The sequence below is a fragment of the Calypte anna genome, chromosome Z, assembly GCF_003957555.1.
Source record: "Calypte anna isolate BGI_N300 chromosome Z, bCalAnn1_v1.p, whole genome shotgun sequence".
Lineage (NCBI taxonomy): Eukaryota > Metazoa > Chordata > Aves > Apodiformes > Trochilidae > Calypte > Calypte anna.
The window spans coordinates 22,786,361-22,858,449 of NC_044274.1; the positions used below are offsets into that span (position 1 = coordinate 22,786,361).

At 41.7% G+C, this 72,089-nt stretch overlaps 2 protein-coding genes across 2 annotated transcripts; both read right to left on the minus strand.

The window, feature by feature from the left end:
• Positions 1–14,658: 14,658 nt before the first annotated feature.
• MARCHF3 (membrane associated ring-CH-type finger 3) lies at positions 14,659–37,482 on the minus strand. Its single transcript, XM_030466919.1, has 4 exons — positions 37,286–37,482; positions 28,329–28,536; positions 18,980–19,189; positions 14,659–14,839 (listed from the first exon to the last, which is right to left on the minus strand). Exons 1-4 carry the CDS (start codon positions 37,480–37,482, stop codon positions 14,681–14,683), a joined length of 774 nt encoding a protein of 257 aa, XP_030322779.1. The 3' UTR covers positions 14,659–14,680.
• A 29,137-nt stretch (positions 37,483–66,619) lies between these two features.
• Positions 66,620–70,081, minus strand: LOC115599904. Its single transcript, XM_030467572.1, has one exon. It carries the CDS (start codon positions 70,079–70,081, stop codon positions 66,620–66,622), a length of 3,462 nt encoding a protein of 1,153 aa, XP_030323432.1.
• Positions 70,082–72,089: the final 2,008 nt, after the last annotated feature.

The window sequence follows — 72,089 nt, forward strand, 5'->3', positions numbered from 1 at the left end:
TGATGTGAGGGAGAGGCGGGGGAGAAGGGCGGATGCCCGCCGGCTGTGGAGGTATTGGGCGGCGGCGCGGCAGTGATGGCACTGGGTAGGATGTGGACGGGCCGTGCCTCGCCCTCGCTTCCTCCGCTGTCAGCCCGCATTTCGGCATTCACTCTGCTGGTGTCTATTTGCTTTTCCTCTTACTGCCGCGGCGCGTTCCGCCCAGTGTCTCTTTCTGCCGCCCCGCGCGTCGGACTTCTCCCTCCCTCTCTCCGGTCCGCCACGGCGTCCTCTATCCCGGCCTTCACGCCCGTGAGATCACGGCATCGGGGCTCCGCCGCCACGGGTGTGAGCCCCACGGGCGTTTCCCGGCTGCAGGAGAAGGAAGAGCTGCGGGAGCTGAACGACCCCTTGGCCGTCTCCATCAACAAGGTGCGGAGCCTGGAGAAGGGGAGCGGCTCCCTCCAGCGGCACGACCCTCAGAGCGGCAAGCTCGTCCAAGTGAAGGCGGTCTACGAAACCGAGCTGACTTAGGCTCGCAGGAGCCTGGCGACACCGCTCGGCAGCGGGCCAAGCTGCAGATCGAGCTGTGCGAGCTCCGCGGCGAGCAGGACCTGCCGCTCGGGAGGTGAGCGGGGAGCGGGGCCGGCGCCCAGACCGCGCCCAGGCGGCCGCCTCGCCTTTGAATGTATGAGCGAGAAGCGACTCTGCCTTGCCCAGACCCGGACGGAAGTGGCTGCCCGGCCCCCGGTGCGCTGCCCTGCGCCGCCGTGCCGGTCCCTGGCAGCTGCCCCGAGGTGGAGGCGGTGGCCGGCGCCCCGTCTGCCCGTCGCTCCTCAGAGCGAGCCCTCTGGCTGGAGCGGTGTTCGCCACACCCTCGGAATTTGGCCTGAGTTTACCCAGGTGTAATTGATACTTGGGGGCTGCGGGGCTTGAGTTGGGTGACACTTCGCCACCTCTCACACAGCCGCACACTTTCCCTCTGTATCGACGGATGGATCCGTCCATTAGGCGTGAGCTTTTTCAGGATGAAAGATGCAGAGAGGTGATGGTCTGTATAGTGGTTTCTTGGGGCTCTAGGTTTTTTAAGTGTCCTTTCCTAAATATGTTTACTGAATAGTACGAAAATACAGGAGCAGAGCTCAAGTAGGGCTTACTTCAATCAAAAATAACCAATTATCCTTTTGCTGGATATTCAGTTGGTATACAAGGTAGATTTGAGATTGCAAGCTTTATGGTGCAGCGGCAAGATCTACGTTCTTGAAATCACCTGATTTGCGTCTAGATTTTGCTTCATCCATTAGCTTGCTTCACCTGTTAGTTTTCTTGCTTTCTAGTGCTACAGTTAAATATATATAGCTAAACACTGGACAGCATGAAAACCAAACTTCTGGCAGTCCAACCTCAGGAATAGCTTTAAAGGAAACCTTTTAATTGTAGAATAAATAGTCAGAGGCTTGTGATTTCAGGTAAGGCAGTCCAGCATGGTAACTGAGCCACTGTATTTAACCCCTAAAGATGCTGCATTGTGTTGAAGCTGCAGAGAGGAACTTCACAGCTCAGTGTTGTGTGTGGTTTTTAGTGACTCACTTTTATTAAAAGCTACTTTGAAACTGATGTCTGCACTTGATCTACTGCAGCTTGAGAATGCTAGACTTGCCTCTGAAAAGAGCAGCCAGCTCAGTAAAAGAAGAACTGAATGAAAGCTTTGTGAGAATTTGAAGTCTGTATTCGTATGTCCACAGCCTTCAGAAAGAGGTAACAAGCTGTTTGTGACTTGTCTTGTTTATTACAGTTGATTTTTATATTCAAGGACTTCTCTTTCCCCTAACTTCTAAACATGTGACTTAAATTTGTCTGTCTCCTTTTAACAGAATTGTTTTTGTAGTATTTTGCTACAGTGTGAAAAGTGGTACTGTTAATTGTATTTTGTGGAAACCTTTGCAGATAGATGGGACATTTTAGATGAGCTCTGCATTTAATGCTCTTGACATCTAAGCAATTAATTCTGGCCTATAGTAATTGGAAAGCCTAGCATAGGATTCTACAAAGCAATATTTAAAGCCAGAGCTAGAATGTGCAGTCTATCTCTCTTTGGTGTCTTTGTTCTAGATCCAATTTGCATTTAGGACTTTCTCAAAAACAACAAACAAAAACAAACAAACAAACAAAAAACAAACAAAAAAAAGACCAAAATATACTCGGATTAAGATTAAATGTGAGACTGAAAAAGTACAATAAATAACTGTATTTGAGCAAAAACTAATTTTACTTGGATCACAGACCACATTTAACACCAAAAGAGGTATGACATAATAACAGCTGTATTCAGTACTAGCTTATTTGATGGGAGTAATGTATTAATGGAGTAATATTTCACTGCATGTACACTGCAGTGAAAAATCTAGAGTGAAAATGAAAAACGTTACTTGGTTTTGAAGTAGGATTTTGCAAATTACCAATCAATTGAAAATGCAATGGAACACTCTTTTAAAAATAGAAACTATTAGTAATATTTGGCTTTGATCCTTTCTGTGATACATTTTGTCTTGTATTCCTCCTGTACAGTAGGTTCTTGTAGGACTGCAAAATACAATGTATTTCAAGGGAAGAATGTAAACTCAGAGGACATTATTTCATCATTTTCCAAATAATTTGGCAGAGACTAAATTTGTCTTCCCAGTTTTCCTATTATATAGACAAGTTAGTATCTGGAAAAGATCAGATGATGTAATGAATATGCATGAGGTTACATGAATTGGATTGAGAGTTTTTTCTGCTTGGACTTCACTTCTGCCTTTAGATTATCATCATCTTTTTTCTGCTGGTTCAGTCAACAGGTATTTCTAGAAGATTTTTTTACCCTCTTGCTGTTGTTGATTAACTCTGCTTAATTGCTGAACTGGTGGTGACAGCTAGGTTCAGAGAATTTGCTTCTGAATTACCAGAAGTGGTGGTTAAGTTCAGGGCTATGAAAGTCAGCTTGTGCCAGTTTAATTGTCCACCAAAAAACCTACTTTATGTTGTTGGGTCTCTTGTAGTGCTGTTAATGTCAACCAGTAGTGTTTTGTTTTCCATTTGCTAGCACTGTCCTCTTGGAAAAGATAAATCTTAACATTGATGTTGCTCTGGTTTGAGTTAGCAATGCTGAGCTCTAGTGGTTTCCACTGGTATCATCATCCATGAAACACAACTCCTTTTATTGAATTCCTTATGTGCCCCATAATGTTGACAACCAGTTATGCTGTTTCTTCTTTCAATAGATCCGGGCTGCAAATGCTGGTATTGATGCCATCCCTCCTAACAACCTTGTTTGGCACAATCAGAGTTTTTGGGACACTGGTGAAGATGTGACAGTTGTACTGAAAAATTCTTGGGGAGAGGTAGAGTATCTTAGATATATTTAAGCTTGCTTTCCTGTCATGCCATCCTCAATGAATATGCAGGCAGAGCCATTGTTAGGATGTATTTGCAGGTAAATGCTCAACTGTTTAGAAAAGTTTCTTCATCTTTTCAAGTCAATAATTCATCCTGTGCCCTTATCTGTCTTAACTGCAATTTAGGAATGCAGTCTACTGAAGCAAGGGCTTTTTTTTTGGGGGGGGGGGTTTATTTGTTTTTTGGTGGGCTTGTTTGTTGGTTTGTTTGGTTTGGCTTTTTTCCCTATATTGTGTATAACAGTAGAAGAATGACTTTTTCAGACCCTGCTCTCATACCAGGAATTGTGCAGTGTCTTTGAGTATACTTTGAAAAGAAAAGGCTTTAGTAAACTTTACTTCGGTGACTTGCCTCTTAAATTTTTTTCCATAAAGCTGTGTGGTTGTGGAGGGTGGGGAAAATCTTGTTGTTCAATTGTCCTGGTTTGGGCCAGGATAAAGGTGATTTTCTGTCTTGTACTTTTGCTTTTAGCTAAGTCTCTTGTAAGTAGTTGCACTTGCTGAAATTAACAGCAAGTTTCTCAGACAGTGTCTGCTTCTAGGATTGATAACACTTGATGTTTATAGTTACTGCTAGAGACTGGTATGCAGAGCCAAGGACACTGCTCAGCTCTGAGGAAAACTTTTACCCTCCAGAAGGAATAAAGAGGTCCCACCTGCAGCTCTCCTTTGGGGAGGAACAGACAAGATAGATGCCAGAATTGACCAAACAGAGTATTCCATCCCATACACGTCACACTCCGTATAAATTTGACAGATCACGAGGGCCAAGCCAGATTTCCTGATTTCCTGCTTCCAGTTTCTGGCTGCCTGTCCTTCCTGCCTTTCCTGCTTCCCTTCCTTCACCCGGCATTCTGGAAGGATTCCATCCGTTCGTCTGCCTGTGGTCCTGATCCGTACCAGCCCATATCTGTGTGTGTTCCTGCCTCCAGTTCCCGACTGCTGCCAACTCCAGTCCAGCCTGGACTTTCCCAGGGCTGCCCTGCAGCCTCGGTGGTGACGTGAGAGTTATTGGGGAAAATGGGGGGAGGAATGTGGTATCCATTTTCCTGTATATTTGTATATATTTAGTAATTTTCCTATTTATCATTACTGTTTCATTAAAGTTGTGTAGTTTAGTTTCCAGCCCATAAGTCTCTCTCCCTTATTCTCTCTCCTTTCTTTATAAGGGAGGGGAGAGAGATTAATAGAGAGCGTCTGTTATTCGGTTTAATTGCCAGGCCAGTGTTAAACCTTGACAGCAATAAGGTATTAATTCTGGTAAGGTAGGAGCTAAAACTTTAGGTAGGACATCTGCCATGACATTTTGCAGTTTTAAGAAAATATTGCAATATACCAAATTTGGAAGAACTCAGTGAATCTTTTGTTAGGGCTCTCTAAAAGAAGAGATTTAAACCAAACTATGAATGCTATGAATGCTTTGTGCTGTATATGCAGTATATGACAAGTGTATGGATAAAATCAGTTTTAAATAGCTTTCCCAACTACTGGAACTCCCATTTCTCAAAATTTAAGAAGATTAGCACCAGATCTTTACAGCAGTCAAGCTATAAATCTCTGTTGCAGGAGGTTGCTCAGAGTAGGACTGTCTTTGAAACAACTGTACATAGACGGGAAGAGGCAGAAGTGGAAGAAGTGGAGGAGGAGCTTTCCCAGCACCAGGTATCTTGGTTTAAGTTAACTAGATTACTATGTTGAAAAAATAATTATAAGTAATGATTTTTTTAAATATCATACCTGTTGGGGTAGGTTTTTTATTGTTTGTTTTTCATGCTCATTAAATTATTGATCACTGTTACAAAAACAGTATAAAAAAATATTTCACATTGTTCCTTGATGGAGAGCAGTTTTTCTTTAAAACAAAGTTTTAAAGCTTAAAAATTTGGGCATATTTTTTCTTAAGCTCTGTTCCAGATAAGATTTCCTAATCATTTATAATGTAGTTAGGCTTAAGCAGGTATACCTAAATTTACCTGAAGTTTTGAGAACTTAAACCTCATTTTCTCTGACAGAGGAAATGAGAGATCTGAAGATACTTATCAGAGAAAATGGTTTTTACTTGCTGAAGAAATGCAACTCAAAAGGCAGTAGAAAGGTGTGAACTTGTCCTGACAGTATAAAAGTTTCTGGGAAAATACCCATATAGCATACTTGGTTTTTAAAGGTCAGAGTTTTATCTATTACCTTACTGTGTTTTTAGTAGGTCCTCTTAAAAAAAAAAAAAAGGTAAATGTAACAAACAAGTTCCTGTAATGCAATGCTCAAGTTTGCTCCCTTGCCTAAAATTGCTGTGTTCCACCATTTTAGAAGAAATAATATGGAACAGTTGTTAAGTCTGCATAAATAGACAGAGTGGAGAGAACTGACTGTTGGAAATAATTTTTTTTCTTTTTTGGCAAGCATGGTTTCTGGCCTATAACCAAAACATAACTTTGTAGCATTTAATATAGAGTCAGATTTTATGTCAGATATACAAAAGGACAGAAGTGCATCTAGCTGTTCATGTGATTTCTGGTATTGTGTAGTTCAGCTCAAGTGTGTGTCTTAACTTCACTTCAAAAAACACTACAGTGATTAAATTTAGTTAGATAAGAACTTGGTATTTGTATGTTCTCTCTGCAATACTGGCCACTGGATGACTTTGCATTGATATTCACATACGATCACTGAAGTTGTGGTTTTCCTGGTACCTAGCATTCTTCTATGTACAAGAGATACACATGGTACACCTTTGGTTTGTGCCTAGGTCATGCCAGGCTAGTAACTTTTACTACTGGTTTGTTTTCAAACATAACTCTTTCTATTCATAACAGGCACAGCCAATGACATCTACCAAAAAATGTGTGGTTATGTAAACTTCAGTCACCCAGGTTAGTCAAATCATGGTAACCCTTGCCTAGAGAAGAGAAGCCCTCTCAGAAGCACAACCTATTTTTGTAATTCCTGTATATGAATTCTTAAGCTGCGATTCTTATGGCCTTTGGTGAAAAGGAAATTTTGTGGAAGAAGTGTATTTCTTACAGAAAGTGATTGCTTACTGTGAACAATGTCCCTGTACTGCAGATCTATATGCTGGTCTTTTTCTATTGAAAGCTTGACCGAATAGAAATAATACAGTGTTTTGGGGATCAGTTTTCTTAGATTATCACTCTAAACTAGCCAACAGGTAGCCAATTGCTTGACCTCTTTGTTTAGGTGCTGTAGGGGAGGGCATTTGCAATACTATGAATTCTTTTGTACTGGTGACTTTTTTCCCTACAATGCAATAAGGCTATAAAAATTTTTGTACAGAAAAGAACAACTTTGTTAAAACTTGAAAAAAACCCAGACAGCAAAGCCAAATGAAAACAACCATATGCACAAGAAAAAAAAGGCAGCCTGGCTGATCATGGAAGTGCTTGGAGGATGAAGTAGAACTCCTAACTGGTACTCTTCCTTATTTTAGATTTCTTTCTTTTGAAGAGGGTCCATGTTAAATGTATTAGTTGTGTTGTTAAAATATTGTAACCAGCTTAAATTTTCTTACATGATTTGGTTAGAAATAGAATGCCGTTTTAATATGGATGGTCCTTCTTGCTTGCAACTTGTAGGGGGAAAAAAACCCCCAGTCTTTTAGGAGTGTAGTGTACATTTGTATTGGAAAAAAATTGTGTATTTTTGTCACTCTGGGAAGTTTTTGTCCTTCTGCATTACTCTGATGCCCAAAAAAAAGCTTTGAATGATGTGTCTCAAGATGTTATCAAGTAAAGCTTTTAGGATTTGTTTCTTGGTAGAACTGAGCTAAAAGTTGAATGAGTGCCACATGTCTGCAACTGATTAAGCTCTGAAGCTGAGAAAATGTTTACAGAAATGGAATGGTGGCAACTGACTTGTTATTTCTTCTGAATAATGTGTAACATAACTTCACATTTGGAATATTATTATTCAGAGCTTTATTCCAACTTGGTTGCACCTTCTGCCTCATCTTTGATCATGTGCTAAAAACTTTCTGTACTTTTACTACACTATACAAGTACCAGGGTGAGCATTTTAAACACAATAACAATTTTAGAACTACTGTATTAGTTATCAACTTCATCAGAAGTATTTTTAAATACATAACCATAATTTTGGAAGTCGCTAGAAAAAAAAGATCAATTCATTAGTCTCATGAGAATTTGCAGATTTTTTAATTTTAACATGTCTTTTATCTTGGTTAAGTTTCCTTTACTGGTGGAACTATCTGATGGCATTTCAATCTTGTGCCAGCACAAGTGGAGGGGAAAGATGGCCCAGGGTTCTGTAGGTGGATAAGAATTAGAGGAGACCGCTTCTTTGACAGTAATTAAACAATTGGTTTAAACAGCTGCATTAAACCTCAATGTATTGCTTGATTTCATTTCCAGTTTATATCAGTGTTTACACAGTATAAATATTTTCATGTCTTAAGCATCACTGTGCATCCCATAACATTCTGAATACTCTTCAACTTGATATACTATTAATGGCTTTCTAGTCACTGTAGGCATGCACCAAGTGAACATGTATATCATAGGAAATGGTTAATTCCATTCCTTGTTTTTTGGTTTCAAAACAAACAGCACAGGCTAGCAATGTATTTTATAAATACTTTGGACCAGTTAGGTAAGATTTAATCTCTCCAGTCAGTAGTAAAGAAATACTTTTTATGTAGGCATTGAGTAGTTAATTCTTAGTTCATATTAGGAATCTGCCAGTATAATCAAACATTTTTGGTTGTATCTTTTGTAGAGCCTGGATTTTGTCGCCAGCATGATGAACAGTGCTGTACTTCTTAAACGAGTGTGTTGCTTGGGGCTACTATTTGAAACTAATTTTCTGTAGAAAGACAGCTTTTGCATGCATCTTCTGAATATTCTGGTAAGTCAGCATTTGTTGCAATGGAGAACTGCAATGGAGAAACACTGATTTTAGAAAAAATATTAGCTGTATTCTGTAAATTACCATGAAGAGTATTGGGAAACATAAATGACACTTCTAGACAGAGTGTTTAGAGCAAAACATCTTGCCACCAGGAGGAGATCTTACTACTCAAATATTTAGAAAACCACCAACAAAAATCAACCAAACAACCCCTCAAACTTCATATACTTCTACACTTTCCTGCAAGTTCTGTAACAACTTTTGAAAGTTTCTGCTGTACTCAACAACATGTCTTCTATTATGCCTCTTCCCCACCTTTGTGCACTGAAGTCCAGAAGTGTGTTTTGTTACTGCAAGGTAGAGTGGACCTTTCATTGCTCTACTGAAGAACACCAGCCTCATGCTTGTGGTGGGTTATGCATAGTACCACTGTATGCAGCAAATGCAATCTTTTTATGTTGATTCTGATTTTTTTTCTCCTCTGTCACAGTGCTTATGAAAGCATTTGTTCCTCTTAGTTTGGAACTGCCACCATAATCTTTGGTGCTGCAATACCACCATAATCTATACCAATCTGGGTGACAGAAGACAGATTGGTGGATTTGGTAAAACTATCTGACCACTTAAGTATTAGGTAATTGGCTATATAAAATGTTATGTGATGTGTCATAGAAGCAAATATTAATCCTAGTTAGCTCTGCAGATGTGTTCAATTTGTCATTAAAATTTTGGTCAGTATTTTTATTACTAATGTTATACTAATGTGTAAAGAACATTCAGTGCTTTCTAGAGTTTGCAACAGAGATGGATTATCATTATTCAGTACTGATACTGATACTAACACAGTTGACAAATACAAATTGTATCATCCTTTCACCTACTAAGCAGATGGAAGCTGCTTAGTAACTTTCCGCTTGCAACTAGAAAAACACTTTACGAGAGATTTATCTGCTCAAATACATTTTTTCCCGTGAAAATCATAGTAATAATCTATTTAGGAAACACATGGCTTGATTTGGACTTGCATGATGAACACTCTTGAGGAAAGGTATGCATTCCTGTCATCTGGTCCTGTTTCTAAATTAAGTATGATTTTTGGGGTCTGATCATAGCAAAAGCAGCAAGCATGACAACTGCATTCACTGTTTTTAGTGGGCAAGTTTATTAATAAACCCCAGTTTAATCAACTGCAGCCCTGTGGCACAAATTATTTTATACAGTATAGTTAACTGTATCTACATTCTACATTCTACAGATGGTCTTACACCTCTGCCTTCTTAACCCCTACTTGCATACACATACAGCATATATGCCCAAGGAGACAGTAAAATAGAATGACAGGAATTACTATGTATATCTTTTCTGTTTGCTAGATGCTAATTATGAATTTCTCTGCTTCTGTAGATGAAGCAATTTTAAATCTGGTCTTCAATTTTCATGGAGAAATTTAGCTGTCCTATCACTGTATAATTCTAACAGTAATTTGAGGGTTTCTGAAGTGAAAAGGGTATTTTATGGGGAAACTCCCAATCAGTGAAACAGTGCCTTTTATATTCATACTGCACTGTAAGCAGTATAAAATATATATAGAGAACAGAAAAAATAAAATGTTGCTGTTGCAGAAATGACATGGTAATTGAGTATGAAGTCTTTTTTTCTTCAGGCAAAGCAAGTAAGTAGTTTATAGGGAATAGAAGCTTTTGAAGTTTTGGCCCAGATAGGACAGCTAGGACTAACTGGTTATATTTTTAAAGAGAGTGGAGACTATGTATGATGGACATGAAAATGTACTTAGCCTTTCTTGGTACACCTCAAGAGAGGAACACTGGGACACTTACTTATAATACTCAGCTAGATCCATCCTCAGATTATGGCAAAAGTTATCTTTTTGATTTCATGTTTTGCTTAGTCTGCATTTGTTGTCCTTTGCTGCTATCCTCTGCTTTCCTTCTATAGGTTTGCATAAAGAGAGGGCCATAATCTCTGTGTCCATAAACCTGAAGAAAGAAGTTACACTTGGTGGTATCAATAAATACACATTTCAGCTTAAGATGAATGATAGGATTTTCCTACAGTTAATTGTTAACTCTTGTATGTGACCTTTCGTAGATGGTTTGTTGCATTTTGTAAACAGAAGCAAGTCTGACCTTCATAACATAAGTCATGGAATGAAACTAATGCTTTTCTCAGCAACTGCAGTATTCTGCCTCTGAAGTTGGTGTGTTTTGTTGTTTGTACTGTAACGTTGTAGATAAAATGCTATAGAGTTATAGAATTAAAATGCTATAGAATTGCTTTACACAGTGGAAGAAAAATCACTATCGATTCAATAACTTTCTATCATCAAAAGGGAGAAAAATATTTTGAAGCATTGCCACAATCAGGTGTAAGGCCTTGTCAGTAAAAAAAACCTAAGAACTGAAAGCAGTCACAAGTAATAGCAAACATGGCAGTTGTTAAGAGATGCAACTCTTGATTTTATATCCAGAACATCAATAATTAGTATGCAGGGTGGTGTCATCATCAGTTACATTAAATACTATATACTGTAGGCCTGCTTGTTTTATGGGCCTGCTAGGTATTTATCCTACTAGGGACCTCAATAGTAAGTTCTGTAAATTTTTAAAGATACTTTTCAATACTCCAAAACAGTTTTTGGTAGTAAATAGGCAATACTGAATTCTGCTTGCAAGGAAATTGCTATTTATTAAATGGAGCTTGGTTTCACATATAATAGTTATTTTTTTTAACTTACCTTCATTTCAAAGGGACAGCATTTAATATTCTCTTTTATTGTGTTTTTCCCAGTAGCTTTTCATGTCTCTTTCTGATGGTATTCATCACATCAGAAGGCCAGCTGCATATATTGGCCTCAACTTCTCTTATGTACTGTTTTGTCACATTGCTGTATGTGACCTCCTACTGTGAAACTAATGCAAAACTTCTCTTAAATGAAATTTAAATGATAGATTGATATGTCAGTCTTGCAGAACTATGAAGCAGAAAAATAGCAAAAAAAAAAAAAGCAAAACAATCCCACAAACACAAACAAAAAACCCAGCATTTGAAAATTCAAAAAACCTGATGCTGACTTATGCCTGGACTTCCTTTTGTTGAATAGGTGGCTGTTGTATTTCTAAATCTTTAGTTAAATCCTTCTGCATCAGTTTGTTCTATCAGATGTACTTTCTCTCCTTTTTTCCTATGTGGTTTATAGTGATGCTTCTGTATTATTCTGCTCACTACAGCAAGAAATGAGGCACTGCATAGCTTCCTACTGTTGGATCTTGTACCTTTTCAGCATCATAATTTTGTCAAATATCACTGCTTAATCTTAAATTTTGCCTTGTTTCTAGCTTTATATAGTGTGATTAATTAGTCTTGCTGGGGAAAAGTTATGTCCAGGTAAAACCCCTATTTTGTATTGCACTCATCAGTACTCAATTGTAGTGGACTCGGTGGGTTTAATTCTATATACTTAGGACTGCAATCTCTATCATCAGCAAGCAGAATGTGAAAAGAAGGAACAAATTAGTATTATGTCTGCAGCTTCCTAGCAGGTTTTTTCTGTCACTTAAGTTGCTGCTGCTTTTATCACCTGCAGCTCAAAATACTGATTTGAATACTACTCATATATAACTTCTTCAGTGGAAAATGAATGTAAATGGTAAGGCCAAATACCAAAGAAAGCATAATGTTGCTGAAAAGGAAATTGAGTGGCACCATTTAAAAACAAAAACAAAAAACCACATCCTTCATCTTGCAGTAATTAACTTTTGGTTTTCCTTAACTGGGGACTCTAAGGATAGCACAACAAAGATACTGTATTTACTAGCTCTAGCTACTGCTGCAGTTAATTTTGTCTTTCACATTTTATTCAGACAGAAAAGCGTAATGCTGCAGTTGTAGAATTTTTATTGATTGATCCAGTTTTAAAATAGTTAATCAAAATCTGAGCTTTGAGTGGCAACTCGTGTAAGAAAAAGCAATACTCAGCAGAAGGAATCTCTAGTTGAGAACAGAAGTGAAACAGGAATTAACGCCATCCAGCCTCCTGTTTTGGTGTTCTAAGAAAAACAAGGAAGAATGTGAAGTATTTTTAATTCCATGGCTTTAATGCAAAAGGATATGTGTGTCACTGGATCTTTCCTGTATTTTTTTTTCCTCAAGAAAATGCATGAGAGACTATTGCTAGCAAGTTCAACCACCAGTTGTGCTGCACATCTTTTCCCTGCATCACACAGAGAAACTGGTAACATATTTGGTAAACTGGACCATACTTTCTGTCTGCTTCAGTATGTCTTCCTCAGATTAAATAAACTGTTTTTAAACATAAAATGAAATCTGAAATAATAGATCAGTCAGGTCAAGTCACTGTGTTTATCTGTGTATATCCTGCAGCTTAATTTTAATAATTGTCTTCCTTGTTGCTACTTGTTATCATATAATCCTACTTGTTTTGTGAAACAAAACTAAGGATACTTAATACTTAGTACTTAATAACACTTATTTTGTGAACCAACTTTCTGGGATGTCTCCCAAAGAAGCAAAAGTAGTAGCAGAATTCTGATGAAAAGTTACCAAAAGCAAGTGTGTAGGCATGAGAACACTGTCTGTCTGACAGAGTCTTGACCCAGCCAGACCAGCTTTATTTCTGCAACCCTGCCTAGAAGGGTTTCTTTTAACCTGGAACTCCCTGCTTATTGTGCATGTTCAATCTTCTATCCAGACCGTTGGTTGCCATTAGGAGGGTTGTTTTGTTCTGTTTTTTGAAAAAGAACTACAGCCTTTAGGCCATCACAGAGTTTGTGCTACCCAAATCTTCATAATATTGCATAGTTTTCTCCAGAGAAAGAAGCAGCTCTTCCCTATGAAGCATATGATCAACTCCTGACCTTGTCAGACTGGTCAGTATAGATCTGCAGGTTCATTGTTACCTTACACGCCTTGGCTTGCTGTTAGTCTAGTTTTATGCCTGAATGAGGCTGTTATTGCTTCATATAGGTAGTTGAATCTTATATCCCCATTAAATCAACAGTTACAAAGAACATTGTTAAATAATGTGAGTGCAGCTAGACTGGTCCAAAGACAATAAAGAAACTAAGATTCTTGGTTTTGTGCACTAAAGCTTTTTCTCCTATAGAGCACCCACAATATCAAAGAAGCTCATGTCTACTGGTAAACACTCAAAATACTTTAAAATATCTGAATTATTAAGTATTAACTTTCTTGATATGTGTTCAATTTTCAATTCCTGCAGACTTTGGAAAACAAAGCATATGGTGGCATTTCTATCTATGCACACTTCTAAAAAATGTTTTTTAAAGGCACAATGTATCAATTTCTAATTCTAGCAGCTTTTGTTAATGAAATTTCATGTAGTTCTCTGAAAAGTCTCTATATGTGTGTCTCTTCTGAGAGGAAAGAATTGCTGAATTAATTGAAGCATAAAACAAAGGGGAAATAGATGATGGCAGTCAGGAAAAGTCTAATCTTTACACTCCAAATAACAGGCTGTGTATTATGTTTTTAAAGAGCCTTAGTCTCAGTGCCACAATGAGACGTCAGGGTTACTTTCACTGTGGTAAATCTGTCTGTCAAGTTGAAAATTCTACAGCTCTAAAATAATGTTAATTTTTATGCAAGCAAGTTCCTTTTCCTTCTAACACATGTATTTTTTTTCCTGAGTGCTAATACTAGTAATTTGGAGTTGGAAGATTATTGTAATTTGTGTCATTTCTTTCTTCTGACCATGCTAAAGTTATTACTTAAGAATTTTCCTATTGGAAATTCTCTGTCAAAAAGGAAAGACAAAAAATATTATTGTCTAATCATTTTATAGCATTTAAATAATATGCCAGTCTGTAAAACTCACTGCATATGATTTTTAATAATCCAAAATTCGGGCATAAAGGACCTTCAGATAATATCAACTGGGGAAATGTCATCGCTGTGCTTTAGGAAATTAAAAAACAGCACTAGGTATTGTCCAGCTATCTGGAGAAATAATACTATAGGACCAGGAAATTATTAAACAAAGCGCTTTTAAAATCTGTTTTGTATTGAGATATATATATTTATATATGCTATATATATGTAATTATCATAGTTTTTTAAACCATAAAAAAGTTTGCATTACTTGATGCAAATATTAACACAAGTTTGTACAATTCCATGTAGTATCTGCTAAACAAACAAGTTTGGCATCTTAGCAAATATCGTATGATTGCAGCACCCAAGATCTGAATATGAAAGTGATTTATTCCTCTGCAAAGAATCTGTAAATCTGATTAGCAGACTCCTGGGTTCTGGATGGTGTTCTGACCCCAGTGAGTTTGAGCAAAATATTTTTAGTGAATGGCCCCTGTGCAGAACTGCCCATATTAAACAATTGTCTCCTTTGAGTTCCTTTTGAGGGACTGCAAGCCCAGCAGGGACTGCTGGTCAGAGGGGATGTTGACAGATTTTGGGATTAGGAGTACCACTTGCTGATTGGTCCGACACCATTCACTGTATAATCTACAGTGATACCTAAAGGATACCTGGAGAGAGAAGAGAGATGCACTGTCTTTAGAGTCACTTCAGTCTTACAAGCAACCAGCTGGTGTTTTGGGAGAAATACCTTCAAACAGTACAAAAAGCTGATAAGCAACCCAATTGGTGGGATAAAAATAGGCAGAAAGTGGTGGGCAAAAATGAGACTTACCATGCAGATGGCTTGTTACCCAAATTGCTGTGTCATAGAAAAGCAACTTGTGCCCTTCTTTCCACTGTTGCTTGCCACTCGTTCCTTTTTTTCTGTACCATGACCAGTCCAACATCTTGCCTCTGTCTTTCCCAAGAACTAGAATTATGACAGTCGCTTACAATGAGTTGAGGGTAGAAGTTGTTAAACTGACAAATAATGTAACTGGCTTGATGACAAAGGCTTGCAGGCAGGTAAGCTGTATGCAACACTGACAGGGCTGTATGTTCTCCTTGGTAATGCTTTCTTATTGAATGCATGAAATTTAAGCTTCCAGCTTCCGGCTGCCTGTCCTTCCTGCCTTTCCTGCTTCCCTTCCTTCACCCGGCATTCTGGAAGGATTCCATCCGTTCGTCTGCCTGTGGTCCTGATCTGTGCCAGCCCATATCTGTGTGTGTTCCTGCCTCCAGTTCCCGACTGCTGCTGACTCCAGGAGTCCAGTCTGGACTTTCCCAGGGCTGCCCTGCAGCCTCGATGGTGGCGTGAGAGTTATTGGGGAAAAGGGGGGGAGGAATGTGGTATCCATTTTCCTGTATATTTGTATATATTTAGTAATTTTTCCTATTTATCATTACTGTTTCATTAAAGTTGTGTAGTTTAGTTTCCAGCCCATAAGTCTCTCTCCCTTATTCTCTCTCCTTTCTTTATCAAGGAGGAGAGAGAGATTAATAGAGAGCATCTGTTATTCGGTTTAATTGCTGGGCCAGTGTTAAACAGCTGCAATGATGCAACTAGGTGAGTGTGGTCCAGCTGCTAATATATGTGTACCTCAATTCAGATTGTCTTTCAGTTTTTTAAATTTCCATCATGCTTGGTTTAAGAAAGCAGGTGGAAGATCCTGCTGACTTTGCAGAGAAGTGGCCATCAAAAGGGGTTATGCTGTACTGCTTGCTCTCCCACCTCTACAGCAGTGACAGGCTGCCTGACAGTGAGGTAGGGAGGGATGTTAAGTAATACACATGCCTATGAATGTAGCCTTCAAAACCTTTTCTTTATTGCAAGAAGTGGTTTTTTTCATTAAATCTTTTTAAAGCTGTCTTCTGTTAACAAGAGAAAGATAGAGCTTTTGTTCACTAAGAGGCTGCTCAATGACAGCTCTTCCAGCCCATGAACTGATTACCCTCCCTTCAATCTCTGCTCCCCCTTACAGTAAAGCAATCTGCAACTTCCTTTCTGTGGAACGTTGTGTATGAAAGAACACAAGAAATTTCATTTAAAAAGATACTGCAGTATCTGCAGATATCATGTGGTAGAGAGAGAAGGGAAGGAAACAAGTCTGAAGATGAATGCCATGCAAAATGCAGCCAGAAGAGAGAGATAGAGTTTAGGTGGAGTTTTCAGATAGCATCAGGTGATTCTTTGAAGAACTGCTGCACTGTTAAACCAGGCTTTAGCTGCTTGTTAGTTTAAGGCAATTTCACAGGACAGCCTAATTGAATTTGACAGCTTGTTTACAACAGGTTCTTGCCTGGAGGCAGTTACCAAGTGACATTAGCTACTGAATTTCAGCAGAGTCATGGCTGCTCATTCTAACTTGTCAGATTTTGCATACCTGGGTGCAGAACTCTTGAGATGCTGAACAAAGGCCAGATTTACATTGGTCCTTGGCACACTAAATCCATCTGTTCACCTCTTCAAGAGGACAACAAAGGGGATGTCTGTCTTTCTACCTTCCTCTGAGTTAATTTGGGTTAGTCATTGTTTTAAACCAGCAGTTAAATTATATTGGAAACTGTAAGACCAAATCCAGGCTGGTGAAAGGACTCGAGCACAGACCCTATGAGGAGAGGCTGAGGGAGCTGGGGCTGTTCAGCCTGGAGAAGAGGAGGCTCAGGCGAGACCTCATTGCTCTCTACAACTACCTGAAAGGAGGGGGTAGCCGGGTGGGGGTTGAGCTCTTTTCCCAGACAACTTTCAGCAAGACAAGAGGGAATGGTCTTAAGTTGTGCCAAGGGAAGTTTAGGTTAGATATTAGAAAGAATTTCTTTACCGAGACGGTGATCAAGCATTGGAATGGGCTGCCCAGGGATTCTCCTTCCCTGGAGATATTTAAAAAAAGACTGGATGTGGCACTCAGTGCCATAGTCTAGCAACTGCAACGGTGGTTCAAGGGTTGGACTCGATGATCTCTGAGGTCCCTTCCAACCCCGCCAATTCTATGATTCTGTGATTCTGTTGTACTTCAACACACTAGTTGATATTCCAGAAATAAAAATTACCTGTCTGCAACAGAAAGCAATGTAGCTCTGTATTCTTCATTTCAGCAGAAATCTCTGACTTGTATGTGAAGCTTTCTGCCTAGCCGTATCAGGTTTGTGTGTGTACATACACAGTTACAGTGATTTAATGCAGAGCAAAAGCAACAGCATTTTATGGAGAACTTGGCTGTTTAAGGAGAAGGGATAAAATAGTTTACTGTATGTTAAATATAGCATCTCTCCTGTTCTCTGCTCACTGGGGTAACTGTGGTGTGTAAATAATATATATGCCACCTTTTGCTTCCAGAGAAAATAAGCTGATTTATTGCAAGTAAAATGAAATTCTAGTTTTTCTAATTTTCCCCAGTACCTAAGGGAACATTGTACCACATCTTGTGTATAAATTACCCCACAGCACTCATTATAGTCCCTGCACCGCCATAACTGAGAAAGCAATACAGGATTCTCCTATTACTGAAAATTAATGGGTGGGTGCTGTTCAAGGGTAAAAACTCCCATGTGTGGATCTGTTCCTTCCTGTACAGTAAGGGGACCATGGAACATCCCTAGGGAAAATTAAGACTGGGGCTTTCTTGCATGACTGATGGGTCTCAGGGCACTGAGCAGAGAGCAGCCATGTCTTCCATGTGTAGGGTGCTCAGTGCCATTTGTAAAGAAGTTGCTTTAAATTTCTACCTTGACTTCACAAATCTGCCCTCTGAGAAAGTGTGTGGAAACAGTTGCTCAAGCCTATTAACTTGATCTGCAGATTTACTTAAACCTCCTCAAAACTCTTTTATCCAGTACTAATACTGTGAGAGCAATCAGGGCACCTTCTGCATTGTGATGAAAGCCTGAGAATCCTTCCCACCACATGTCTCTGCTCTGCTCACCAAATAATGCCCTACTGGACAGGAGGGTTACTGTGCCCTCAAAAATATTCTGCCTTTCCCTTCCCTGATTAACACAATACTTCATTAGCTCATCCAGGAGCTCCCTCTCTATCCATGCAGGCTTCCTGGCATATTTGCCTGACTTCTTTTTTTTGTAGAGATTTATCACTCCAGAGCTTGGAGGTGATATTTAAATATTAACCATCTTTCTTGAGTTTCTCTTCCCCTCCACGACTTTACTCCATGGTACCCACCACGCAGGTCCCTGAAGAGGCCAAAATCTGCTCTCCTGAAGTTCACAGTGCGTGGCCTTCTTGGTGCTCTAAGCATCTTGAACTCCACCATCTCATGCTGCCCTTTGGCTTCCCCCCAGGCCCCCTTGCTAGTGAGAACAAGATACAGGGTAGCACATCTCCTCATTGGTCCAGGTGTTGGGTTAGAATAAAACCTAAATGCTCTGTGGAAGCCAGGTTGCTCAGCTAAAGCTTTTTTGTGCACTGTGCTTTCCCTTTTTGCACAAAGTCTTTCATAAAACTCCTATGCCTCCTATGGCATGTCTTGAACTCTTCCACATTACTTCCTAGTCTCCCTCTTCTTATCCCCTCCACTATTTCAGATATGAGAATTACAGACCCCAAAGGCAAACTGTCTTCCTGGTTTTCCAGAGAACTTCAATGGTGTGGAACCAAGAGGTCTCCTGAGGGTGTAAATTAATTTTATCATTACAGAAGCTAAAAATAAGCAGTGATTATATTTGTCCACCCACTCTGCAACATTCTGTTCAATTATTTTTTCTGATTTTGTTTTCCCTTATTCCTGTAAGTTGAACATAAACCCAATACTTACTAGGGTCCAAAAGAGGTATATAGTGAAGAGTGCAACAGTGAGTGCAATTAGGCCAACAGCTTCTAGCCTACTATTAAAGTGCAGGTGGTCCACTGCTCCTCGTAGACACAACCAGCCAGAGATGGTTGCCAGTGGAGTGATAAACAAGAAGCACAACATGTCTCCAAAGTGGGTCCGTTTCTCACGCGGGGGGCCTGGGTTCCTCAACCACTGCAGGCAAAACACAGACAAAGGAAGTGTCAGCACAGGGACTATGTTTTACCTGCTTGCAAAGTACTTGTCCCTTTAGGGAGGGAAAACAGACCACACACAGGCCCTGCCAGAAAGCTCCCAGATGAGCTTTCCCCCCCTCCCCTCACAGCCTGCTGATGTGCACTTCTTCTAGCCATGCCTACTTGTAAAAGCTGCCTTGAGAAGAGGAAGTGTTTTGCATTGCACAGTCCCTGGCAATCAGCTGCTGAACCGTTTGAGAAACTTTTCTAAATGTGTACAGAATCACACCATCTGACAACTTGAGTGAAGAAAATGTTTGTGAATATTATGTTATTTTAAGATTATTTTAATTTTTTTTTTTACATTATACTTGTAACATTGTTGGAGACATTTTCAACTTGCTTTCAGGTATCTGCATGCAGGAACAGTTGAATTCACACAAGGTTACCTTTATTAAAAGAATATTAATTTTGCTAAATAGAGTGCCTGAGGGTCAACTGCTGAAGTAAGGGTTGGCTGAACAGCTATCATGCGCATGCAGCTATGTTTTCATGAACAGGATTTTAGATAGTGAAGGTGAAAGAAGTTCAGTCTGAAACAGTGCACGGAGACCTTTCAATAAAAAAACTTAATCACTCAAGTCAATATTTCAACAGTAAAGACAAGCAAAGCCTTCAATTTTTGCCAGTGTAAACTATAGGATTTGGTGAAAAGCATTCTGCAGCTTTCTTTTTTTTTTTCTTTTCTGACATATGCTTTGTATGCAGGGTACTAAACAAATATTTCTTACTGGAGCACCTGGGAACCCCTGCCAGCCTGGGAGCAGTACATCCTGCCAAGGCAACAAGGGCAAACACATCACAGCACAGGACTATGTCTGCCTGGAGAGCCCATGATTTCAGCAAAGGAGTTAAAGCCAGGAACAGACTTTGAGATGGAGTGAGCAGGTATAACCCCAGCTGCCTGCATGGTTGGAGTTGGGCACAGAGCAGGACATTGATTCCTGGTCTGACACATCCCTAGGCCCCTGGATCCAAGTGTGGAGGCCATGATGAAGGCAAGGAAAATCACGCTCCTTCAGGGAACTACTGCATTACCTCTTATTAGAGCAAGAAGAAACAAAAGCCACCATAGCTCTGTGCCAGCAACTGTGGATAAGGCTCATGGATCCTTACACTGTTTGGCCCTCTCATTTCTCCCAGCATATTATATGTGGCAGTAGAAGTCCCATCTCTTCAGCCCTAGAAACTAAGGCTGGGGATGTGACTTCATCTCTTCACCAATTAAGTGCTTTTTAATTCAGCCACCTTGGGCTTTTTCTTCTTTTCTATTAGAGAGCTACAGCAATGATCGAGAGGAACAGCAGGACTCGTGAGTTTTGGTAAGAGGGCAAAGCCACGAGCATGGTGCAAGCTAATTAATATTTCTCATCTAGGTGTTCTACCCTTCTATTATTTTCAGACCTTCCTTCATTTTTTCCCACTTTGCCCACACCATGAAAACAAATACAGGATTTACCTCTCCATCCTCATATAGGGTAAATAGCAATCAAGAAACTGAATGCAACCAGGAGCAGAAAGTCACTACTCTGGCAGGAGCAGAAAGGCACAAATCATTAGATAAGTTTGCCTCAGCCTCACTATCTCTCAGATAGAAATATTAAATTACCAACTTGACAGGATTTTTGTGAGACTTAACTGCAACACAGTGACTCAGCAGCCTAAGATGCAGTTTCATGTATGACTCACGAATTTAGAAGAACACAAAAATATGTTCACAAACAATTTTTGCAGTAGGATATAGGCTTTTAATTTGCTTACATACTTTTAAAATCCTAAACAACTGGGATTTGCTTCATAAATGCTATGTACTACTATAAGGAAGAAGTTGTAAGGGAAGATACTAGTTACAGAGGGAGTTTCAGTGTAGGGGTTTTTTTCCCTTCTCAAGCAGTGTATTAAACTCGAGGTTATTTAAAATACCAGAATTACCAGGTGTAATGAGTTCACTCCAACAAGCTGAGCTAAGCACCCACACAGACACTTGCTCATCTACTCCCCCCCATCAGCATGATAGAAAACACTGCAAGCACACCTTGCTTCTGTAAAGCCTGTACAAAATAAGGAAAAATACATTTACATTTTAACAGCTTTTTATGTTATTGCAACTTTACAAAGAATGATATAAGTCATGTGTGGAGCCTCACAACATTTACTTCAAGCTTTCATTCCATTTACTTAAAAACACCCCTGAGGGTGCATGGGTAACAGCTGCAGGTTACAGCTGGTTGCTTCTACAGGAATTATTGCAACCTTCACCTTGCTCACTTTCCACAAATCCCTGTACTGCAAAACCAGAAGGACAATGAGAGGAACTGAAGGCAACTGGTAGTGGAGATTCTGCTTGGCAAGCTGACTGTGAAGAGGTTTTGTGAAAAGTATTAGTTTAAAAGATGACCTCAAGAGAATTGCTGAGCACTTGAAGTTCTTCCTCTCAGTGGGAATTTCTCCACTTTCCTAGAGCAGACCTTAAAATGACAATCTCATCTCAGCACCATGTGGTGACTGTGTGTTCTCCCTGTAACTGGTCAGTAAGGAGTGCACTGCAACATTTTAGAGTCCATTAAGTGGAGGCTGTATTCTCAAATCACAGTCTGTTGTGATCCCCTTGCATTCGTGCAGCTCAGCTACTGAAAGAAATACTCTTCACAGAGCTGAGTGAGAATGAAGAACAGCAACAATACATGCATGCAAGGAAAGATGTACATTAAGACGTGTTGCCATCTCTACCCTATGACTTTCGCAACACACAGTACAATTCACCTAAATTCAGACATCTGTTTACAATGTGCCCTGTAACCTGATTGAAAGTTTGTGCAGACAGAAATGGTGTGAGAGTGCTTCACAGCCCAATGGCTACCTGTATTCCTTGTCTTGCCTGACCCATATGAACAAAGCAACTCATATTTTGGATGAGGCTAAGAAAGACAAGCGCAGTATTAAATAATAAATGCACACACACATATGTGCCATTCTATAGTCTAACCTTAAAACCTGGAGAAATTTAAGTAGCTAGTTCTGAACTGAAGGTCAAAAGCACTGAACAAGTAATTTCAGTGGCTCTGTAGATTTCAGTCACAACATGTATTTTTATCCTTAAGTAGTGCACATGCATTTCTAAGTCTGCTTCTTTTTAGATTCTAAGTGTCAGTCTTCTGTTTTGGAAATATGCACTATCAAATAACTTTATAGGAAAAAAGCCAAGTCATCAAATCCTTTTGTGAAACAAACCCACACAATAATCTGAACAAAGTGCTGAGCTGATTGATTAGTGTTGCAGTACAATAGGGACTACTCCGCCGGCAAATAACAAGATGTAATGCCAGATGCAATTGCCAGATCTGCACTGTGATACTCTGAAATCTGTCATTAAAATGTGTCAATATGTGAAATGATTTCTGGAATATGAGACTGTAATAGTAATAATCTCAATTTTTGAAAAGAAAAACAAAGCAAAATGAAACAAAACCCCAGAAAACCAACCCCACCCCCCAAAAAAAAAGTCCACAAAAAAACCCACAAAAAAAAAATCCGAAACAAAAAACAAACACAAAAGACCACAAGAACAACAGCAGCAAAAAACAACCAAAAACACAGATCATAGAAAAGGTCATATTTGAAGCAAAATGCTGGCCTGCCTGGAAAAGCACTGGTTTTTTAACTGGTATCTTAAAGTAGACAGTGATTTTCTCTTCCTGAAATACAGTTAGAGAGCCTGAGTAACAAGACACATAGCAGTGCACAGCCTGATGTACAACCCTAACACAAGCAAACAAACCCTGTGCCTGGAGACTAACACCTGATGAGAATCCAGTCCCTCAAATAAATGTGGGGTCCCACCTCATTCTTCACACTGACACATACCAAACAGGGTCTTCTCAAAATGAGAACACCTCCCAGACAATGAACTAACAGCTGAGGCTGCAAAATCTCTCTGTTGCCCCAGCCATCCACGCCACCCCTTTGGCAGTGGGTGCTACTGCCACAGTGGTGTGGACCACAGCCAGGAGGTCTGCAGCTCAGTGAAAGGGAGTAGGAGTTGCTGAAATGTCCCAGACCATCTGTCTGCCAGGGAACACTCACCCCTCTATGGGCAGCCACAGCAATGGATCTGAGCAGGGCAACATCTTCAGCCATCTGTTTCTTTGCCCAGCAAATGTCTGTTGAAGCCTGCAGTCAGTGGCAAAAATTCTGCTGACACACTGGTGATCCCCTCCTGTGCTCATACAGGACAGGTTCAAGTGGAGAACATAAACGGTATCAAATAAACAGAAGGCTTCTACCACAAAAGAGGACTTTTTAGTCAGATTCATTTATCTCACCGAAGCCACACTTTAAATGTATCTTCGGGATGGTGAAAAGAAGGGAGAACTGAAGGGGGGACATCAGTGAAGGAGAATTGCTACTTAAGTTAATGGACAATGTTGGCTTAAGAACAAATGGCTAATAACTGACCATCAATAATTTGGGGGAAAGAACAAGAAAAACATTTCCAGCCTTCAGAGAATCCACCTGTGGAACAGCCTCTCGAGAAGAGCGGTGTAGGCTAAAACCCCCAAAGCTGATACAGTTTTTTTGAAGGAACTTGCTTACATTTTGAAAGGGGGTTTTGATGTACTGCATTTGACATGAGAAAATACTGTTAACACATGTGAGTCCCCAGCACCTCACACACTGACATGTGTAATGCACATTTAAGGATCTGTCTCTTCAAAAAGCAGAGTTAATTTAAATTATTCTCTATCCTAGAAAAATAAAATTGACCTCTGGACCTTCACTAGAGGTCTCCACTCTTCAACTGAATTAAAGTGCTCTGGAACTTAAGTGTGTATTTGCAACAGTCCCTGGGAAATTATTGGTCTATAAACCCACAAATGGCTTCAAAATATTTACCTGATATTTAAAATTGCATGTGAAACCGGATCTGCACAAACCCCTTTCAGTGAGAGTGTGCAAAGATGTTTATTTGACACTGTCAAATAATCTGAAACTTTGAACTCCTGAGATGAGTGAACAAGCTCAATTTTGTTTTAAGTGATTTACTTCGTCCTGACTAAGAGAAGGCAACTAGAGACTGGAGAACTGTTCATCTGTAAAGGGAGACAGACTGAGGCATCTGCACAGAAGAATAGCAAAGTGAAATCTTACATTTGGAAAAGGAAATAATTGGAACAAGCAGCAACTCAGGACCAGAACACCCTGGAGAGACTCAGAATGGTAATTTACCTAAACTAACCAAAATGAGCAGCCAGCAGAATACTGCTGCAAAACACCTCCAAAAGTCTAAGCTGCTTCACCACTGAGAAAGATTAAATCCTGGAAGCACTTGTCTGCATAGTTCTAACTTCAAGCAGATTATTCAAAAATGCTAAGTAAAGTATGTGCATAGTGTCTTTCAGATAAGATCCTAAGGCTACAACCTGTTTCCACTAGAAAGCCCTTTTTAGTTCACTACATTTTTTCTTTGAAAATTGACTTTACATAAGTATTGCTTGAGTTATACCATCAGCAAAAAAGGTTCCACCCAGGCTGAAGAAAATCCATCATACTGCTTTTCAGTTAAAGCTATTGAAATAGTTATCACTTAAGAAGCTTGGGGGAGAAGAGAAGGAATTGTCTGCTTTAAATGTGTTTTCCTTTGAACTAAAAATTGCTTATTACACATCAAACGTATCAGTTCATTTCATTCTCTTTATGCTGAGTGATGCAGTCAATCTTGATGAAAACAGTCTGCATACAAGAAAAATGCTAGCAATTATTGTCACTTCTGGTTTCGTGCCAGCAGTGATCAGTAGGAGCATTCTGCCTTGGGCTTTAGGCAAAGACAATCATGGTGCCTGCTTTTTTAGAGTGTTTGTCTTGAACGAAGGACATTTTTAAAGACCAGAAGGACCATTTATTGGCAAAATAAACACAAACAAACAAGCAAACAAAACAACAAATTACAACTGAACAATTTAATGATATTATTCAAATACTTTTTTACTTGAAAATTCTGTTTTAACATTTTTCAGTCAAATGTTTTGAAAGACAGCTTAACTACATGTAACTCAAAATATAGTCTCTGAGGCCAGAATGGTATGTGCAAGTGAAGTCTCTCAATCTTCTTCTGTTAACATTCTCTTCACATATATAGCTAAGCCTCTAAGAAGCAGCTATCAACCTAGTGAAAGGATGAGGAGAACACATAGAACCATGTTATCTTCTTTTTTTCTTTGTCCCCTTTAAGAAAGTGAGGAATAGGTCTTTGAATAATGAGAATATTTTTTTTTTTGAAGGAAAATCCTTAGTAGACAAAATTAATACGATAATTGATTGCTTCAAGCACTTTTATACTACCTGTCACTGACCAATGGATAGGATATATTCTCTACACAAGACTGGGCCTGCTGGGGAGTTAACTGGATATGCTTCTATAGACTGTGCTCTACAAATTACTTTATTAGTACAACAGTCCCTCCTTACCTCCTAAAATGCATTGGTAAATTCATCAGTCACCTCCAAAGAAAGGACCATTTACCATTTCCACTATCTAGTTCAGAGGAATCATTGGAGAACACATTAACTGTATTACTATATTAAGAGAAATTTTTACTCTTCACCCCAAACACACATACATACAAAACCAGACACTCACATGATGGAGATAAAAGCAGGTGGCCACTCTGGCTTGTCACTTGTCCAAACATGACAGCAGGTTCTATTGAAAGATGGTCCTATTACACCTGATATATCCCCCTCCATGACATCATACTCTTAAGTAACACCAGGAGAAAGACAGGGCACTGCTTTTAGGATGCATAAAGTGAGGGAACCTGGCAAATTGCACCTGCTTTTGTCATGCTTTGCTTTGGGAACTTTCAATTTGCTCCAATTATTTACAGGGAAGGGTGTCTAAGGAATTCAAAACATATTAAATAAGTACAAACTTTAGGGACAAACTTGATTCATACTAGCAGAAATCAAAATGTTTGACTGATAATCTTTTTGCTTAATTTTCCCCCTTGCATACACTCATCTCTGTCTCTGCTTTTGTCAGCTTTAGAAGTACAACTTCTAAGCTGAAAATATATGCTCCGTGTAAGATCACAAGGGACTTCAAAAAAGTCAGCTGCTTTTTTTAAATTACCTTTTCTGCAACTGCATGTAGCTGTTGACTTCTGCACTAAAACACTGTGGGTACAGTAGCTGAGAAGCAAGAAAAGAGTAGGTAGTAAAGAGAAAAACAATGTGTTTTAACAATGTGAATTAACAATGTGTATTATGTTTCAGAAATGTTATTGCACTAGATTCTCATTGTCCTCAGCTGAGAAACAAAATACAACTTTGTCATTATTTTTGTTATTACTACTGCATCATTATTTATCAGTGATGTTGCAAAAAAGAAGCCTCATTTCATCAGGGAATGATCAAGTGATGAGATTAGCTTTGCTTTCAACTTCTTCAGTCATCATTAGCTCTGAACAATGTCATGTCCCATTTGTGAAAGGCAAGCCTCAAAAGGATCTGCTGCAAAGGAACATCCTGAAGAGGCTGGACTCTAAAATCAAACTGTTTACTTTGCGCTGCCTCAGCAGTACTTATCTTCCTTTTCAGAAGGCAAATTCAGAATGCCAACATCCTCGCACCAAAACCACAGCCAACAACTTTGGTGGTGGCTCAGAGCAGCTGGCTGAAAGATGTCACCACCTCCACTGGACAATGTTCAGTCATAAGGATTTTGCTGTTCAGTGGCTGAGAACACACAACATCAGCATTTCTCAAACTGAGACCAGCTTCCTGGGAGAGGCTTGAGTCCTTCTTGGAAGCACCAAACAAGCCAGAGGCAATGGATACAGCTCACCTAGGCTTTCTCTGCTTAAGGCCTGACAAAATTACAGGTCTTGTACTAAAGACTGTGTCATGTATCTCTTTCTTGCTGATTCTAAGGAAGAACTCTTAGACACAAAATGTACATGCCTAACTTAATGCAGCATAAAGCAATTTTGATTGTCTCCAATGCAAACTGCTCACCCTGTCATTGCATGGGCCCCTGACCCATGCACCCAGCACTCAGTTTTATCTTGTATCCTCTCATCTGTGAACAGGAGAAAAATAAAATGCTCCCCACCACATTTTTAACACGGTACCACCTATATTCTACTACTGTTAACAGGTACAAGTTTGATTGTTAAGGAACGTATGTAAGAAGGATATACTGTCCTGAACACAAGCTTAGCAGGTAAGCATCTGTGTCATTAACCAGTACAATAAAATGCTTCTCACTAATTTTGAAAAATATTATTATTTATAATTCACCTCCAGTTCCAACACACACCATAATTTTTTACATTTTTTTTCCAAATTAAAACAGAGGAGGAGAAAGATCACTAACAGTGTGAAGATTGTGATCTTAGCTTGTTTATTTCTCTTTTCCTAAAAACAAAACCAACCCAGACTGTCAGACTTCATGCAGCAACTAAAGCATCTATAGTTGACAAAACCTGAATTTTAATTGAAAAGGGAGACACAATTGTCCAGTTCACTGTTGAGTCTGGCACACACGCATGAGGAGGCCAAAAGCTCACTCACAAATGGCGAAACGTGCCAGACACTGAGCAAGAACAATTCCTTCTTGTTGGCCTAGCATGCTAAATAGGTTTCTGAGGGTCCTCAAGTTCTTCCCTCTCAAAAGCAAGGAAAAAATATTCATGACCTATTTTTAATACGATGAATAATGACACCTGTCTTGCATTTCACAGAAACCGTTACTTCCTCTCTTTCAGCCTCTATCAAGCTGGCTGGTATACTAGGAATTCACTGCACACTGTTCCCCAGTTCTTCACCCATGTTTACAGTGAAGCAAATCCATCAATCTCATTCTTCTAGCTTGTTTCAGTTGGTTCAAAATAAGGGTTTTATTATTCCTGCCCTTTCCCTGAGTTCCTGCCCTCATCTTGTCAAGCCCAAAACTCACAGCTTGCTTTGGCTTTGGCAGAGCTGCAAGGGCTTTGTGATGCTTATGTATCAAGCATACCAAACACAACATTATTTGCTCATTAAAGCCAAGCTTTTGTGGACATATCCCATGTACTGACCTCCACTAGTGGCCTGGGCTTGCGCTCCACTGCAAATCTGAAATGGCAGAGTTCACAGTAGCTGGTATTTGAAGATGACAGCCAGTGCTCCAGGCAGCTGCGGTGAATTGTCCCCAGGGTCCCTGTGCATTCGCAGGGGGAAAGCAGGTCTTCCTGACTGCTGCCCTCATGGCAGATCCTGCACATTGGCTGGTCATTGAATGGGCTACTGGAAGAGGAGAGAAAACTGCTGGTCAGTATCCAGAATTGTGATCTAGCCTCTCTCACTTTCTCTCTATATGTAATGAATTAACAGTGGGAAACATTTGCAGCTTGCATACTTTGCTCTTTAGCTAGCACAACAAGCCGCTCTGCTCTTGGCTGCAAGCATTTTGGTATTCTTGTTTAAAAGATCTCAGGACAGGGACAGGGCGAAGAAGTGGAGAGTGATAAACACACTAGAGTGGCAGATGAGAAACAGACAACCAAGTGTTTCTGTACCTTTGCACATCTCAACTCTTCACAGTGCAGCAGAGCAGCCACTGCATGAAATCTTGCACATCAGGAAGTTTTAAACCTGCTGCAGCTAAACTCTTGTGCTAGTGATGATTCCATGACCTACAGGCTAAGCTGTTTTCAGTGACCAACACCACAGGACTACTAGACCTGAAACAACAGTACCTTGCTGTAGTGGTGTGAAAGTGGGGTCACAGCTTCAGGCAGGTATGTGCAGGCGGGAAGCTCCTGCCCTTGGAGAGGTGATGCTAAAAGCACTGCAAACAGGACTGTGCCAAAAATCCCTCCCTCATTGCTACATATAGCTGTTTCTCCTGCGTTCCCTTCCTCAAACCAACCACCTTTCTGGTGGCCGGGTGATAATATGCAAAGCAGGATGGGTGTTCCTCTTGCCACAGACAACCTAAAGATTCTGATTTTAACTGCTGAGATTCTGATTTACAAAGGAATCTTTCAGGGAAGAGAAAGGCAGCTGCATGGCTCCATAGCTTGCTAAACCAGTTGTTGGGGAAACAGTTCAGAAATATCCAGGTTGTGAGCAATCCTGACTTACTTCAATTTAGGCCACATTGGGTTAATGGTTATTGAGGCCTAGTTAGAGGCCTGAGAATAAGCTAATGGGAAAGAGATAACTAATTGGCAACAGAAGAGGAAAATAATTATGTGAGAAGAATCTTTCCGTGAGAATGGTATGTGTAATTGGAATACAAAGCCACCTGCATGATAAGATGATGTAAACAAGGCTTCTCTATATAAAGTGAGTGCAAGTTGCTAATAGACGATTTCATACAATCATATTGATGTGCACATGGAATCCTTAAGCCTCCGCAGACTGTTTTCCCACAAATGGCGCCCAAACAGGGACTAAGGGTGGCCCGGACCAGGGTCTAAGGACGGCCCGGACCAGAGACTCTTATGCTGTTGCTTCCAGGAGCGATAAAGACAGCTGGAATAAGAGGGCGGAGAAGCCAGTCGAAAGGAGATTGCTGCCCCGGCAATCTATGTAGCTGGTGCCCGGCTACGGAATAAAAGAGGTACCTCGGAGTTGAAGAATCTTGCCCTGATCAGGTGAGCGGCTGGGCAGGAGATGGGGTCTACACTCTGATGTACAACAAGAAGAGACAGTAGTTAAGCTCCTCCAATATATTCTCTCTATGAGAGATTTATTACACGAAGGCAGGACCTTACGTGAATTACTGAAATGGGCACGGGATAGAGACTTGATCCCCTCGATGGGTACTGTTTTTGAGTTACCTACTTGGGAAGCCATAGGTATTGCCCTATGGGATAAAAGTAGCAATGGAGATAAGAAGGCACAACGCTTAGCGACACTTTGGAAACTGATTAGAGAAACCTTAAAAGAAATGAAAAGTGAGAGGTCAGCAGCAGCCTCAGCGTTTGTTGTCTTAACATCTGATCTGCCAGTACCGATGAATGCTTGGGGTATGAACTTGACCTCTAAACAGTTGTTTGAGACACCTAAAATACCCTTACCAGCACCTGAAGGGACTGTACTGATTCAAACTCAGTCAACTGTGCCATTTGACCCTGGGAGTCGGATGAAAAGTAAAAATGGGACCGAGAAGCAAGACCAAAAGCGACCGAAAACACCACCAGAATCGTCGGAGGACCCAGAGGGAGAGAAGCCGGAGAACACAGGCGAGGAATCTTGGAATGCAGACTCTCGACCTTGCAACTGCCTGCCGTGGCTCCTGACTGCTCTGCCACCTTTCCACCTTGGAAGCCTGATTTATCTTCTTGACCACAGTCGCCATCAATTAATCCTCTGCTTCACCTGTCAACACCATCAGTGCCTGCTATAGAGCAACAACCAAGGAAGGAACTGGGACTCGGAGACAAGCAACTAAGGAAACTGCTGAAGAAGCTGACAGAACTGGATACCAAGGATGAGTATACCCCTGAAAAAAAAAACCCTAGTTTTTGCTCCGGGGAACATCCCGAACAATGGGACACTAATCCATTTTTACCCCCTGATCTGTTCCCTATTCCTGCTCCTATTTCCCTTAACCCTTTAACACCCACTGCTCTACCTCTTCCAGATCCAACATGGGGAGGGGAGGGTAGTGGGGGGGGGGTGGTAATGTGTATCCAGTAACTAGATGGAAGGGAATTATTCAAATGCTATAGTTGAAGGAGAAATGGTTCCCAATATGAGTCCGATGGTTTTCCAGTGATTGTGGGACCAGGAGGAGGAGGTCAATGGGTTGCATTAGATTGGAAAATGGTAAAAGAAGCCAAAGTTGTCATTGCGCAGTACAGTTTGAAATCGGCTTGAGTCATCTCATTTGCAACATTCTTTTTACTGCTCAATTGTTGATGCCATACGACACAAAAATGCTCATTAATACTCTGTTAATTCCTTCTCAACAATTGCAATTTCATCATAAATGGTAAATGCTATGTGAAAATGCAGCTGTGATTCCTAGACAGAACACCGATGCATTACACGGAGTGCAAGCACAAATATTACTGGGTGCTTGTCCTTTTGTATGCGCAGATTTGCAGGCATAGTTTCAAACTGAAGTGTTACAACTTTCACAAGAATTGGCATATAAGGCTTTGCAAATTGTTCATGATCCGGCACAAACAACCCCTTTCTCTTACAAATATTAAATAGAGAGAGCAGAGTCATATTCAAAATTTGTGGATCACTTCTATTCAGTGGTAATATTACATCTCAATTTGCTAAAAACAACAACAAAAAAACAACAACAAAAAAAAAAAAAAAAAAAAAAAAAAAAAAAAAAAAAAAAAAAAAAAAAAAATTATTTTTTTATATGTTGGCATATGACAATGCTAATGAAAAAACTAAAAGTGCATTAGGACTACTCCCAAAAAGGTGCTACAGCAGCCCAATTCTTAGAAGCTGCTTGAGGTAAAAATGCTTAAGATAAAGCTGCTTAAGAACCATCATTGCAATATAGTTCTCAATATTGATGTATATTGTGGTGCATGGTACACTGGTGTTTCATACAGAGATAAAAAACTTGGTTGGTAATTATACTTGCAGTTTTGGTTTAGGAAATGGTACCATTTCATTTTGTTTCAGGGTGACTTTACCAGATTTTGGTGGCAATATAATTTCATTTTTGAATCTTCTAGTGGTTGTTGTTAGTTTTTCTTATATATTGGTGAGAAGTAAGACAAAAAACACAGTTATGAGAATGAGTGTGCCTTTTCGGAGGCTGGAAGTTGCTGCGGAGAGTGAGAGTTGCTCCTGGTACGGAGAGCACCCCCACTCCTGCCTCCGCAGCCGCTTCTCGCCCCCCCGCACACACTGCTGCTGCTCAGAAAATGAGCCCTGCTGCAGACACCACAGCAGAGAAAAAAAAAAAGTGTGTGTGTGTGTGTGTGTGTGTGTGTGCTTTTGTGCTTTTGCTGTTTATAGGCTTGGAATTTTGTCTCTAAATAATTTTATTTGGCTTTTTGGGCTTCAATTTGGCAACCATGGAGGAAACCAGGACTCCACCGTGCTGTGACCCGGGAGGGGTCTGGGGACGCTTTTGGGGCCCCCCGATAAACTTTTGTCGGATAAGCCTCATCTACCCCCTTGGTTCTACGCGCCAGTGGACATCTGAATTTCCTCATACTAAAAAGTTATTTAAGCCCTTCCAATGTAGTGTGAAATGTGCTTTTAGTATTGTGTTGTATTCATAACAGGTTTTTGTTAATGTTGTAATTTATGTGATCGTTTATATGTTGATTATGGGATGCGTGGTCTAGATGTTGATTGTTGATTGTGCTATTCGGTTGCACTGCTAAGCAGATAAACTTAACTTTTGATATTTTAAAAGAGATGCTAAAAGATATTGATAGTGTCAGACATGCAGTTTTACAACATCGTGCTGCCACTGACTTTTTATTGTTAGCTTTTAGGTTATGTTTGTGAAGACTTGGATAGAGTGTATTTGCATAAATTTAGCTGATCATTCAGAGTCAATTCACAACCAAAAACGATTGATGATTGATTAAGATAACATGAAAAAATTAACTGTTGCATATACTGGGTTAAATGAATGGTTAAATCATTTAAGGATATAGGGATAGCTTAGAGATTTAATTAGACAAGGTTTATCAATTATATTTGTTATTATTGGTTTTGAGGGAAAAAAAAAAAAAAAAAAAAAAAAAAAAAAGGGGGGACCAAGCGTGGAGTGGACCCGAGAGGGACAGATCGTTTTGCCCCCTAATGCAAGACTATTTGGTTTGGCTACTGCGAACTTCCACAGACCTGCAAATAGCCTTGGGACAGCTTAGCGGGGAAATAGCGAATTCTTACCCCTCATATCGCTTGTTACCACTTTTATCTAACATGCAGTGGGAATCATGTAGTTTTTTGTCTGACAGTCCAGTGGACGGCATAATGGTCTTTACGGATGCTGGAAAAAAATCCTGTAAAGCTGTTGTTACCTGGGAGGAGACCTGGGCAATGGAAAGAACATTTAATTCCAGGGAAGTCATTTGACTCTTTGCAAACCCTTGAACTTACCGCAGTTATTTGGGTTTTTGAAAAGTGGAATAATGCTGCTGTAAATATAGTCTCTGATTCACTTTATGTAGTAGGTATTGTTTTAAGAATGTATCATGCCATTTTGAAGGAAATTTCAAATAAGCATTTGTATTTCTTATTGCAGAAGTTATTAAGACTCTTAGCAGAAAGAGAACATCCTTATTTTATCACTCATATCCGGAGTCATCTTAGTGACCAAGGTTTGGCTATCGGTAATAACGGAGCTGACTATTTAGTTGCACCAGCGTGGACTGGTCCTTCGGTTGATGTTTTTTCACAAGCTTGACAATCTCATGCATTTTTCCATCAAACTGCTAAAGTGCTAGCGAAGCAATTTCATTTACCTCTGGGGGATGTCCAAGGAATTGTGAAATCTTGTCCTGATTGCCAAAAGGTTGATCTTGGTATTGAGATGGAAGTCAATCCTAAAGGTTTAAAATCCTTGGAACTGTGGCAAATGGATGTCACTCATGTACAACAGTTTGGACGCTTAAAATATGTGCCTGTTGTTATAGATACTTTTTCTATGGCCGTTTGGGCCTCTGCTCAGACTGGTGAGGCAACGAAACATGTTATCAGACATCTATATGTATCCTTTGCTGTTCTTGGAGTACCTCAGTCTATTAAGACGGACAATGGCCCCGCTTATACTTCTGCTCGTTTTCGGCAGTTTTGTGGACAATGGGGTATTCGACACGTTACTGGTATTCCTCATAACCCTACGGGTCAAGCAATAGTGGAACGTTGCCATTTGGTACTAAAGACACTCCTTGAAAGACAAAAAAGGAGGAGGAAGGGAGTCCTCCTCAGGACCGGTTAAGTAAGGCTGTGTATGTCATGAACTATTTACACCTTACAGGAGATCCTACAGAACCTCCGATACTGATTCACCAAAAAGCTTTAGCAGACTTTGCTTCAGAACCTTCCTACAAAATTTTGGTGGAATTCAAGAATTCCATCACTGGACAATGGGAAGGGCCGGCAGAGGTGAAACTGACTGGTCGAGGTTATATGTGCTTACTTACAGGTACTGGAGTGCGTTGGGTACCGAGCAGATGGGTTCGACCATGGAAACAAACACCTTTAAATGTGGATTCACAAGTGATAATATTTCTGATACAAGTATTTGGTTTGGGAGATTGTACTGATTTATTTTATTTTAGGCTGATTCCACCAGATTTTAGTAGTAATAGTGTTTTGGTTTTTAAAGTTTTTGGTAGGTGTTGTTAAATTTTTCTCATATATTGGTAAAGAGTACGATAGCTTCATAAGAATGTTTTTCGGAGGCCGAGAAATGCTGCGGAGAGAAAGAAATTCCTCCCCCCCCCCCCCCCCCGACTCTTTCCCCCGCGGCTGCTTTTCAACCCCCCTTCGTGTGCCTGGCGATTGCTCCCAGCAAGCTTGCTACAGCTGCAGGTGCTGCCTCTGCCCCCGCAGATACTATAGCTGTGAGCCCTGCTGGGAGGGGGAGGAAAGGACACCACATAGCCTCATTAAAGAGACAAAAAAAGAAAAGTTTTTCTAATGCCTTCTGAAAGGTATGAAACAGAAGTGGAAAATATTTTTACATAGTTCTGGGCATCAAATGTCCAGGCCTGAATCTTGGTAGATAATAACTCAAGGGTTACCTGCTACTCATGAAGGATAGTGATATTTTCTTTTCCTTGAAAGGAGATTCTCGCTATCCATGAAATAGAAATAATTTGGCTTCAATTAGGTTGCGTCACTACTCTGCTTTTATGCAAACTCCAGATATTTTAAAACAACTTACTTTGATGGGTACATTGATTATAATTTGATCTATTGTTTAAGAGAAGAGTTTAAAAGATGCTCAAAGCTGCATTGCAAAATACTGTATACTATGCAGGGAGTGGTGTGATAAAAATTTCTTCAAGTTTAGTTTGAAACCATTAGAATACATGATCCGATAATAAAACTATTTTCATTACAATTAAAAAAAAAAAAAAAAAGGGGAAAGACAAGGGAAGATCAAACTGGTCGATGCAACAATTAGGCCTAGAAAACAAGGGAAAATTTGAAATTTGGGTTTCTTGCTGTTTCATTTGTATCACACACAGCAAGAGGAAAAGCCTTTGGTAAGAACTGATAAAAATCATAAATATACCAGTTAGCTTGTTGGCTTACAGATTTAATTAGGCAAGGCTTATCAGTTATATATGTTATTATTGCTTTTATATTACTAGTATGTTATTATTGCTTTTGCATCAATATATATGTTATTATTGCTTTTGCATTATTGGTATGTTATTGCTTTTGCATTATTAGTATGCTGTTTATGACAATATATCACTAGCATGTTATATTATGTAACGAAATAAGTCAGAATTGCTCAAAAAACAAAAAGGGGAATATGTTGGGGAAACAGTTCAGAAATATCCAGGTTGTGAGCAATCCTGACTTACTTCAATTTAGGCCACATTGGGTTAATGGTTATTGAGGCCTAGTTAGAGGCCTGAGAACAAGCTAATGGGAAAGAGATAATTAATTGGCAACAGAAGAGGAAAATAATTATGTGAGAAGAATCTTTCCGTGAGAATGGTATGTGTAATTGGAATACAAAGCCACCTGCATGATAAGATGATGTAAACAAGGCTTCTCTATATAAAGCGAGTGCAAGTTGCTAATAGACGATTTCATACAATCATATTGATGTGCACATGGAATCCTTAAGCCTCCGCAGACTGTTTTCCCACAACCAGTGAAGCAGGAGGAAAGCAGGAAGAGGCTGCTGCTGAACCACAGATCCTTCACTGAAGCTTCAACTCAGCCCCACATGACTGGTTAGGCTGACAAGGTCGATTTCTTGTCTGAGGCTTAAAAAAAACCCAAACAACCTCTTCCTATCACATACACCACCTCAGGTGAACTCTTCAGAAAAACAGCACATAGTGGCACCCAGCTTTTCCCTCTGTCCCTCTGCTGGCTCCTTGCAAGCTGCCTCAGTTAGGTCTCACTCACATGAAAACGACATCAAAGTGTAAAGAAGCCAGCAAGCTCCTTGCAGTCTGCCTGGTAAAACAGAATTAAGTTGAGCTTGATGCTCTGCACACACATCTGAGCTGTGCAAAATGCACAGGGTTTAAAAAGTTGCTAAAGGCTCAGAGGGAAAGGCCCTTTCTGGTTGCCACATCACACAAAAGGCAGCAGATAATAATTTCTCTCCAAACAAGTACAGTATTACACTGAGACACGGTATTAAGTTTGCTGTTCTGGGAAAACCCAGGTCTACTTCAAGACCCACACAGTCTTTCCAGTTTCACACCAGTGCAGTGGAACTTAATTTTGACCAAGTATCAAGTCTGATACAGGCAAACCTTAAACATCCTCTTTCCTGCTTTTAATGAAACAACAGCCAATTCAAAGCAGGCTACTGCTTGGAAAAGTATTTCACCACTAACCTGTTAACATAAACCAACAGCAGGAAGGGCAACTTTCAGTCACCTGAATTACAATCAGTGGAGCAGAAACACTTCTGTGTGGACCTCTGCCAGAAGCAGCTTGTTTGGCTGATCAGGGCACCGGCTTGGGAAGCGTGAAGGAAACACAGCAGAAGTGCCGATGGCAGCACACAGGCTACACACAGCATCCCCATGCCAGCCCACACCTGCCAAAGCCTCACACTTCATACCTAGGCAAATTATTGCAGCTGGCATATTTGAGAAGCAGCATCCCCAGACAGCTCGCTTTCCCCTTCTTCACTGAGACTAACGGTGAGGGAAGGACATAGGCAGCACGGCCATTACAAAGTTCGTACGAGGGTTTCATGACAAGGGCACGGCAGGACGCCTTGACGAAGCTCGCAACCACAGCTTCCCCCTGGGTCCGGGGGGACTTCAGGGCGACAGATGGTGAGGGGGCATTCCAGACCACGCAAGGGAAGGGCCAGGCCCGCCCACCTCCCCCCGCCTACCTCTGCGAGGCCAGAGCCCGCACGATGGAGGAGAGCCTCTGCCCGTCTTTGGCCGGCACTTGCGTGACACAGTGCGGGCAGCCGCCCGGGCCGCCGCCGCCGGGCTGGGTCTTGCCGTCGGGTGTCGTCTGGCGCGGGCGGTCCGGCGGAGCTCCCGGCAAGTGGCTGCAGTGTAGCGGTGGGCGGCAGGTCCCCATCTAGGGAGGAGGGAAGAGAGGGCGGTGAGGAAGGGTACGTCCTTCCCTGCTTGCCACTCCGCCACGCTGATCAATACCGGGCGTGAGAAAAATCATCCCTCTCTCCGCCCTCCCCCCGCCGCCCCACACCTCCGGCACCTCCCAGCAGAGAGAGGATCCCTACAATGTTGTGTGTCGCGGAAAAGCGGTCCGTACGTGTCACGAACAGCAAGCCGGGGCTCTGCGCTGCTTTTTGCTTTCTGCAGACTCCTAAAGCCACGAATGATTAATGGAAAGACTAAACCTTTTTGTCTCTCCTCCCCCAAATGCTGCAAAGGAACATAAAACCTTCATGTTGCGCGCTCGCGAACTTAAAAGGCTGCCCCTGTCCACCAATGAGAGAAGTTATGTATCAGCAGAGAAAGTGGCCGATCAGTTCCAAATCCACTGTGAAAACACTGACCGCAGCTCACCGCATCACCAACCCCTGCCAGAGCACAGACTCGGCAAACAACCCAATACAGGGCTTTTGTCACACAGACCTGCTTAATAACATCCTGCTTGCAGTAATAATTTATGCCATAAAGTCAGGCAGAAATTACAGTTTGCATATGCATCTCTCCCATCACTTCAAGTGACTTTTTAAAGTTGCTTTCAGCCACGACAATTGGAAAGCAAGGGTTATGCTGGTTGCGAACAGCCTGGGAACGTAAATCCGTGATGCCTTCGTACAATGATCCTTGCCGTGTGCTTGCCGATGAGGGGGGGGGCTGAGTGGTTCAAGAGGCAGAACACCAGACTAAATGTGCCTGCAAGATTGCTCTAAAGGTCAGTCATTGACAGCACGCACACACAGGGTGGATTAACCCCTCTGCAAATGAAGGCAAAGTCTTCCTAGCATGCCCTGAGACACCCTGTTATAGTCACATGAAAATGCTACAGATTACTACTATGATATTCACATGTTGAAACCAGACATGTTTGCACTGCATTAAACCCTCAAGTAAAGCATTCTGTACTGGACACTGTTACTTGTGTAGTACCACTACTGCAGCAGGAAACAAGTGTCTTTAAAAATTAAACATTAATCGACTCTTTTAAACAGTGGCATTTCTCTGGGGTTTGAAAGATAACTTGTAATTTGAACTCAAGGGATTTGAGCAATTAAGGTTGCAGACACCTTTGGCAGTAAGACTTCGCAGCATGTCAGTACATGATGGGTCTGCCCAGACCACTGGTGCCACGCAAGTTTTCATACAGGGACTTGTATTCTTAGAAAGACATCTAAATCAGGAAAATTCTTGGCCAAGTGTTTGTTTTACAGGATTATTGCTGCTATTTTCAAACCATGCATAGAGAGTGAACTGGAGACTGATGAGACAGCTTACAGAGCAGTGTTTGGAGAACAAATAAGAAATCAGTGTCTGGCTCTCTTTTACAATGAAAAATGAAGCAAATGACTGATTTCTGAACCACTAACACATAAAAGATGCAGACTTAAGAGAATAAGAGCCATGAACTCCCCAAGAAGGCTGTGGTAGTTTTAAAATCCATGCTGAGACCGTTTAACAAAATATTCAGCAGCTAAATAGCTGCTACATTACACTTAAAAAGCCTATTCAGTACCTACATACAGACTCATGTTACAGAATTATGCTTCTTTCTGTTTGCTTCCCTAACCTCATGAAGTACAACAGCGGATTTATTATTGTGTATAGTGTCCATCCAAGCTTTTACAAACACATCCATGAGCCACTTACGGAGCTCAGTGCACTTGCTGACCCATCAGATGACACAACTAAATACAAAGCTTTAAAACACACCAGAAATAATGTAGCCATATCCCAGCAAAGACATCAAATAAAATTTCAGAGTACACCACTACTGCAGCGATACTTTGCATTTCGGCATAGCAAACACATGTAACTCCTTTCTACCAAGCTTTTATTCTTTTTTTTTTTCTTTTTTTTTTTTTTTCTTTTTTTTTCTTTTTTTTTTTTTAAAGAAAGTTGGAAGTTACACCGTATTTTCCAAATTTCAGAAGAAAATCAGTGTACATGCATATTAATTAATTATTAAATTAATTAATATTTTTTAATTTAAATAAATTAAGAAAATAATTAATGATAAATTGTTATATTAATTATTAAATAATATTAATTAATATAACTAATTAATACAATTAAATAATTAAATTATTAAAGAATAAAATAATTAAAGCATTAAATAATGTATGTTTTAATACTGAACTCTGTGGTAGACAATTGGTTGCCCAGAGAGCAACCTGGGTGGAAGCCCCATTCCTGGAAGTTTTTAAAACCAGGCTGGACAGGGCTCTGAGCAACCTGATCTAGTGTGATGTGTCCCTCCCCATGGCAGGGGGGTTGGAACTAGATGATCCTAAAATTCCCTTCTAGCCCAGAAAAGTCTATGATTCTACAATGAAGATTAATTGTTCTAAAAAGCATAGAGGTTCTCAGCAAGTCTGAAGTAAAAGTTGGCATTAAGGAATTGTAAATCTTAAAATCCACAAAAACCCAACATCAGTATTTATCTGGATGGATGGAATATGCTCTGTCAGAATGTTTTTCACCTGAAAAAGGTAGATATGTGCCACAAATATTTTAATAGAAGAGGAAAAATTAAGAACAAAACCAAGATGTGTTTGGGTGGTATTTAGGGAGTGATGCAGTATGAAGTGGAGAAAGGCAGGTGCTAATATTTATTTCAGATGTCAGAAAATTCAGAGAAAAGTGGCTGAATCTACCATAATGGATATATGTTTGAAGAAATCCAGTACCTAGCTCTTTTTTTTTACTTTCTGTGTTATTACAGCCACACATCTTGTCTCCTCTTGTCTCATGTCTATCCAAGATCTCTTTTAAGACTACCTTACTAGTAATATTTAAATCGGATCTTTGCCATGTTTTAGTTTTTCTGCTTTGTCTTTGGTAGCAGTCTCTGACTTGCTCTTCTTACCTCTATGACATGAGATCTTCTGATGGGAGGTGGTAATATCTAACTGTCTTTAAGAGTCACTCTCCACTATCTTCCACTATCTCCACTATCTGCCACTGATAAAAAGCAATTTCTTCTCTTCACTTTCTTGTGCAATTATGGTGATCAGCTATATAAAAGTCCCATTTTCACAACTGTTTAATGATCAGAAATAGAAAAATCCTAAGATAAGAAAACATTTTTTTTTAAGAATGTGTTATACACATTCAGGTCTATATATATGTATGGACTTATGGCTATCTGAATATAAGCAAAGATTTTGCATATATTTTCTTTGTACCACAAGTGTGGGGGAAAACAACCACCAACAACTGTTAAATTGTTGAAGCTTTTCTGTGTCCTCAGTACAGGCTTTCCTGGCCAGAAGACATAGTTGCTGATTAGATTGTCCTAGCTGTGACTTACTCTTTCCACTTCATTCCCTGGCTTATGGAGTAAATATCCTTCAGTGAGCACTGCAGTTCTCACACACATTCCTGTTACTCTGGCATTCAGCCCTTTGTTTTACAGACATTAAAAGCACAAGTCTCATAGTAACAAGTCTACTCTCTTGTTCAATTTTCACAGTTACTTACACAGATGATCTTGGTAGTTTCTGGTTGTTTAAGCTATTTCCTCAAAAAAAGTGCAGTCACTATATATACAGTTAGTAAATTAAACCTAGTTGTCACTGTGAAGCAACAAACTGGAGGAGGGAATGAGATGCAGTGCACTCAAGCAAATTATCTGAATAACAGATATTATCTGAATAAATTTGGGATAACATAATGATTTGTCTTGGAAGGGACCTTAAGAATCATTTGGTTCCAACCTCCCTGCCATGGGCAGGGACATCTCCCATGAGACCAAATTGCTCAAGGCCCCATCCAACCTGGCCTTGAATGCTCCAGGGAGGGGGAAGCCACAACTTCTCTGGGCAACCTGTTTCAGTGCCTCACCACCTTCACATTAAAGAATTTCTTCTTAATGTCTAACCTAAATCTCCCTTCTTTCAGTTTACAGGATCCCTTCTCCTACCACTACATGCAAAAATCATCCCCCCCCTTCCCCCAGGTTTCCTGTAGCCCCCTTCAGGTACCAGAAGGCTGTTGTAAGGTCTGCCCAGAGTCTACTCTTCTCCAGGCTGAACCACCCCAGCTCTCTCAGCCTAACTTCATAGCAGAGGTGCTCCAGCCCTCTGATCAACTCCAGGGCACTTCTCTGTATTCACTCCACCAGCTCCATGTCCTTACTGTGTTAAGGTCTCTAGAGATGATGACTTCAAAACATACATGAAAAACCACAACCTTCCCAGGTGGAGGGAGATATTTTCCCAAGAAATACTACATTTATAAAAAACCACAGCCATTATTTAAAAAAAGAAAAAAAAGCTTTTGGAGATTAATTTTTGTTTCCTATTTATGTATTTTCCAGTGCCAGAAAGTATTTTTCTTACAACTCTATCCAAAGTCTCATGTTCAAGATTAAAATTACAATCCAGTATCAAGCAGAAATGGCAAACTACTTCTCCTGCAGTCCAGGAGTGAAACTTTACCACATTTTGATATTGTGTGACCTGACAGGGCAGTGTCTCCTATACGGACCCACAACATTCTAAGTCTGCCCAACAGAATCTACAGGTACAAACTATTTTCTTTTCAGATTACTCTAGCAGTTTGCCCCCCCTGGTGACTAATGTCATAGACAGATTTTTACTTCAGGACAGGTCAGTAAGTTTGAAGCACAGATGCCATTCTGCATCATACTGTGATCTGAAAGAATGGCTCACATCATGGATAAACATCTTTTGCCTTTATTTCTTCTATCAATCCCAGTTCATTACACGGAATACAAATTGTTGCATTCTAAATAATAAAGAAATTACTGGTTTCAAAAATTGTCTGTAATACAGTTAATTATCAGAGGCTGTGTGAAAAAGGTGTTCTTCACTAGCTTCAAACCTATAAAACAAATATCACAGTGTATACTATACTAGTTTGTTTTTTTTTTTAAATGGAGAGCAGGAATTCCTCTTTCCCTCACTGAGGCTGAGGCATTTTTATGCCATCCTGCTGCTAAGACAGTCTTTTTATATTTTTTTCAGTAGTTTTTCAATATAGACCATATCTACCTTCTAGTTATCTTGATTCTGCATGATCCTTATAGAGATAAACCACTGTGAACCAAAAACCTGTGCCTTACCTAAACTAGTATCTGGGATATAGTTACAGAGGGACAAAAGTCAGGGATGGCTGGCAAACCTCTGTGAGAAGCTATACTCAGGCTGTTAAGCTGGCTGTGCCTAAGCCCCATCCCCTAAGCTATGTTAAGATGCTTCAGACACTAAAACAGATATTGCAAGGAGCAGATGGCTTGCTTGCTTGCCTTGTCTCTCTGATTCATCTTCCCACTGAAAAATGCAAAAGAAGAACCAAAATTCTAAACTCCGAAGCACTGTAAAACTTCCTAATTTTTCACCTATTAAGAAATTATACCAGGTACTGTGAAGATCATATGGTCAGCACCTCCCAAAAAAAAGAAGGATACCCTGCAACACTTAAAATTCTTATTTTAGTATAACTCAGAGTATAATAATAGTTTTCTGCACATCATTTGCAAGGCTTTCATTGTTGGGATTGCTTTTCAAGTTTCTTGAGACTGCCACTCTACCCCAGACATGCATGTATTTCTTGCTTTCAATCCCACTGAGGCTACTGAGTAAAGAAACTAATAGGGTGCCTCACTGTTCCAGTTGGAGGCCTAGATGCTATTCAGCAATATGGGGAACAGATCTGTCCTTCTTTCAGTATGTTTCTTACAAATCAGCTGGCAACTCTTAGCTGGTAATTGCAGCCTAGGAACCGTGAAACAGCCAGGGCTCCCAACTTGCTAGTCCTGTTCCCATAGCATACATCTGCCCCTGTGCCACCACTTTTGTTTTGTTTTGGTTTTGTTTGTTTGTTTGTTTTGGTTAGGACTTTGTTCTAGTCCTTTTGCTTCATTTTATGTGTCTACCAGATTTGTTATTTGAAGTAAGACTTCACAGCAGATAAGCCCAATACTCATAATGGGAAAAGTAAACTCACAGCCTTAATAGGTGTTAGGATCAGTACCACTGCTACACTTGTACACTTGCTTTGTTTGTTTAAAAATAAAGAAATAAAAAAAAGGTACAGAAACTTCCAGAAAAAAACATCCTAACTCCATGGAAGGTGCACATAAGAAAATTAAGTTCTCCAGAGTGAAAAACTGATTTCAACTTGAGAAGATGAAGCAACTCCTACACCTGACAGTTACATGTGGCTTAGTATACAGTAAGACATATGTGACACTGCCGAACTTCTACAGAGGTGCAAGACATTCACTGGCATCAAGGCATCAGTGAGAATGGCAGGGGGACCCAGCACAGGGACACAACATTTCTGTGACATAACAGGAGAAGGAGAACCCATACAATATAGCATCCTGTTTGTAACAACTGCAACACTCAAACCTTCCCAAGAAACTACCAGAGGACAACTGAATGATACAATAAGGTGTAACACTTGCTCACCACCTGAGGAGGGCAGTAAATTTTACACGGCTTTAAAGATTTTAACTTTAAAGCATGTCAACATAAAGAAAGTAGTGCAATACCAAAACCCACTGGTATTATGTAATTTTAGTTTGGCTTTCAACCCACACTTTACTCATTTTTCATGCTGTGGATAGTGTTTTCTGATCAGGTGGTCTGACTGCAGAGAGCTCCAGGTCCTCTTAAAAATCACCATTCAGAAGGCTGCATGTAAAGTGTAATTTTACAAAAAAGCACATCAAAGAACTGAGTGCTAGTCCAAGGCAGCACCGCAAAGCTGTTCAGTATGAACAGTCCTCATGAGTCCTCCCATGCATTTACAAAATCACTGCCCTCCCATAAATCATTTTATTTTTGCTATGCCTTGAGCCACTTTTCATGAGAGAAATGGCCTACCTTTTTGCACTGTGGACTTCAATAAATTGCTTTGTATGTCTGTATAGCCACTAACTTAAGTCTTTAGCTCAGATTTTTTCCTCTTTTGTTGGCTTTTAGAAAACAATAATGACACTTTCTGTCAAAGTAGAAATAAATAATTTTATTTTCCAGTGCTAGTTTTTTGTAGTGGAAATGTCTTTTTTTATAGGAGTCGCAATGCAAGACATGCCTATGTCATTCTTCCTAGAAGATATTTTGGATATACTGTTTCTGTACATACTGCCCATTTTGCATTTTTAAATTCCTGGCAATGGGCTGGTATTGCAAGCCAGACTTCCAGAACAGCCACTTAATCCCACTTGCCTGTTGCATGCATCAGACATAGGCACAAGCTCTGCTGAAGTCCACCTTTATGTCTACCCAGCACTCCCTGTAGCTCTCTTCCAGTTATCCCAGCCCTCACAGCTGGCTGTAGCAGATGCAAGCCCAGACTTCAGTTACTAATTATATTACTAATACAAGTTCTTTTAGGCCTAAGGGTTCCCCGAGGGCTCAGGTCACATACTCTGGCTTCTGAACAATGGATGACATCCTTTGCCTGTGTGCAGTGTGTAAGGGAAGGAGGACAAAAGCCTGAGTAGTAAAGGTTTATTTGGAGAGAGACACTAAATACATGCTGCTCTGAAATAAGGATCAGCAACAAGGAAAGATGTGGCAGTTTCACCGAAAATCTTGAGTAAAGAAGTCAAAATTTATTATCCAGCTCCTTCCCTAATCCCTCTATGCCTCTTGCCACTATAATTTTTATTTATTTATTACTAGCATTCCTTAACTGAGAAAACTAAGAATACTTGGGATTGGATTCTAAGGCTTGCCTGCATCTATTTCTAGATGATAATGTTGCCCGTAGTCAAGACACAAACCAACAGAGTTAGTTTATGTGGTGCTTTATTCAGGGCCCGGGAAGCCTGAGGACTAGCGTCCAAAGTCAGAGTTCCGAAGACCCTCGTTTTCTGTTCAGCTTTTATACTCTTTTACAATGAAGCCTACGTGCAGAACTTCAGTTACAAAACAATCACACATATCATGTAGATAACAGTAGCTAGACATCCCCAAGCCACAAATCTTATACTTGCTTAACTTAAGCTATTGTTTAACTGACCCCCCCCACCAACCCTTATCTTCAGTTCAAGGTGTCAGTTTACTCCTCCTACTTGATCCCCTCTTCTCAGCACATTCAGACCTTAGCATCTACTTGACCCCTCCCCTAGTCCTTAGCATCTACTTGATCCCCTCTTCTCAGCACATTCCTTGCCCCAGTCCAAACTTTAGCATAACTACTTCTATTTCTTCCACTATTTGCAACAAGTCCCCCCTTTTGAGCATCCTTCGATCTTCCTTCAAAAGGATGCTCAACCCCTCAAGCTGCTGGTGAATTGTCTTGTGGGAGGATCACTTCTCTTCGGGTCATGGCCTTCATCACCCTCCAAGTGTGTTGGCCTTCTTTTGCAATCATTCCTAAAAGACACTTGTATAGTACTAAAGCAACCATAACGATTATGATCATGATTCCATATTGTACAATTGATGATATCCAACCAGAGACCTGGATCCCTAGGGAGCTGAGTACTGCTCCAACCCAATTGTGTTCTGCCTCTTTTTGAACATCGTAGACCTTGTCCTCAATTTGTTTTAATTGACTAATATCTTTTTCTACCTCCTGGGTGACATTTGGGATGTGTACGCAACAATGCCCATCCTTATCATGCAGATACCCACAGACACCATGCTCTTTTAGTAATATCATGTCCAAGGCCATTCTATTTTGTATGGTCATCCTAGTAGTGGCCTGCAACTGTAAATTCAGGTCCCTAAATCCTTTCTTTGTTACTGCTGCCAACCTTTCGGTCTGTCCCAATAATTTGAACAACATTTCCTTGTGTTTTGAATCCAGCCATAATAATTAGGCTTCAACTTACAATCAGCCTCGGTCATTACTTGAGTGGTCATACATAAATCCTTCCATGCCTCTACTGTCTTAGGGACAAACCGGCATGTCCAGGAAACATTCCTCAACGACTCTGGCATTTCAGTCACAGGTATTATTCCCCATGGTATGGGTTCACCTGCTGCCTTGGGTAATGGTAAACAAGCTGTGATTTCTGTTACATTTTGCATAAGGCCGAAGTCTCTAATCAGTCCTATTACCAAATTTTCTTGGCCTCTACCCTTGATCAATCTTCTGTCATCAGTAACCTGTCGCGTCACCCTCCTATTCTTTTCTACATAGGATGTGGTCATTGTAAGAAACTGCACATCCCCATAATCAACACTGTCCCGTACCTGCACTAAGCAAGTATACTTTCCTTCGTTTTTCCGAGTTACATCGGGTAGCTGCAAGATAGTTGCTCCTTCCTGGCGCGACTCATCCCAAACTGTCTTTACCCCTTTCATAATTAATTTATCCTCCATATCCCATCTCCATTTTACGATAATTTCGGTGGATCCAGCTCCCTGGTCATCAGTAAACAAACAGGTCAGATTAACATCAGATCCCTCAGGCATCAGCAGGTAAGGTTCAGGTACATTAACCTTTACAGAGGTTTCTGTTAATAAAATCAAGATTAGGAAAATCAGTATCCCTACGGTCTGCTTCTGAACACCATCCTTGTTGGAGACAAAGGCTCTACAGACCATTGCGTGGGGACCTTCTTGACCCTGGTGTAGTGAATCCAGTTGTCGACTCCGTTGACCTTGACGGCCGTGTAGGTGGTCATGATCGCCTTCTGAGGACCGTCCCACGTCTCCTTCAGTGGTTCCACTGACCAGTTCCTTATGTAGACTTGGTCTCCTGGAAGGATGTCATGGGCCGGATTTTCCAGGGGTAACGGTCGGTTCCACTGCAACGCTCCTCGGAGTGCTGTAAGAGTCTTACTCAGAGACAACACATAATTTAGTATCACCTGATCCCCCACCAAATGAGGGTCCCCCTGGTAAGTAGCAGCATGGTGGGGTTTGCCGTACAAAATTTCATACGGACTTACCCCTATCCTTTCCCTTGGTTTAATCCTAACTCTTAACAGAGCTAAAGGCAACGCCTGCGGCCACTGGATTTTTGCTTCTTGGCAAATTTTCTTAATTTGATTTTTCAATGTTTGATTCATCCGCTCTACCTTAACACTTGATTGGGGTCTCCAGGGCGTGTGCAGATTCCAAGTTATTCCTAACATTACAGAAATCTCCTGCACGATCCCTGCAGTGAAATGAGGACCCCTATCAGATGATAGCCCCAACGGCACCCCAAATCTAGGGATGATTTCTTTCAAGAGTGTTTTTACCACTTCCTTTGCCTGATTGGTCCTGCAAGGGAAAGCTTCTGGCCATCCCGAGAATGTGCACACATACACCAACAGATGTTTGTATGCTTGGGCTTTTGGTAACTCAGAGAAGTCTATTTGCCAATAATCTCCTGGTTGGGGACCTACCTGTAACTTACCCATTTGTACCTGCCTTCTTACCACTGGGTTGTTTTTGATACACACCAGACACATTGCGTTTACTCTTTTTGCCAATGTTAACATCTGGTTTGAGAATATTTCGTTTCTCAAAAATTTTACCATTGCCTCTGCACCTCAGTGACACTTATTGTGTTCTGTTTCCAGTACTATCCTCATGATCCTTACCGGCAGGATCACCTGTCCTGTTGGGGTCACATACCAACCCTTGATGTTCTTTCGTGCCTGCAACATCCGTGCCAGCTTCTCGTCCTCTGGCGAGTAATGTGGTTTGTCTTCCAAGTGTGCAGCAGCAGGGTTGCCCCGAGCCGGTACCAAAGCTAATTGAGTCCATACCTCTCTGGCAACCTGCTTTGCCACTTGGTCCGCTTGTCGATTTCCCTGGAACTCTTTTCCTGGATCGTTCCGATGTCCTTTGACGTGCATCACTGCAACTGCCGATGGTTTGTAAATTGCTTCCAGTAACATGATTATTTCTTCACTCGATTGACGACCCCTGTGAATTAAGAAGTCCCCGCTCCTTCCACAGAGCCCCATGCACATGTACTACTCCAAATGCATATTTGGAATCAGTCCATATGTTGACTTTCTTCCCTTGGCTCAGCACCAGGGCTCTTACCAGAGCCCCAAATTTCTGCCTTCTGCGCTGATGTGCCCGGGGGCAATGCTTTTGCTTCCACTATCTGCTGCAAGGTGACCACTGCATACCCTGCATACCTGGTACCTTTTTCCACAAAGCTGGACCTGTCCGTGAACAGTTCCCAATCAGGGTCCGGCAGCAGCTCATCCTTCAGGTCCTTCCGGCTGGCGTATACTTGTTCGATTACCTCCACGCAGTCATGTTCCAGCTCTCCTTCTTCCTGGGTGGACCTGAGGAATTCTGCTGGATTAAGGTGATTTGTTATTTTCAGCTCCACATCATCCTGTTCCCTCAATTGGGCCTGGTATTGGAGCATCCTGCTTGATGAGAGCCAATGGCCCTCCTTTTGTTCCAATACTGTTATGACCATGTGAGGTACATAAACTGTCATGTGCCTGCCTAATGTTAGCTTGCGTGCTTCTTGGATCAGGATTACTGTGGCTGCCACTGCTCTTAGGCATCCTGGCCATCCTCCACTTACTGAGTCCAATTGTTTAGAAAAGTACCCAACCGACCTTTTCCAAGACCCCAGTTTTTGAGTGACCATCCCCAAGGCCAACTTTTGCCTTTCATGTACATACAGTTGAAAGTCCTTGGTTAGATCCGGCAGGCCCAGGGCAGGTGCTTCCTTGAGGGCCTGTTTTAATTCCCGAAACGCTTTATCTTCCGTGGGTCCCCACTTAAATCTCGGTTCCTTCACAACCTCATACAGTGGTTTGGCTGTCAGCCCAAAGTCGGGGATCCACAGTCGACACCAGCCAATCATTCCTAGAAAAGATCTTAGTTCCTGATTATTGCGGGGTACTGGAATTGCACATATGGCTTGTATGCGATTTACTCCTAAACGACGAACCCCCTGCGAAATTTCACATCCTAAATAGATGACCTTTTGTTTGACCAGCTGTGCCTTTTCTCTGGATACCCGGTATCCAGCTTGTCCCAGCATATTTAGTAATGCAATGGTTAATTTGAGGCAGAGACCCTGTTCTGTGGTACCCAGGAAAATATCGTCCACATACTGCAACACCACATAAGAGAAAGGCGAATCTTTTACCTGGGTAGTCTTCCATTCCTCAAGTTCCTTGGCCAGCTGGTTACCGAATATGGTGGGTGAGGATTTAAATCCTTGAGGAAGCCTGGTCCATGTGAGTTGGCGCTTCCGTCCCGTGTTGGGGTTCTCCCACTCGAATGCAAAGATGTTCCTGCTTTCAGGCGCCAGGGGTATGCAGAAGAAGGCATCCTTTAAATCGATTACTGTAAACTACTGAAATTTCTCAGAAACAGATGTTAACAATGTGTACGGATTTGCCACCACGGGATGTATATCTTTGGTGATAGAGTTGATTGCCCTGAGGTCCTGTACTAACCTGTAATTGTCGTTAGGCTTTTTGAGCGGGAAGATAGGAGTGTTGAATTCAGATTCACACTCCTGCAAAATTCCTAAACCTAAGAATTGAGTTATCATGGGGGCTATTCCCTTCCTAGCTTCTAGACTGATGGGATACTGCCGTACCCTCACCGGTTGAGCCCCTTCTTTTAATTCCACTACCACTGGTACTGCCGCTTTTGATTTACCTGGGGTCCCTGTTTCCCACACCCATGGCGTGACTGCTTGTTCAATTTCCTGTGGTATCTCTCCCTTCCCTACTTCTTTAATTACAAACAATTTTGCCAGGTTTTCCTCTGGTATTTCTAGTTTTACCCTACCCTTTTCAAAAATTATTCTTGCCTGCAATACTGAGAGCAAGTCTCTCCCGTGCAGAGATTCCGGGCTGTTTGGCATATACAGAAATTGATGATCAAATTCCTTTCCCCCAAATTTTATATCGAGTGGCCGCAGGAATGTTCTTTCTTCAACCTCCCCAGATACCCCAACAACCAATACTGTAGAGTCGCTTAGAGGTCCCTTTAATTTGTTCATTGCCGAGTAACTAGCCTTCCCGCGAACGGATTCATTCCGTTTGCTCCATTGCCCGGGAAGCCTCCGCCCATCGGGGTTCCCTGATTAAGTGGGCATTCATTTTTCCAATGTCCCTGTCCCTTACAAAAGGCCTTTGTTAGGTCCTAACCTTCCGCGTCCCCCTGTACCCTGGTTCCCAAAGCCCCCGAAGCCTTTCCCCAATCCAGCGCCACCTCTCCTTCAGGGACCTCCCCGGCCACCGCGCCGGGCCCCACCGGCCCCGACGTCAACCCTGGCGACCCGAGCGGGACGAGCTCCGCCTGAGCGGGCGCTCCGGGGGCGGGGAGCTTCGGAGCGCTCCCCGAGTCTCCATTTAGGGGGACGAAGGCCCGGGCAGGCTTTCTGGCATCTGCCCGCTGCGGCCTGCGAGGCACCCCAGCCGCGCCGGCCCCGCGGACCGTCGCCTCCGCCGCCGGGCGGGGAGACGGCGGCCCGGCCGGCGATTGATCGCGCAGACAGCCTCCCGCCCGTGCGGGGTGACCGGGGGAGAGGCCCGCGCCTCCCCCCCCCGACGCCGCCGGCGCCCTTTCTCCTTCTCTGTAGAATCCATAATAGTGTCCAGCAACATCTGCAAATCATTCCAATCAGGATTCTGAGTTTTTATTACCAGTTTCACAACCCGAGCCACTTTCTCAGGATTTTCCCTGTACGCCCCCGCCGATTGTTTCCATATTATTAAATCATTCGGTGAAAAAGGAACCTTTATCATCACCTTCCCTCCATCCGCTCCCACTGCCCCTCGCAGCGGAGCCATCAACTGAGGCTGCGAAAAACCGCCTCCTTTCTCCAGCCTCCCTCTCCGAGTCCGCTCCGCAAGCGGCGTTCTCGGCTGATCAACCCAATCCTCCTGCTCTATCCCCTCCTCGGATGGGGAAGGAAGAGGGACCCTAGTCGTATTTACCGGGGGAGCCTCAGGAGGTGGAAGCGGCGGCGCACTCGGGGAGACCAACAAAGACACATCCTCCTCCTCCTCCGAGAACCGTATTTTACGCTCTTTACAACCAGGGCATTTATCACATTCTACTTTCATGGTTTTTAACACCAACAATCCACAAGCCTTTTGCCACTCAGGTTTTCCTTTCAGATAATAGAACAAATCCAAGTACTGTATCTCATCCCATTTCTCAGTTTCCCGCAAGAAACTCATCATAAGACTTAATATTTCAGGGGTTATTGTACCATTCCGTGGCCACTGCATTCCCCCCGTTTCATATTCAGGCCACACATGATTACAATAATCTGTCAAGGTTTTCCTCCGCAATTCCTGCCCAAAATTACCTTCTTTCCAATGTGTTTTTTGTTTGTTTGTTTTTGTTTGTTTGTTTTTTTGGGTTTTTTTTTTGGTGTTTCTTTTTGGGTGGTTGTTTTTTTTTGTTTTGTTTTTTTTTTTTTTTGTTAACAGCCGAGAGGCGAATCCTCAGGAACATCATTGTCATTACGAGACAGAGCTCTGAAAGTTTTAAACGGCAGCACGCTGACACTTATACTTGCGCGCACTCACACACACACACATACAAAACCAATATACGGCCGATTACCAATACCAAATACCAAACTTGCCTATACTCGTCGCCGCGAGTGGCAAGTGCTGGGTCTGCACAGCTTTCTACTTGCTGTGTCTTATGACCAGCGCCCAATACCAAATACCAAACTTGCCTATACTCGTCGCCGCGAGTGGCAAGTGCTGGATCTGCACAGCTTTCTACTTGCTGTGTCTTACGACCAGCGCCTAGGCTTCCAAACAACCAACCAACCCTTAATACCAACCGTCCTATAAGGAATAAAGCACCTTCGGGCTTACCTTATGGTCGTCCGTCAGGCGCGGGGTCGGGCACGGGTTGATGTCTCTCCCAGGAATCACCTGGTGCCGGCTTGGAGTGGATCAGCACGTGAACCGCCCCAGCTGCCTCCGGAGTCCCATCTGGGTCGCCAGAAAACTGTTGCCCGTAGTCAAGACACAAACCAACAGAGTTAGTTTATGTGATGCTTTATTCAGGGCCCGGGAAGCCTGAGGACTAGCGTCCAAAGTCAGAGTTCCGAAGACCCTCGTTTTCTGTTCAGCTTTTATACTCTTTTACAATGAAGCCTACGTGCAGAACTTCAGTTACAAAACAATCACACATATCATGTAGATAACAGTAGCTAGACATCCCCAAGCCACAAATCTTATACTTGCTTAACTTAAGCTATTGTTTAACTGACCCCCCCCACCAACCCTTATCTTCAGTCCAAGGTGTCAGTTTACTCCTCCTACTTGATCCCCTCTTCTCAGCACATTCAGACCTTAGCATCTACTTGACCCCTCCCCTAGTCCTTAGCATCTACTTGATCCCCTCTTCTCAGCACATTCCTTGCCCCAGTCCAAACTTTAGCATAACTACTTCTATTTCTTCCACTATTTGCAACAATAACACTCAGGGATTCAAGCTGAATTCCAGCAAAAGAAACAGGGCACTCGCCTTAACATAGTCCTAAATTTTTTTTTTTTTTTTCCCATTGCCACATCCTTTTCACACTCCCCATCTCTTCTTTCCCAAAAACTTTCTGCTTATTCTGGACTAGCTTCTGGACAACTTTTGAAGGATAATGAGAAAAAGCTTCCCCAGGCAGCTCCTTTCCTTTCTGCCAGCCTGGCAATGATCGTGGTCAGAACAATGCTAAGGATCTCCTTTCTTATTTACTACATGGTATGAAAAGGGAAGTCTGGCCTCCCACAGAAACAATATGGCTTGGTAAATAAATACAGATGCTGAGGTCTGACAACAATTAACTTGAAGGGTGGCTCCCCCTAGAGGGGTGTGGGGATGGCATTGCCCCGAATCTGTTCTAAGAGGTTCATTTACACCTCGTGTCAATCCAGGACATGGCTTAAACTGCATGTGTTGTCACACTTAAGCACCAAAATGCATTGGTAGAATTAGTATCTACTTACATGCTGAAAGCTTTCAAATTAAGGGCCTAGAAGCTCATTTTAACACAAAAAAGTAAGTTCTAGATTTTCTTTAATTGTCCTAAATTAGGGCACTTTATACAATGAGATAAGCAGATTTTGTAACCAAATGCCTAACATACAAGTTTACTTCTTACCTTAAATCCTGTAAGATGAGGTTTGCACCGTAAGAATTTAATTTAGCTTCAAAAAAGGCAAAAGGACAAAGAATTCCATGTCAGTCCTTTAAAGCCGGGATTTATCTCTAAAAATCACTAAATACTTTGTTCAGCAGCAACCCTCTTTTGCACAATACATATTACTGACATTGTGGCCCCTTTAGCACAGCAACTGTGAAACTTTCAGAAATACCTTTCTCTGCAAGCACCTATGATTTCTGCATGAAACATATTGCTATTTCCAACAGCAGCAGTTCTAACCAGATCAAGTCAGTGCCTCAGGACTTTGGCCCTTCTTCTGGCCCCCCAATCCTTTCTCATGCTTGTTTTATGACAAAAAGCACAAACCAAAAGCACTGGATGCTCCTTCCACACAGCACATCTCATCTTTATCACATCTTCATTTAAATCTCATCATGCCCTCTCAGACTCAGCACTACATCTGCACGCTTTGTAGGAAATAAGTGCAATCAAAAAATGTAAGAGATGTGACACCTGATGAACCTTGATTTTTTTATTTTTAGCTAACTATTTTGTCAGCAGATGGTGAGGACCAAGACAGTTCTAGGACCACTCTCTGTCAAATACAAATCCAAAGTCTTTGTTAATCACAAAATCTTAAAAGAACAAATTAAGTCAGTTCCAATCTGCTACTGGCCTTTGCCATCTTTACATTGCACTCAAGAGTTACTGTACAGCAGCTGTAGGATGAAGCTCAGGGGAAAATGCCCAAAGTTAAATTCTTGTCTACTCCCAAGCCCATGTTTTCCCCAGGGAACATTCAAAAAATAGCTCTCACCGTTTCCACTGCAATGAGGAGAGTTGCTAACATCACATGAATTTTAGCCCTGACCCACACAATAAATCCCTATCTCATTATTCACTCACACAAGTAAACATTAGCTGAATTCAACTATTATTCCGAACCAGGTAAGATCAGGCTAAAAATGACTGGCTTAAGTGGAAAATGATGTAAATATTGCTTAGGTTCATGCTGGGGTTTAGTAATTAATTCCTCTTTGAGTAAAGCTTGTGTAGATTAATGCTTTGGCAAACGGGAGCAGTTTGTAAACATGTGGCTCACAGTGGTTCGTTCAGTCAGCATAAATCTTAAGCAAGACTATGACCAAGCAGCTTCTCTGCACCAGAGCTTGCATGACAGAAAACACAGGCAGCACCTGTTGGCAATGGAGCCGAGAGCCTGAAATCTATAGGGCAAATCTATAGAGCCAGGGATTAATAGCGAAGAGCAAAATGCTTTTAGTTATTAAAGGGAAATAGTGTATCTACAGATAGCTTAACTGTTATCTGTGTCTGTATAGCTAAAATGCTGTTTCATCCATTGTTGCTAACAAGCAAATTATTTTCCCCACTTCCAGAGTATTTGATTCTTTCATCTTTTGCAGTTGAGACTGCACTCAAGTATGAGCTCATTAAAATACCACATTTAGAGTCCTTAGCATTGATGGAAAGACAGCTGTTTGTCAGAAAGTTAAAAAAAGACATCAAAAACACTTTCAAATCAAAATAAGTGGAAAACTAAATCTATTTCATTTTTCAGTAACTTCGTATTTTATTCAAGAGTTTAGCAACATAGGTTACATCATGCTTACAGTTGCTAACAAGAACTTCATTAGAAGCTCAATTAATATTACTTCTTTTTAAGATTTCAGTTTTGAAAGAAAGAAACAGAGATACTATCTTACCCTGAATACCTCTGTTTTGTTGCATTTGTAATTTGACCTGAAATAATTCAGACACATTTACATTAATTTATTTTTGCTTATTCATCTGCATAAATAGTCAAGATTAAAGTTTACTTACTCTCTCTTCCTATGTGATACATCTCAAACTTCTCACACCATGAAGCTTCTCAGAAGTGCTCATTGTAAGATAAATTCAAAGGAATTTTGGCTAAAGGAAGGGAAGGTTTCTACATTTTCTTCCCTAGATTCTGTGTTTGTCGGTATGACAAGGAAACTGCAAATTCCTTGGGGTAAATGCAAATCTTCTAAGTTTTGTTTAGCAGTGAATAAGCAGATAATGCTTTGTAAATAAATGAAACTTAGCTTGTATGTCATGCTTTGCAAAATGTGCCTCAAAAAACGAATTTACATGTAAAACACATGCTTTCTTTTATTCTATGACTGTGTCATCAACCCGTGTGTTTCTGAAGGTGCCATTTAACAAGCCCGTCTCCTACACTGAAAAGTGATTTTGAATTATTTTCTCTTGTAGTGTTTTAGTTGGCAATAGCTGATCTTTTGATGTCTAGTGACAAGGCAATTGGTTTTTCAAAGATACCATTTTTACAAAAAGACAATATTTTTTAAAGAAAAAAATACTCAAAATTCAGCTCTTTCCCCTTTTTTTCACCCTTCAGACAAAAGAAGCTAAACATATTCTCACTGCACTTTCCTTGACACAGGATGATATACTAATATGAGAATAAGAAGAGTTTATATTTCTCAGCAGGAAAAAATGTAGACTTTTTTTTTAATATTTGCATAAAGATTTCCCTCTGAACTTGAATTCTGTAGGGCAAGAGTTTTTCATGAAACTCCCAAGACTTGCACTCTTGAGATCACTCCAGATGTGATAAGAATACGGGAATACTTAAAACCAGTGGTAGTTCCTTACACTAACTAGTTTTACATGCATACGTGTTATGCAAGACTGCATGCAATAGAGACCTGATAGTCCCATTGCTTTTCCATCAGCAAACACAATAATGGTTTTAGTCGTTGTCAAGTGAACTTGGCACTAACCAAAAAAATCAAACCTGACATAAAGACCCAGGAATGGAAAATAATTGCTGTCAACAAAACATATAAAATCCATTTCCTATTTAGTAATTTTCAAGGAAATCACTGAAATGCTTCACTAGTGAAGAAAAAACACAAGATAGAAATAAATCAAAACAGTTCAGGTAAAATTTGACTGGACAGCATTATTCCCCCATATCCAAATCCAAAAGAAATACTGAAAATAAAAATAGTAAGAACAAGTGTAAAAAGTGAACTAGGTGTTAGCCTTAACGAGAAATAAGGGCCATGGAAGCTTGGAGCAGGTGATGATCTCAGTTGGGATTTTAATCTCTGTGTTATTGTGAATTCTGTATTGAAATCAACCCCGAGATGCAGATTTTTGTGCACGCCGAAGATAAGCTTGGTACAGGACTGTGATAGTGAAACAGCTGGATGATAACATGTCAGCATGCACTGGTACTCTTAGGGCTTCATCGTACTATTTATTATACTATTGTCTAAGTCTTACCATTGCTATCTTTTTCTTCAGGGGTTACATGCACAGTATATTTAGAGCTCTCTGGAGTGGTGAATCTCCTAGCCAGACATCACAGCCAGACTCTGGACCCCTATCCCTAAGATAACATCAGTTGCCATCACAGAATCATAGCATGGTTTGGGTTGGACAGGAATTTAAAGATCATCTAGTTCCAACCTCAGTGCATGGGAAGGGACAAGATGTTCCTCCAACGTTGTCTACAGCTGCAGGAATTTGGAGTGTGGTCTTACTAATCTAGAAAATTGCATCCAGCTGTAGCAAGTCCCAGATTCTTGAGAAAAGTATCTTACTTGCATTGTGGACAGCTCTAAGATACATAAGAATAGGTAGTTGTCCATTTTGAATGGCCTTGAAACAGCTCCATCAAGGTCCATGCTCATACTTCATATGAGTACACCCCTGTTCACAATCATGCAACAAATTACTTATGTTACTTTGTCCATAATGAAGTTTAAAATAATTCATATTTATATCGAAAGGGACAACATTTATCAACAGCAAATACTGGATTCCATAAGCAACATATAATGAATATGAATTCTTTTGAAGTTCATTTATCACTTGAAAAGTAACTTTTGCCTTCTGAAGATAAAGAATGTCTCTCAAGGCTAGTATGTGAAGGGACAGAGAAGTGGGTCACTACCTCACTGCCAGCATGCTCTGGTTTAGAGTTCGTCCTATGTGTAAGGATATGAGGAGACTCAGGCCAAATTCCATAAGGTCCCAGCAGGTCTAAGGGTAGAATGATCATGATATTCCTCCAGCCACACTTTTAAAACAGTCCCTTAAATTCATTCAAATCTCAACAAAATGAATGCACACATACCACTTTGCACATCATAAAGCATCACTGATGGCACAGAAAGCATCCAGGAGCATAGAAATGCTAGAACTTGGCTAAGAACATTGGCTCTGTTGCAGGCAAACCTACATGAAGTTAATTGCTGCCAAAGGACAAAATAACTCAAAAAAAGAGCTCAAAGTCTTGCCTCAGGGGCCACAAAACTCTGGGGGTTGTGGAGAAGTTATGGATAGCCAGAAGGAAAAGCTAAGATAAAATTATTATCTGCCTTCAGCAATGCATTATACCAACCTCCTTCACCCTCCAAAACATTACCCTGTCTTAGAAAAGAAGTAATTAAAGATTCTCCTCTGTATCTCCTGAGCAGGACAAGACTTGACCTCCTATCAGTGGTTGCTGGTGAGGCAGGTATAGAGGAAGGTTTAGGATGTAAGATTTGCGTAACCTGTTAATTTCCACAAAGCCAAGGATTCCGTCTGTGCTTCCAAAAGGATTTTGTGAACATCTTGTCCCCTCCACTACATCAAACAACTTATCTTCAGACAGCCTCACCCCTGTGGAAATTTCTAGAGTCTACTCTGTTAAAAATGCTGACTCAATGTTTCAGCAGTAAAACTTTTATTGAGAACGTGACAGCTATATAAGTAAAGTGTGCTGGGCAGCCAAAGGAAGGCTTTAGGAAGTTTGGTGAAATCAATCTGGAGCCTCTCAAAGGGTCTCTTAGCGAGCTCTCTCCACCCGGTACTCGATCTCTCAAGTGAGACTTATTTACCTTTTTACAGATCAAACAATTTCCCAATTTATTTTTAATTACCATATAAAGTCCAATGCAAGCATACCGAAGTTCGAAATGATCCGCTGTAGCAGGAAGAGCCTTTCTTGCTCCTGAGGCTCTACGAGCTGCTGGCTTCTCCATTGCCTTGCACAAGAGTGAGCTGAGTGAGCTTCCTCTCTGGGGGCATGTGTCCCACCTTTATTGGCCCCCTGGTAATAGGGGGCCTGCCCTAACCAGGCACAGGTGGACTCACACCCACTCTTTGGCAACTCGAGGCACCTGGTTTATCTTGTTTCTCTACAATCCGCCATAGCCTGTATTCCCCAATGAGTATGGACATGTAATTTTTCTAACACCCTCTGTGCTAATGCTTTAGGCAATATTTGACGATTATCTGGGAGATACCACTTACCATCTCATTCAATTGCTCCTACTTGTTGCGGTTTGTCTGTTTCATTTTTGGTGAAGCTGGTTTTAGACCCTTCATGTTGGGGTTCAGCTGACTCTCTTTCAGAAATTAAAAACAAAGCTGCTTGTTTTGCTGCCTCATCTGCCAAGTCATTTCCTCGGACATTATAGGATAAGCCGCGTTGATGAGCTTTTAAATGAACCACAGCAATCTTCTTGGGACCCCGAAGAGCTTTTAATACTGCTCTAATTAATGCCTCATGCGAAAGATTTTTACCATGCGTATTAATCAAGCCTCTTTCCTCCCAGATTTTTCCAAATGTATGTAGGACTCCAAAGGCATATTTAGAATCTGTGAATATTCCAATTTGGCCTTTCAGGAGCTGCAAGGCTCGTAGAAGGGCATAGAGTTCACAAGCCTGAGCCGACCAACTATAATCCTGTGGTCCTGCTACTGTAATAGTAAAATTGTCTCTTTCTAGTATTGCACATCCTGATTTTCGATGTCCACCCACTACTCGTGAGGAACCATCTATGTATAGTTTAAGGCCGTCCTCCAGTTCGGTATCTTCTGAATCTCCCTGATCTTGGCTTGCAATTCTATAGTCTGTAAACAATCATATAAGAGGACAGAATCTAGTTCCCCATACAGGAACTGAGCAGGGTTTTGCAAGCTAGTAACTTCCAGTTGTAATTTAGGAGAATCCAATAAAATGCTCTCATATTTTAATAGCCTGCTGTCTGTTATCCACTTTTCTGCTTTCTGCTGCAAAGTATTTCTTAAGTTATGTGGAGTATATACTTCTAGATTTCCTCCCATAGTAATTTTCGCAGCTTCCTCCACTAACAAGGCTGTAGCTACTACAGCCTGTAAACAACTGGGCCACCCGCGGCTCACAGGATCAAGTAACTTAGAAAAGTAGTCTACAGGTTTTCAAGAATCTGCCCACATTTGTGTAAGTACCCCATATGCTGTCCCACCATTTATATTGACAAATAAATAAAATGGTTTCCTCATATCAGGTAAACTGAGGACTGGCACATTAATCAAAGCCTCTTTAATTTTATGCAAATGTTTATCATCATCAGAAGTCCATTTTAACAATCCATTTTGGGTGAGTTTCTCATAAAGGAATTTAACCTTGCTGCTATAATCCTCAATCCACTGCCGGCAGTATCCCAATAGTCCTAGTAACTGACGAATCTGCCTTTTACTTTTTGGAGCTAATAGTAATAAAATCCCATTAACCCTATCAGGGTCTGTTTATGTCCCTTAACCAACCAATGACCCAAGTATTTCACTTTTTCCTCAGTAAATTGTATTTTTGACTTTGATACTTTCAACCCATTTAAGCTTAAGAAATTAAGGAGTATAATACTAGTGGTTCTGACGTTGTTTTCAGTTATTCCAGCAATCAATAAACCATCCACATATTGAATTAAGACAGTTTTGGGACTCTCTTCAAAGGGTTCAAGAATTTGTTCTAAAGCCTGGCCAAATAGATTAGGAGATTCTGTAAAGCCCTGAGGGAGCACTGTCCACCGAAGTTGTTGTTTCCTGTGTGTGTCAGGATCTTCCCATTCGAAAACAAAGTAATCCCTGCAATCGTCTCTCACGGGACATGCCCAGAAGGCATCTTTAAGGTCAATGACTGTGTACCACTGATAATCCGGGGATAGTTTACTTAAAATGGTATAAGGACTAGCAGCTACTGGATATCTAGCTATAGTGCGTTTATTTACTTCCCTTAAATCCTGCACCAATCGGTATGACCCATCAGATTTTTTAACTGGCAAGATAGGTTTATTATGGGGAGACATACAGGGTTCCAGTAACCCTTGAGTCAAGAGCCTCTGAATAATAGGCTGTTATTCTTTCCTTCCTTCTTGTGAAATAGGGCATTGTTTAACCCTAATTGGGCAATCAGGGTCCCTGATAGTAATGACAATAGGTTCAATGTTTAAATATCCAACCAAATCGGGAGTATACCAAACTTCAGGGTTAATTTTTTTTTCATCCTCTGTAGTTAGGACCAGTAATTTTACATTCAAGGCCTGTTCTTTTATTTCTAAACCAATTTCCAACATAATCAAGTCCCTTCCCAACAGATTATATTCAGCTTCAGGCACCAGCAACAAGGTTCCTTCAGAAATCTTGTTGTTTAATCTAATTTCCACATTTTTAATTAAGGGTACCCTGAAGGGTTCTCCCTTCGCTCCTACAACTTGCAACTATTCTTGAGAAACAGTGCATCCATGCGGAAGAGTTTGAACAGTAGACCTTTCGGCTCCTGAATCTATAAGAAATTCAAATTCTTGTTGCTGGGGACCTAATTTTAATTTTATCAAGGGCTCCGTGTTTTTAGTTGTCCGCAGCAAATAGAGCCCCTAATCCCCCCTAATCTTCTTCAAACATCTTCTCATCCTGAATTCTTCTACGGCAGTTTCTTCTTATGTGCCCCTTCTGTTTGCAATAGTAACATTCTATTTCTTTATTCACAGCAGGGGGTGTATTCCTCCTAGGCAGCCTCGGGTGGTTCCCGGTTCCTCTCGGTCTAGGGGAAGGTCCGAACTCTCGTACTGCTGACAAAGAGCTGTGCCCGCCGCTTTTGTTGCTCCTTGTCCCTCCTTACATAAACCTTTTGAGCTTCTCTCAGGAGCTCATCCAGACCCTTATCTTGCCAGTCCTCAATTTTTTCCAACTTCTTCCTAATATCACTCCAAGATTTTGCCACAAACTGGGTTTTTAGCAAAGCCTGCCCTAAGGATGTATCAGGGTCCAAGCCTGAGTACAGCTGCAAACTTTTTCTTAATCTCTCTAGCCATTCGGTAGGGGTTTCATCTTTCTTCTGACACTCGTTAAAAGCTTTATTAATATTCTGCCCTCTGCGAACCGATTCCCTAATCCCTTGCATAATAATGTCTCGAAGGTTCATCATGTGGCCCCGGTGCTCTGGGTTGTGATTATCCCAATTAGGTCTCTGCACGGGCCATTTTACATCTGCAGCAGGACCTTGTTGGTGTTTTCGATCCCAGTTTCGCATACCAGCCCTCCTAATCATTTCCCTCTCTTCCATAGTAAATAAGATCCTAAGGATAGATTGCATTTCATCCCAGGTATATATGTTAGCTCCCCAAAATTGATCATATCTTTCAGCCACACCCAGGGGGTCTTCTAGCAACGTTCCCATTTCCTTTTTAAAGTCCCTCACATCCATGGGGCTGAGTGGTACCGAAACAACCGGTCCCTGGTTGAGGTCCCCCCAGTGCAATTTCACGCAAAGGATATAAACCTCCCCTTTCTTTCGCTCGACTTCTAGTAAGTACCCTCCTTTCAGATTGTTCAGGCTCCTGTGGCTCACTCTCGTGGGACTCAGCCTCCGGAATAGCCAGAGGTGGAGGATTATTGTATGCAGGAGGTGGCGCAGCGATCTCCTCTGGATCCCTGCGCCTTCTCCTGCTCCCTTCTCTGATGACAAACACCCCCACCGGGTGATTTCCCGCCATCCATAAAGAAGCATATTCATCCGTCTTCTTCGCTAAAGGGTTTCTGGGCATTAACCCATAAATCTAAGTCGTGGCATACCCAATTTTCAAATGATCCAAATATTGGCCAATATACCCCGTCTTCAATTTCCTGGTTTCCCCAAACTCTCATACAGTAGTAAACCATTTTTTCCTTCTGTCTGGGAGAAGCTTCCCAGTATCTCAACATGTGCCCTAATAGGCTATCAGGGCGAATATCACGAAGATATTCGCACCCCCTGAGATACCGAAAGGCTTCTCAAACATGGGCTTACTCTCCTTTGGCCCATCTTCCAAGGTACCTTCTTTCACACAGTTCAAACGCTTCCCTCCGTTTGTGGCTCAGTCCCTCGCGGGCTCTGAGAACCACACTACAAGGAGGTCTGCACTCGCTTCATCCTACAGGACGTCTCACTCACTCAAATCTCAATCAGGCGCACCTTGGGAACCGGTCCTCCCCAGCTGGAGGAGCCAAACCTTCCCCAGCTGGAGGAGCCAAACCTTCCCTGGCTGGAGGAGCTGGAGGAATCTGTCCCCAGACAGAGGAATCTGTCCCTGGCCAGAGGAGTCCCAGACTGAGGGAAAACCGTCCCCAGCTGGAGGAGCCGGAGGAATCCGTCCCCGGCCAGAGGAACCCCAGACCGAGGGAAAACCGTCCCTGCCCGGAGGAACATAATCCTCCCCAGCCGGGGGAAACCCTCCCCAACTGGACAGAACCTCTTAATACTTACTCGTCTCCTGTGAGTCTTTGCCCGGGGTCTTCGTGCACATGAATTACAGGAGAATTCTACAAAATTCCTTTACTTATATATCTCTCGTTTCTCAGTATGATCTCTGAGATCTATGGCATGGAGCTGAACCCCAGGTCCACTCGCAAAAATGCGAATGGGGCGCCTACCCAGGAGAAAAGCACTGCAGCACAGTCTCAGGATCCAAGTCACGGCACCGATTTGTTAAAAATGCTGACTCAGTGTTTCAGCAGTAAAACTTTTATTGAGAACATGAGAGCTATATAAGCAAAGCAGCGCGCTGGGCGGCCGAGGAGACACAGCTCCAGCAATTGTCTCACACCTTCAATAATGTAAAACTGGCCCTTTTATACTTTCCATAAAAAAACCTTCCCCTCAGTCTCCCATCAGTTTATCATTGGTTCCCATCCCACGGGCTCTCCCAGCATTGGTTCCTGTTTTGCGGGCTTCACTGTTGCCGAGGGGAACAGTTTCAGGTTTCGCGGGCTTCGCTCTGCTACTAAGGTCACGTGAAATGGTCGCGTGACGTCCCTGTTTCGTGGGCCCCTACGGTCGGCCCGCCCAAACATACACCCCAAAAAAACAGCCCAAGCAAACATTATTAAACTGAAAGATACACTCAACAAAACAATAAACTACAATTTTAGACCCCTATTTTTCACATACTCAGTGTCTATTTTCTGCTGTGACACCTGTGGTCCCATGACTTTACACAGCAGAAGTACAGGTAGAGACAATTACCAGTGAAATCTAAAAATGGAAACCTTAGAAGTCCTAAACAGTAACCTTAGGTAGGTACTATAGTTCTGTCTCTTAATCAAGACCCATTTATAGTTACATAGCCCATCAAATGTGAAGTCTGAGGATGTGGCTTTGAAGGAGTGGCATAAAAATGGACACTATTTAAAAAACTACATAAACACACCACATTTTCTTTGAAGAGCGCTTTTGTTCACTCATTTAATGTTCAGGCTTAAGTTTTTAAAGTACATTTAATGATAATCAAGACATGGTGAGCAAATAAGCAGGATCAAATTAGTAGTTTCTAATTTTACCTGTTTATTTAGAATTTGATGAATACTGAACCCTGTTCTGAGAGACAAAAAGAAAAGACAACACTTCTTGTCCCAGGGGGCTTCTGTGCAGATACCTTAAATTCAGCAGTAAACTGATTACACGTATGATTCGGCTGGTTCTAGCAGCCAGGAAAAAACAGACTGACTATTTTTAGCATGACACTTCATTACCAGTTTAATGGCATCCCAAGGTTTATCAGCCTGTCAAGTGAGACAGAAAGGACACCTTGTTAGAAAGAAAGCACTGAAACAAATTTCCTTATTAAGTACCATGTCTCCTAGTTTTCTCCTGTTGCTAGAAGGATCATTTTTCACCCTGCAAGTTGGATAATTAAGCACCAGTCATTTTCTGTTTTACTTTAAGCTATCTCCATCACTTTTACCTTTCTTGTCTTTGACTACTACAGTTTTAAATGGTTTCTTCTGGGTCTCGATATATTTTCCATTTGTTTTTCATAATGACATAGACAGAAAAACTAGATCATTAGAAAATGAATCACTTATGTATGGACATCTTAGTAGACTAGTGAATCCTAGTGAATTTTTTTGTCTCATTGCCTTAAGACTGTTGCCAACATTAATTATATTTCCTGTACTATCTGAGCATTGTTCTAAGTCATTCTTGTCCTTAAACTTTCTCAATTTTCTGATGCCGAATTTTGCCCCAAAAGGCGAGAATAAACTGCCTCAAAGACTTGGTTTGAGTCAAATAGGCAGGAGGTATTTTATTAACGACGCGCGTCGGAGAAATCGCAAGGGGATTTCCGAATTCCCGTGACAAATGCAAGCCTTTTTATACATTTTGATTACAGAATTACATCATGGTACATACATATTCATACATATGTATATAGAGGCGTGGTATAGGCGGGGCGTAGGGCAGGGCCTTTCTTTTGAGGAGCATCTTGGTGGTCGTTCCGGTTGCCTTCATCATTGGCAGGGGGCGTCCCGTGAGTCTTCCTCCTTTAAACTTTTGAACTCCTTCCTAATTTGGGCAATCTCCGATGTACTTGGCTTGGCCCCCATAGCTTGGCAGAGGCCTTTGGGTCAAGCCGACCTTGTTGGCTCTGAAATGCACTGAGCTCTATCACTGCCTGTTCCTATCTCTCTTCCCTGCCATTGTGTTCCATTCCTTAACCAATTTATTGCTCTATGTGGTTTCCTAAACGCTGAGCTTTCTCCAGATGCTCTATATCCTATGCTTTAACCCATTATCTCTTGAAAGTAACTGTTTTAGGGGCTTCATTTCCCTCCTTTTCTTATAACTTACGAATTCTTTCGTCAAGTTCTAATCCTAAGGGGCGTTGATATGCCCGTACCATCGCCCAAATCATTTGGATCCTTTTCATCATGGATTTTAGCTTCCACCACAAGCATAAGTTCATAAGGGTTAGTAAAAGCATTGCTATAGTTATAATTAGTATCGGGTGCACCAGGTAGTGAAAAACCTGTGTTGCTGTCAGGGAGAATCCTGTAAAAATGTCCCACCAGTGATGTTGGCCTACTTGTTCTACTTCAGTCAGTACTTTTTTTATTTTTTCTGAGTTGTGTTCCACCTGCAGGACCGTGCGCTTAGCTGTTTGGTTTACCCTTTGCACCAGTCTCTCTACTTCCGGATGCACAAGCATCGCCTTGAGAACCTCAACATCCATACCTATCTGTAATTTTGGCAGCTCGTGGTACAAGTCGTACTCTGCGTTAATTAGCTGCTGAGTGGTTACGGGAGCGGTGTAGTTAAAATCGCAACCTATGATCCTAGTAAAATTACATACACAGAAGTTAGTATTGTTAGTTTCCTCTTGGCAACTATCTACAGTTACGTTACTGCAAGCTGTTCTGACACAGGCACATCCATTCCCTATATAGTAAACTTGCGACCGTACTCTATTGTGTGAAAGCATTTCGAAAGTGCATACACTATTTTCAGTATCTAAGCATAAATCCTCTGCTTCCACTATAGCATTTTCGCAAATGTAACCTAATTGCCCCCTAGGAATACATGCTTCTGTCATGTTCAGACTCTTCCGCCAGGGGTTGGATTGTTAATACTAGCCGCCTGGTTTCTCCTACTGGGTCAAGCTCTCGACACCCAATTTGGATTTGGTCCCCCTTATATGCTAGTATGCTGGGCTGGTGCCATACTTCTCTCGCGTATGGCTCATTATTACGTAGGGCATAAACCTCAAAATATGGTCCTTTCGGGTCCCTGTCCAGCTCCGGATGGATACACTGGTGTGCGTTAGACCATGGGTCCATTGGGGCAGGGTTTTGGGGAAGAACTATACTTATCAAGAGTCCAATGATCAGGATGGTAGAGGTCTGAAGTGGAGTCCGGGTCATGGTGTCTACTCCTCTTGTTTACTCTCCGGTGCTTTCTTGACCCGTGAGTAATGGATCCACGTAGGTCGCTCCTTGATCCGAACCGCGGTGAAGGTGGTCAGCAGCACTTGGAACGGTCCCTCCCACTTCTCTTGTAGGGGTTTTCCTAAGAGATTCTTAACATACACCCAATCACCGGGATTAAACGGATGCAACTTACAGTCAGGTTGTTTAGGTTGGTGATCAATTACCACCGTAGCATTTTTGTCGAATTGCTTCCCCACCATAATCACATAGTCATAAATATACTGATTACCTATTTGATCTACAGCGTCCCCATTTACAGTTTGCATAGCGTAAGGTCTGCCATATAGAATTTCAAATGGGCTTAACCTTTCTTTTGACCTTGGTTTGACTCTCAGCCTAAGCAGAGCAATAGGCAAAGCTTGATACCACTGCCAATTAGTCTCCTGGCATATTTTGGCAATCTGCTGTTTGATAAGATGATTCATCTTTTCCACTTGCCCACTAGCCTGTGGACGGTAAGGCGTATGTAATTGCCATTTAATCTGTAACGCTTTGCTTATCGCTCTTACCACTTTTGCACAGAAATGTGTACCTCTATCCGAGGAAATACTCTTCGGTACCCCAAACCGTGGAATAATTTCATTCAACAGCACTTTAGTTACTTCTCTTTCCTTGTTCGTTCTGCAAGGGAATGCCTCAGGCCACCCAGAAAATGTATCAGTTAACACTAACAAATATCGAAACCCTCCTTTTCTTGGGAGTTCAGAGAAGTCAATTTGCCATACCTCACCTGGGAATTTACCTCGATTTATGGCTCCTTGGTGTATCTTAGTTCCTGTGTTCGGGTTGTTCTTCAGGCATCTTTCACACTGGGATGTGACATATTTTACAGTGGTAAACAATTTTGGTCCCGCTACCCAAGCCTGCAGATACTGATATAGCGGGTCTAAACCCCAATGGGCTTTCTCGTGTTCTGCTTTCACGAACTGCCACATCGTATTCCCTGGTATTATTAACTGTCCTGTTTCCAATTGACCCCAACCATTTTCTAACATTCTACCTTTATTTTTCTGGATCCACTTGTGATCTGACTCCTGATATTCTGGCCGGAGGTTAGTGTCTAACTCACCTGGTATTAGAGCTGTTATTTTTATTTCCTCAGTTCTTGCAGCGGCTAATTTAGCCTCCGCATCCACTTTTCGGTTCCCTATCTCCGGGTTAGTGTTTCCCTTTAGGTGTCCCTTACAATGCATTATGGCCACCTGTACTGGGAGTTGGACTACCTCTAGCAGTCGCAGGACCTCCTCTGCATGTTTGACTGCTTTCCCTTGAGCAGTCAACAGTCCTCTTTCTTTCCAGATGGCTCCATGTGCATGTACGACGGAAAAGGCGTACTTGGAGTCTGTCCATATGTTAATCCGCATGTTCTCCGCCAATTCCAGGGCTCGGATCAAAGCTATCAGCTCTGCCTTCTGGGCTGAAGTTCCTGCAGGCAAAGGATTCGACTCAATTACCTTTTCTGCGGTGGTAATTGCATAACCAGCCATTCTTACTCCCTGCCTCACGAAACTACTTCCATCCGTGAACCAGTTGTCCGCATCTTCGAACGGTTCTTCTTTGAGATCCGGGCGACTGGAGTAGACGGCTTCAATTGTTTTCAGGCAGTCGTGCTCGATTGGTTCTGCTGGGGCTCTCCCTTTTAGGAATGAAGCTGGGTTCACAATGTTAGTCACCTGAATAGTTACGTCATCTGATTCAGCCAAGATGGCCTGGTATTTTAGGAATCTGGAAGGTGACAGCCAGTGGTTACCTTTCTGCTCTAACACAGCTGAGACGGTGTGAGACACTAGCACCGTTACTTTTTGGCCCAGCGTGAGCTTCCTGGCCTCTTCTATATTGATAATCACTGCGGCCACCGCTCTCAGGCAGCCAGGCCATCCTTTGCTTACTTCATCCAACTGTTTGGAGAAATAGGCCACAGCTCTCCTATGTGGCCCTAACTGCTGTGCTAGGACTCCTAGGGCCATCCCCTGTCGCTCATGGGAGAACAGCCAGAATGGTTTTGATACATCTGGGAGACCTAAGGCTGGTGCCCTCATTAACTCCTGTTTCAGCTTTCTGAAGGCCCCCTCTGCTTCGGGAGTCCAAACTAGGACACTCTTGGTCTCCTTCAACAAATCATACAGTGGTTTAGCGAGTATCCCATATTGGTAAATCCATAGCCGACACCAACCTGTCATCCCCAAAAAGGCGCGCAGACCTCTTACTGTCTCTGGTTTAGGCATCTGGCAAATAGCTTCTTTTCTGGCTGCTCCCAGGGATCGTTGTCCTCGGGAAATTTCATATCCCAGGTAAACCACTTTCGTCTGCACCAGCTGTGCTTTCTGTTGAGAGACTCGATATCCACTTAAACCCAGAAAGTTTAACAGGGAAATAGTCCATTCAATGCATTCTTCCTTTGTCACTGTTGCTATCAGGAGGTCGTCTACGTACTGCAGAAGAGTGCCATCTCCCAGTGGCCTTTCCCACTGCTCTAACTCTTTGGCTAACTGATTCCCAAAAATTGTGGGGGAATTACACCATCCTTGGGGCAATACTGTCCAGGTAAGTTGGGTCTTTCTTCCTCTATCTACAAATTCCCATTCAAAGGCAAAAGTCTTTTGACTCTCGGGAGCTAAGGGAAGGCAGAAGAATGCATCTTTTAAATCTAATACGGTGAACCATGCCAAATTATCTTTCAATTTGGTTAGAAGGGTGTATGGGTTAGCAACTACCGGGTGTAGTGTCTTGGTTATTTCGTTTACTGCTCTCAGATCCTGAACTAGCCTATAAGCCCCATTGGGTTTCCTTACTGGCAGGATGGGTGTGTTGAAATCCAATTCGCATTCTACTAGTAACCCCAACTCCAAAAACTTTTTGATTATGGGCTCAATCCCCTCCCTGTCTTCTATCCTCAGAGGGTATTGTTTTCTTACCACCGGCCTTGCCCCAGCTTTAAGTTCGACAATAATGGGTGCTGCCTGTTTTGATTTCCCAGGTACATCAGTAGCCCATACTAATGGGTATGCTTCGCTCAGGATTCGTTCGATGTTGTGATTCTCAGGCTTTGGTTCCACACAGCTGATCGTCAGGCTTAGAGCCGCGATCAGTTGTTCCTCGTTTACTTGGAATTCCAATTTATCTTTGTTAAACTTTATTATGGCTCCCAAGTTTTCTAGCAGGTCTCTTCCTAATAAGGGCTTTGGCGAATTTGGTAAATATAGGAACTGATGGATCCCCATCTGCTTCCCAATTTTATATCTAATGGGTTTCAAAAAGTAAGCCTTTTCTGGTTGGCCTGTTGCTCCCACGACTTGTACAAATTCATCACTCCTAGGTACCAATTCCCGATTCAAAACCGAAAAGGTTGCTCCCGTATCAATCAAAAAGTCCATTTCCTTTTTACCTTCCCCTAGCTCCATTCTAACCAGTGGGTCTGCTAGGGAACGGCCCACCGGTCCCCCTCATTTGCTATCCTGACGTGTGGCAGTAGCAGTGCCCATTAGTTTTTCCCTTAGCTGGGGGCATTCTCGCTTCCAGTGTCCCATTTTCAGGCTGTACGCACACTGGTTTGGCCCTACTCTGGCTGGGTGGGGTTGGAGCCTCCCCCCCCTTTTGCTGGGATGCCTCTACCTCTTCCCCTGATCTCTGGTTCCGAGTGGTTGCCATTTTTCACCATCATCCAATTTATACAACGGCCACCATTGCGTACAGTATTTAAGGAGTGTCTTTTTACTTATACTTCCCCCCGGAACCCCCCCCAAGTCCTTCCAGTGTTTTAAGATACATCCTAAGGGGGTTTTCATATTTATATCTTTACTTGGTTGATTCCCCATTGCTATTTCCTGGGTCCGTGTTTTCTATTCAACTGAGTCAATCTCCTTCCCGCAAGCACTGTATGTCAGTCTATTTTAGCACTTCATTCATACGATATCCAATCGCTTCGTCCTTTTCTGACCTGGCCTCTCGCGAGGAACAGGAACTGCAGAGCCGGACTCCTCTTTCGCTTCGCAGCAATGCTGCGTCTCATGCACACTCACCCATACGCAGTGCTAGTTTATTTAAACTGTCCTACCTTTCCGGTCTATCAGAATATACTGCTTTACCGCGAGATGCCGCTGGCAGACCGTAAGGTACCGATACTGGTCGGCTTCGGGCTGTCACACACCCACAAAACAGCTGTAAACCAAGGTACGGTTTTGCAGATAATATCACAACAAATTATAGACAACACAAAAACACTAAATTCGCCTCTTTGCAAAATTCCTACAATCAATACGACAAAGTCAAATAAAAGCATACGACAGAGTTAGACAAAGGCATAAAACGTATGTATCCTTTCAAAGTTCCTCCAAGGGAGTGGAGAAAATTGGACAGAGTCCCGGGCTTTGTTGAACGTGCTGCTGGTCAGCCTGGAACTATTCCCGGGTTTTGGTTCAGAAAAGAGACAAAAGACCAACCGCTCTTTTTAACCCTTAGATCATAGTTTTAAACACAGTTATAAGAGAAAAACAAGTACCCTTAAGCAAGGTAGCAACATCAAGACTGTGGCAAAAACAGATACCACTTCTTAGCAGGACTCTAACCTGCCACAGTTATAAGAGAAAAACAAGTACCCTTAAGCAAGGTAGCAACATCAAGACTGTGACAAAAACAGATACCACTTCTTAGCAGGACTCTAACCTGCCTGCAGGACTCTCAACCTGCCTTTGCCTGGGCGTCCCCACGGCTTCTTTTCAGGCGGTCACGTCTGACCCCAGTTCCTAAACAAAGCGCTTTATCCAAAACCTATAGACAATAATAAATACCTCTTAATTTGAAGCAGGAGATGCAGAGAAGCCTTCGTCCACCATAGAGCGCTGTTCCGGGGGGGGGGTCCCTCCTTCCAACAGAAATTCGTCAGGGGCGCCCAGAGGGTCCCATCCCCCGGACCCGGCTCAGGAGGACCCCCTTAGGGTCTGGATCTCCTGTCTGGTCCCATCTGGGTCGCCAGAAATGATGCCGAATTTTGCCCCAAAAGGCGAGAATAAACTGCCTCAAAGACTTGGTTTGAGTCAAATAGGCAGGAGGTATTTTATTAACGACGCGCGTCGGAGAAATCGCAAGGGGATTTCCGAATTCCCGTGACAAATGCAAGCCTTTTTATACATTTTGATTACAGAATTACATCATGGTACATACATAATCATACATATGTATATAGAGGTGTGGTATAGGCGGGGCGTAGGGCAGGGCCTTTCTTTTGAGGAGCATCTTGGTGGTCGTTCCGGTTGCCTTCATCATTGGCAGGGGGCGTCCCGTGAGTCTTCCTCCTTTAGACTTTTGAACTCCTTCCTAATTTGGGCAATCTCCGATGTACTTGGCTTGGCCCCCATAGCTTGGCAGAGGCCTTTGGGTCAAGCCGACCTTGTTGGCTCTGAAATGCACTGA

What these genes read in the sequence shown, in the direction of transcription:
- MARCHF3 (XM_030466919.1), bottom strand. Translation starts at nt 37,482, where the DNA reads ATGGGGACCTGCCGCCCACCGCTACACTGCAGCCACTTGCCGGGAGCT. An exon ending in CGGGCTCTGGCCTCGCAGAG is followed by an intron (nt 28,537 to 37,285) that starts GTAGGCGGGGGG and finishes CTCCTCTTCCAG; the next exon opens with TAGCCCATTCAATGACCAGC. An exon ending in TATACCTCTTTTGGACCCTA is followed by an intron (nt 14,840 to 18,979) that starts GTAAGTATTGGG and finishes TTCTCTCTCCAG; the next exon opens with GTATCCTTTAGGTATCACTG.
- LOC115599904 (XM_030467572.1), bottom strand. Translation starts at nt 70,081, where the DNA reads ATGGAGCTAGGGGAAGGTAAAAAGGAAATGGACTTTTTGATTGATACG.